At 36.4% G+C, this 65,277-nt stretch overlaps 2 protein-coding genes across 2 annotated transcripts; both read right to left on the minus strand.

Moving 5' to 3' along the window:
• Positions 1-7,523: 7,523 nt before the first annotated feature.
• On the minus strand, positions 7,524-9,075 carry LBD16 (lateral organ boundaries-domain 16). Its single transcript, XM_011627592.3, has 2 exons — positions 8,309-9,075; positions 7,524-8,132 (listed from the first exon to the last, which is right to left on the minus strand). Exons 1-2 carry the CDS (start codon positions 8,627-8,629, stop codon positions 7,671-7,673), a joined length of 783 nt encoding a protein of 260 aa, XP_011625894.1. The 5' UTR covers positions 8,630-9,075; the 3' UTR covers positions 7,524-7,670.
• Positions 9,076-11,740: 2,665 nt separating this feature from the next.
• Positions 11,741-50,678, minus strand: PARP1 (poly(ADP-ribose) polymerase 2). The gene is made up of 20 exons (XM_011626377.3): positions 50,508-50,678; positions 47,796-47,845; positions 47,394-47,577; positions 40,482-40,668; positions 40,018-40,339; positions 36,588-36,783; positions 36,343-36,498; positions 36,095-36,155; positions 32,766-32,829; positions 32,182-32,439; positions 26,194-26,431; positions 25,992-26,107; positions 25,831-25,907; positions 25,415-25,575; positions 18,142-18,333; positions 17,949-18,057; positions 13,715-13,797; positions 13,463-13,600; positions 12,822-13,004; positions 11,741-12,103 (listed from the first exon to the last, which is right to left on the minus strand). The coding sequence occupies exons 1-20, from the start codon at positions 50,655-50,657 to the stop codon at positions 12,056-12,058; spliced, it is 2,973 nt and encodes a 990-aa protein (XP_011624679.1). The 5' UTR covers positions 50,658-50,678; the 3' UTR covers positions 11,741-12,055.
• Positions 50,679-65,277: the final 14,599 nt, after the last annotated feature.

Here is a 65,277-nt window from a genome sequence, read left to right on the forward strand (position 1 = left end):
ATGCATGCTTTATAATATCAACAACCTCTTTCTCCTCCATCTACCTTATTTCCAACCTGAATGGTTTCAGACCTTCATTAAGTTTTTCAATGCGCAATATAATAGGGGTATGATCAGAATAAGTTAGGCAAAGCGTTGGCATGTTGGAAAACATTCTTCCCATTGATTAGATATAAGAAGATGATCCAATTTGCACATAATCAAACACCACCACACCACTCTTATCAGAATCATGAGGCCCGGGCACGTCCTGTCCCGAGAATGTGCAAGGAATGTCAGGCCCGGCCCAGTTTTGGAAAGTTTGATTTGGGCTCCACCTGAATCCATGATAAGGAAGCTAGACTGGGCTAGTCCAAGCCTTTTATGAATATGAGATATTTTCAAGTAATCTATAATAAAAAAAACTCGGCCCGGGTTACCCGGACCTAGCCAAAAATCTTTTTAGACCTACCAAGCTCATCCCAGGTCAGCCCATGTGCCCTGACATGCGAGCCCACTGGCACAAAATTAGGCCCAGACAAGTGCTTGCAGCCCGAACCGGGCTTATTAACAGCTCACAAATTTAAAGGGCAAGAAAATAGCCATCCTCATTCGAATGTACCATTTAACATTTCACTCATTTATCTTTTCCAAATTTCATAGACCACTGGAGGACACTGTGACTGGGATACTAATGTGTGAAAATTTATTGGAGGGACAATTTTCAGTTTTGCTTCTCTCTCTCAAAAGAAAGTACTTAGAAACACCATCTATGTGAAAAGTTATTATTTTTTAATGCTAATATCTTACTCTCAACATTTTTTAGGAGCACCATCTATGTGAAATATTGTTATTTTTTTATGCTAATATCTTATTCTAGACATTTTGTGAGATAATGATATACTCCATCATAGATATCTCACAAGTAATATTTTTTAGCACCGATATCTCAATTGGTAATTTTGCAAGATATTGATATTTGGAAAAAAGTTTATATAGAGTTCGAGGTTCTAAACAATCAAATTAAAGCCCACCTCAAAAGTTTCATCAGAAGTGGTTGCTTTGATGCCCAATATCCTCAAATTGATCATCTTAACATCAAGATGCATGGACATGAGAAAAAAAATGGATTTCAAGTTTACAAATAGTGTATCTTGTAACGCATTTTTGTACAATCAATTTTCAATATTTTCAAGTTTTTATAGATCCGTTCGATCCACACTATTTTTGAAGCTTTAAATTTTATAATTAAAGATGAATATATATTTTAAGGCTAACACAAAGATTTCAAGTATTGAAACCACATTTCTCAACCGTATTTGAAGAAACGATTTACTTTGATTATTTAGAGCCTAGGCTCTATATACAAACCCTACCCTTAACATTATTTTAATATTGATATCCCATGATGTTAAAATTTTCACAGGACAATGAATTTCCCTACTTTAATGTTTCATTCCAAATGCCCGGTGAAATATGGTTATTTTTTAACACCAATATCTCAACAAATGCCTTATACGATATTGGTGCTATTGATACTCAGAAAGTGCGATTCGGACCGAGTAACCAGTACGCTTGAGCCGATTAGTGTCGAGTACGGTACCAACAAAAAAAAAATACAAATTTTTTTTTTAAAAAAAATATATTTAAATAAGATTAATCAAAACACTTCAAAACGATGTTAAAAATAGATTTAAAAAAATTAACTTGCGATAGGGATATTTTCAAAATAATTTAAAAAAAGATAGAAAAATGTAAACATATGTATTGTGGCCAAAAGACTTTCCGATTTTAGCCAAAATGATAGAAAACATAAAAAAAAATATATCTCAAATAAATATTTTATTTTTTAAAAAAAATATTATTATTTTTAATATTTTTTATATCCTCTAGTTGGACACACAACTTGGATTCGGAAACGGCACTGTCCCGAGTGAGACTCGGCCGCGTACTTTCGACTCGGCCAATTTCACGAACATTGATTAAAAAATGCGAGATATCTGTATTTAAATTTGAAGGGCAACTTTGCTCGCCTATTTGGTTTGACGTTTAACCCCTTTTGATGTATTGTAGGGTGATCTTTTAACGACGACATTGCATCTAGCGCAAAAATGATCAAACGTTTGTAAAGGGCAAAGAAAATGATCAAATTTTCTAAATGGTAATCTCTCCTTTGTGATGAGTACTTGATAGAAACCTTAATGGGTTCTTTTACAATTTTTGTGTTTTTTTTTTAAAAAAAATGTTTCTCTCTCTTGTGAAAAGATCTAGTCTTGATGCAAATAAGGACAGGGGTTATAAATGGCAGTAACCGTAAATAGTACTAAAAAAAGGCCATCATCTTAAAATAATCAAAGTAGGACGTATTTTCAAACTGCATCAAAACATTAACTTCTTTGTCAAAAACTCTTACATTGGCCTAAAATTCTATTTCAAACCCTAATTATAAAATTTAAAGCTTTAAAATTTTTTGTGGATCGAACAAATCAATACAAACTTGAAAATATTGAAAAAAAATATTGAAAATGGATAGTCTGGATGATGTAGAAAATAAGACTTCAAATCATTTGTATTCATAGCTATACATCTCAAGATCTAGATGACCAATTAGAAGGTGCCTTTTTTTTCTTTTTCTTTGTTCTATGTGGACTTCGTTTCTGTAGTATAAGGTTGATACCATGTAAAAATATTTTCCATGGGATTTGTAGTAGTAAATCTATTTTTCAAACTCCCTTAACTCCAAATGTTAATCACTAAATCTCTTGAACTTAGTTCAATAAATTTCAATTTAAAAAATCCAGAAATTTCACAGGTTCTTCTGAAATTTTTTTAAGGGTATGGTTTGTATAAAGCTGAAGCCATAAACAATCGAAGTAAGACGCACTTTCAAATATTGTTGAACAATGTTGTTTCATTTCTGGAATTCTTCATGAGGGCTTGAAAATTTGTTTTAATCTCTAATTATAAAATTTAAAGCTTAGAAAACTGTGTAGATCAAGCATATCTATGAACATTTAAAAATCTTGAAAATTGACGGTCGAGAAAATACATTACAAGGCGCTATTTCCAAGACTTGAAACCCATCTTTTCTCATGTCCATATATCTTGAAGTTGAGAAGCATCTTAATTTGATTGTTTAGAGTCTTGCGCCTATATTAATTTGAAAAGTACTTTACGTGAGAAGCATCTTAATTTGATTGTTTAGAGTCTCGCGCCTATATTAATTTGAAAAGTACTTTACGTGACAAAAATCTCTATGATGGCTTTAAAATAAATTTCCAATACCAACAATAAATTTGGAACTAAAAAAATAGTATCAGATCTTGCGGATATATAAACACTTATTTTTTTAAAAAAATGAACAATCCAAAAAATTTATTATAATAATATGCACTACTTTTAAAGCTTGAAATCTTAAATATTTTTCACAACTAAAATATTCCTATGTAAAGATTTTCGAATGGTTGACTTATTATTTTCAATGAATTATGGGCGAAGATTTACTTATTTTGATAGGGCTGCAGCCCTATCAAACCAATTTGCTTTTTAGTAGTAGTAGTGGACATTTTCATCAACTGGAGAAACCAAACAAGTGCCCATCCACGTCACAAACGCCACGTGGCACAATAAATTAATGAATGCATTTGTCGTTCTTCACCCTAACGTGACGAATATTCGTCGCCATCGTATTTAAATTTAGAGGCCGTTACTTGTGACGCAACACTAGCCGAACGATCAATTTAGTATCCCATCTGACGCTCCAGATTATCCCACTGGAGCGGCGTTAATACGGTCGAATTCTGTTGGGTGATTGGATTGAGAAAGATAAAAATAGTGTAACGCCTACTTTTGACTTTTAAAGCCCTCTTCTTTTCTTATTTCCAAGCGTTGGAAGCAAGGAAAGGAAACAATGAATAATGCAGTAAAAACAGAGAGGAGAAAATAAATAAAATATGTAAAGGGTGAGGTTTGAAGTAAGGTGCATCTAAAAACTATGTCGAAAATGCAATTTCGGTGCTGCTGCAAAGTCTCGTGATGATATGAAAATGTATTATTACCCCCAATTATGAAATTTAAAGTTCTAGAATTAGTGACGATCTAACAAATCTATGAACACTTAAAAATCTTGAAAATAAACAATCCAGATAATATGTTAGAAGATGAACTATTTTTTAAGATTAAAAGTCATCTATATATATATATATATATATATATATATATATATATATATATATATATATATATATATATATATATGAATCTCAAGGTCAAGATGATCGATTTGTGGGCTTTACAGCATAGAAAAACCTTCTTAGTGGATTTTTTGGATGCACCTTATTTGTACAGTATAAGGTTGACAGCTTATATAAACTTTTTCCTTATGTAAAATTGCAGGTGTGATTCAAATAAAAGAAATGTAAAAGGTTTTGTGTATGCATTTATATGAGAGAGCCACATGAATTCAATGATAACCAATGTTATCAGAATCCCATTGGCCACTACTGAACGAATTAAGGTCTAACCAATGTTATTAGAATCCCATTGGCCACTACTGAACTAATTAAGGTCTAACCAACGTTATCAGAATCCCATTCGCCACTACTGAACTAATTAAGGTCTAACCAACGTTATCAAAATCCCATTCACCACTACTGAACTAATTAAGTTCTGATCAAGTCAAAACTGATCCAACCACCAGTAGGAAAGTATTTTCTAAAAGTAAAAAAACAAAAGAAGAATAGTTTAAATCATAAAATATATCTGAAAAGAAAAATTGCCCAACCTTGTATTGTTTGTCTAACCATACAAAATGGGTTAATCTAACATAACATTGATCTCATTTTCATTTTCTCAATGAAATTTCATGAATAGTTTCAGAAAAAAAAAAGAATAGTGGTTTTAAAGACTTTTTGATAAATATGTTTTTTGCTTTGCACCATTCCATTTGCACTTGCCAACGGTCCAAACCTCCGGTCCCAGTCCAACCTTGATAACACTTACTGTTCAAGTCCTCTTGTGATGCTTATAAGGACTTACATAGTAACTTCTATAACAAATTTTGTAAATGGTTTATTAACTAATTTGTGCCATAGTGTGGCAGCTCAAAATTCAAGAACTCCAAAAGATTAATGCTTGGATGAGTACACTCGTGTGTATGAACACTGAGTCTTAGGTTCACTTTGGAACATATTACTCTGATCTCAATGCAAAAGTTAGGAAGATGTAGACTTTAGCAAGGGAGGCTGTAACTGGCAAGTGCTGGTGGACCCACCCTTAGGGTTTGGCTTTCATTGCAGCTCTTTTTGATTGCTAGTGCAAAGCCAACAAAGAAAAGAAAAAAGTTGTAATGTGTTCCTTGATCACACTTCACCACTTTTGTTTTTGGGGTTTCTAAACTTTTGAGATGTCATATCAATATATAAAAGGAAATTTTGAGATGACATATCAATATATAAGAGGAAAATGGTTTGATAGTAAAGCCTCACCTCATAATTCATCAGAAATTACACTTCAAGCATTGGAAAACCTTTACATCGATCATCTCGGCTTGAACAAATTAGTTGTAAAACAAAATTGGCATTTTAAGCTCGAAAAATCGTGTAAATTATCACAAATTATCTAGAAGGTCAATTTCGCCATAAAATTAAGTTTTTATAGATCCACGAGATCTGTAATACTTTTTGAATTTCAAATTTTATTATCGGTGTTGGAAATTAATTTAAATCTTTTCCGTTGTCGAAAGTGCTTTCCAGTCGAAGATTTGACGTGAGTGTTTATTTTGTCTTCATAAAGCCTAGTCCCTATAGAAAATTCATCCTACATAAAATAATAAGCATTGTTAGAATTTTGAAGCTTTTGAATACGCATATCATGTAGAATAATGATACTTGAACCCTAGGGCTCATTCCCTTAGGTGTCATACAATAATTATTTATACAGTTCTAATTTTTGTACCCCAAGAAAAGAGTGGGGCAGCCTCCTTCTTGGAAATCCCATCCTATGACCTTTCTTTCATGACTCATTGTGTATTCCTTTAACATATTGCTTATTGCTCAACTTTTATGGAGAAAAAGAATGCACAAAGGCCATTAATAGATAAAAAAAGATGGGGTACAAGCAACCTTGATGTGATCATGTGCTCCCAATCAATGAAACATCTTGCCAAGCCATGGGCATACAGAGTTTGTTAATCTATTCTATGATATTGAGTGCATACTAGGTTCAGTGGATGGTCAAGATATGCCTAATTCTAGGGTTTTTTGTCGATCGGATCCGTCTATTTAAAATTGCAATCACAAGCATAGAAAAATAAGGAAGAATCCTAAGCCCCTCGTGTGCTGAAGATTGAATCATGGGCATGTTTGTTTATCTCATTCTTCAATCTACACTGACAGACATCGCAGACTACCAAGAAAAGGAAGAAAAAGCTGCACACACACAGGTGAGAGAGAGAGAGCTATTGGACATATGGTGGCTTACATCCAGAGAGAATTTTTAGAGATTATTGGTTTCATGGTTGCAAGAGAAGCCATGATTGAGTGAACTTTGAGTAAATTTTTTAACAAGGATCTATCCTTTGATACTTTGTTTCTTAGTCATGGCAGACATGGAAATTGAGTGTACACATATTTTAGTCATTAGTTCTCTCTCTTGGCAATACACTAAATGGTTTACAATAGCTAAAAGTGCACTAATGCCAAAGGAACTTGGGAAAGCAAACCAAGTAGATAACTTAATACCACCAAATTGACTCAAATCTTCCACCTTTTGGCCTTGAAAGTTGGTATACCTAATTTTCCCCATTATGCATGTCTGTGATTCATCTTTATAACCCTTCTAGAATTTGGGTCCTCCAGAGTTACCATTTGTAAGTTCTTTATGGTCAATAGATGCATCCATTAGAAAAAGAAATATGCTGTTTAATGTCTTAATCACACCAGAACCCAAGATGGTTTTCTTTTAAACTAATATTAAATTGACTAATCCATGTCCTTGGACAAATTGATCCCAATAATGAGTATCAATTGCTTGGGAACTTAAAAGAATGGAAAGCAGAATTGACCATTCAATTTTGGAAAGGTTAAACTATCATGTAATTAAATAATGGAGAAAGTATGCAACACTCAAAACTAGTGTTGCATTAGTTCTTAACTTTATAAACCTAGGTTTAATGTTTTTTTTTGAAGTGCTTAATTACCTTCACCTTAGCTTGAATATCTAAAACATCCATCCTCTTTGAAGAAAGCAAGCAGACCTTCTATGGTCCATGGATGAAAAAACCTGCCTAATTTCTCAACAATGCACACACATAGTTCTACTCCTTTATCCCATTTTGGAGAAACAGTTACTTGCCACCATAAGGGCTAGTCCTTGTTGGTCAAATGCCTCTCACCATACATATCAGTAGTAAGTAGGAAGAGCCATTAATGGTACTTGAAGAAAAGTTCAAAGGAAATTAATGCAAAAACTGCGTAAGCTAAACCCCTTGGAACCATTTAAAAGACACCCATTTGATGTAAATTTGCATGAAACACTGAGAGAGATTCAAGGAAAAGGCACATGAAAATACCACTAAAACAAGAGCTATGCATAACCATTCCCTTTTTGCATGACAACTTTTGTCTTACATATGAATGGCAAAACTTCTTTTGTACAATACACAAGTGGTGAAAATGATAAAGGGAAGTTCATCAGCTTCTCATCATCCTAAGTGCCAAAGCTTGAAGCTCCCCCAAATCATTGCATTGAAAACTCTTCCTTGAACATGGTTGCAATGTATGGTCATGGTCTCTGTTAAACCATGCCTTATGGTGAAGTGAAGGTGAGTCATCCCCATCATGGTCTACATCATCAACAGAGCTCTTTGGGGACATGGACTCCTCAAATATGTAATGGTCATCACTCCGCATCTTTTGATGGCTGCATTCATTTGGTTGCATCATGGATGGCATTAACCCATGGGGTGGATGTATGTATGGATGGCATGGTTGTGCATTGTCTGATGTGTTGTTCATCCATTGGCTCTCTATGGGCACATGATAGCATTGATGGGATGTGTCTCTCACCCATTGGGAATTTGTGGCTTGGGAGCCAGCCAATTTACAGGCCAATTGTGCCTTCACTTGCATCAATTGAGATTGCAAGCTTGCCACCTGAGAATAAAATTGAACTTCATAAATTTAGCACCACAGTAAACATCTCATAAATTAACATAACAAAGGCTAAACATGATATTTGTTGGGACCATTCACCACCCAAGACATATTGTCTCTCTCTCTCGAACATGCATGACCAGCCAGAGTTTCGAGAATCGGGGGAGTTAACAAACCTGCTGTTGGAGAGAAAAGATGTGTGCGACGCATCCATAGACGGGGTCCTTGATGCGTGCTTGCGCCTCGTAGGAAATGGTGACCACAGCCTCGGAGCGGTCGGCCTGGGGAACTTGCGACAGCAATTTGGAGACATTGCTCGCGCCAAACACTTTGTGCACCGCAGCGAAGCGGGTGGCCCCCTGCTCCGAGCAAAAGTAAGGGGCAAATATGCAATCCGCGGCGCACTTTCGCCTGAGGAATTTGCATGCACCACAAGGGGAGCCGGAGCCGGAGCCGGAGCCGGAGCCGGAGCCTGAAATGGACCCTGACCCAGCCATGGCCAAGGCCACAAGGGGAGGAGAGAAAGGAAAGGAAGGGGGGGGGGGGGAGAGATACCAACTACACTCAAGAGAGAAACAAAAAAACTTCACACCAAAAATTTAGAGAGAGAGAGAGAGAGAGCAACAAACACACTTGTAGAGTGAGATTAGCAGTAAAGAGAGAGGAAAAGATTGGAAGTGGAAGAGAGAGAGGGGTTGTGGGACAGAGTGCCTTATAGAGGGTGGGGAGGGGGGACATGGAAGGTTGGGTTGTTGGGGGCTAAGGGGACACTTTTAATTGGTGCTCATATTTAATAAGGGGGTTTGGTTCAAGTGTGGTGTTTAATGAAACAAAACAAAAAGGACTTTGTTTTCATTTTCAAACCACTTTTCTCCGCCGAACGCCGCACTGTGGGACTTGTTTCTTGCCAACACACTCTCGCTAACACTATCCACCCACCCCTCACACCTCCCCCCTTAAAAACTCACTTCTCTCTCTTTATTTTTATTTATTTATTTTTTTATTCCTGGTTTCTTTGTTTGTATATTAACTAGTTATTTTGTCCAGTTTAATGTAGTGTTCTTCTTTAAAATTTTTGGATTGAGATAGTTTGACCAGGGATTAGTGGTGCATGGAGCATCAAAGGTAAGTATTTTTTATCGTTTGTGTAATTGTTATGGGGGCATATAGCTTCTCTCTCTAACACACACAAAACTAGATTTAAAGGAACGTCCAAAACGGTTACAATAAGCCAAAGCAATCAAAGGGATATAATAATATTCCAATCGACTGTTCCATCATCGGACGGTGATGGAAATTGAGCAGGACCCAAAGAACAAAACATGGGACTCTCTCAAATTGTCGGTCCCAATCTCTCCATTGAATGGACGGTAATGACCCAATGAACTATGCCTCTTTCAGTCCAATGAATCATTATAAGCTTGTTTTTTAAATAAATTAACAATATTTTATCCCTAAACATATGTATGTGGTCTCACAAAAACCAAAGTTACATGGCGGCCCCACGAGAACACGACACGCCCTTAATGGTGGGTTCCACCTCTCTCCATCATTTTTTTTACTAAATCAACAAAACTGACAAGGACCAAAATCCACAATTTCTAACATTTTTTGCTCATTTTTTACCCACTGCTGCTGCCCTAGTGACCATTGGATTTGTGGGGAGACGGCTACGATTAATCACAATCAGCCTTTTGGCAATAACAGGTGAACATGTGTAATGGGAAAGCATACAAATGATGTTTATACAACACATATCACATCTTAAATATCCATTTTGAGAATCCATGGATGAACCACAGCATGAACAGATGATGTGTATCGTAATTCACATATTATAGACATTAGATTTATCCATCTCGGTATATTGAGCCACCATCAAGGCAAGGAAATTACTATTCATTGTAAATGAAACCAGTTCGGTTCGAGGGATTGGAGCAAGTGATCCAAAGAAATCATCTGGAGTCTAATTATCAGGACCGGATTGGACCCACTTGGACCCACTTGTCTAACAAGTCAAATTGCTGATTGGTACCTTAACCAGACATAAAATTTGTTTGGCTGAATCGATCAAAATCAGCATTTGATTTTAGCCAATTGAACCAGTTAATTTGACCTATTAGACCAACTAAATAAAATTCGAGAACAATATTTCATATCATAAAGTTTATATATGTATAGTAGTTTACAAGGCCACCATAGAGGACAGGATTTAGGGTTTTTGGATAGGCTTGTTGATAGGGTACTGTGGACCTTATCTGATTCCCATCCAACTCTTATGTTTTATTATATTCTCTCTCTAATTGAAACTCAACTACATAGCTTCTAATTCAAATCAATGAGATATAAGAATGGGTTGAAGGAATGGTTGGTCAGGGTGAATGTATCATGTCTCGTATTCCATTCTTACTACGGATAGAGGACCTTTCATGAAAACAAATTAATTAGATGCAGCGGATACATCACCACGAGAACAAGAATTGTAGAGGATGTTTACTCAAGACAAGTAACCTCTAAATTCATAGAAATCTTCCAGCTGAAAATAGTTTTAAGAGAGAGCCAGATAGAGGTCTCGATTCTTTAGAGGGATATTAGGATCTTTTACCAATCAACAACTACACTGTCACATGTACGATTATTCGTTACTCTTGTATTCTTTGAAGTTAAGAGAATTTATATTTTTCATTTCATGCTTAATGTACTTTAACACATGCGCAAAGTACAAGCATTAAATAAGTATACTCACAGATGGGGTTCTTACTCAAGGAATCATATACCCCCATAAACATATAATCTTTGACTAATACATATGCCAAGCTTTCCTCAGTAAATTGCATGATATTTGGATTCCGGTCTCTCTCTCTCTCTCTGCATGCTAGAATACCACCAGTGTTAGTAGACCAATTTATTTGCAATGTGTGGTACCAACCCCACACCCCACATTGTGGTTTCCATTCCTAACCAATTTAATTGCAATGTGGGTGATCGCAACCCCACACCCCATTCACCATATTGTAATTTCCATTCCTATTGACACTACTACATTAACACCTTCAAAAAAAAAAAAAACTCCTAAACAATTTAGAAAAACAGGTATTTGGTTTGAAAAAAAGGGTATGGGCATATCTTTCCCACTGAATTACCAAAAAAAAAAATACTTGCAATGTGAATGGCACCGGTTGACCTGGATCAACCCTAAAAAACTAAGGTATTTGCTAAAAAACTAGGGCTTTTGTTAGCAAATAAGGCTGGGCCACCACAACCTGAGGACAAAGGCAGACAGGACCTAGGCTAGGCTCGTAACAAGGCCAGCCTAGTTCGGCCCAGCCCCACCTCCATTTCTTACAGTTTTTCTTTTATTTACTTTATTGTATTTGGCCCTGCCCAGCCATGATAGGGCCATAGGCCAGTCTTGAGCGGGCACAGTAAGGACTAGGGCTAGGGGCCAAGCCCGGCCAATTGCCACCCCAGACAATGACAGACATCTTTGCCACCCAATCCATCTTATACTCTGATTCTCACCCCATCCAAAATTTCTAGGTAAAAAAGTGAGGGGGTGGGGGGGGGATGGGGGGTTCGTTGATATTTCTAACAAGCAGTCAGAAAAATAAAAAAAAAATTGAGGGATTAGCATAGAGTTGGAATACAAATCGGTGGTACGTCAAAAACTTTCCCTTAATTTTTTTTTTTAATCAGAAAACGCATGCTTCATATCCTCAAAAAGAGCTTACACAACCCAAAATATTCACTCCAAAACTTTTAACCGTGGATGCGAACTTAACTTTCTGCATATACCCAAGAGCTCATCTGTGTTGGTTTGGGAACAAGAAGAACAAGGACCAAGAACAAGTTATATGCAAAATTATGGCCCCCAACAAAGCAAAAAAGCTGTACAAAAGTGAAGTCGTATGCAGTCAGTGACCTCATCTCTTGTGGTGGAATCTCACCTTGAGCAAGAACTGCATCTTAACCTGTGCAAAAAATAAAATCAAACATGAAAAAAATGAATGAATAAATGGGTAAAAACGAGATAACACGAAAGTTCCGTGCAATGTTTAGAAGGCTACGACTGCCGTGCCAGACTGATTCCAAAGCCTTTTCAAACCATTATGGATTCAGGGGTAGTTTTCTTCACTTTCCATGGGTTTATGAACAAAATACTGCATAAAGCATTGGTAATCAAAAGGGACGAAAAAACCTTCAAAATCCGATCATCTCGAACTTGATATATATAGACGTTAAAAAAAAAAAAATTTGCTTTAAAATAGTGCATCTTGTAATGCATTATCTAGACTGTGGATTTTTAAGCTTTTAATAGAATTGCTTGATCTACCCTATTTTTTAAGCTTTAAATTTTATAATTGAAGATAAAATAAATTTTCAGGTACTGAAACGAAGTCTTTAAATACTATGTGAAACGAAGTCTTTAAATACTGAAACGAAGTCTTTAAATACTATGTGAAAGTGAGCCCTTACTTTGATTGTTTAGGGCCTCAGCCTTATACAAACCACACCGACGACTTAAAGCAGATTTATGAAATCTGACTAAATTTCATTCCAAATAATGAGAAGGAAAAATGTGGGCAATTTCAACAAAAAAAAAAAAGAAAACCATGATCTCGTATATGAATACCAACATGATTTCCCTTTTTTTATAGTTCCAAGGAACCATGAGGAGAAACAACGAACCTGTGCTGTGTTGTACACAATATACTCGTTATACATTAGCTCTGTGGCTCGAACTCCTGATGAAACTGGGGACCCACAAGGAACAGTAATTTCATCGCGCCATTTCTCAAACTCCAAAGCATTTGGTGTTTTCTGGCCAAGGCCTTTAGTTGAATGCTTCCCTTCAGGTGGACTCTCCATGTACTGAATAGTCACAACAAAATATAAAAATAAGATAAGCCATAAACTTGGTGGATAGTGTTGAGAGAGAAATATCAAATCAGTGCTAGCACATGTGTTCCAGAAACATGAAATGCCAGAATAAATTCTGGGCTGCATTTTTTTAAAACTAACAGTATTACCGTGGGATGAGTATTCAAGAAAAAGTAATCAAGTATTCCAAAAATATCGAATTAGCGGTGAAATTGTGATGTTCCAAAAAACTGAACGGCCCAAGTCAGCTTCGATCTCACCCGCATGATTCATGCAGGTTATCCGGGCACCATTTTGATACTTTTCCCCTTTTCCAAAGGAAAATAATGATTATTTATGGTGCTCAAACATTCAAAATAAGTAAATTGATGGGCAAGCTTATAATTCAGTATCTAAAAAGAACGTGAAAACACAGAATTTATTAAACTAACATAACTTCCCATACTCACCTTGGCTTTCTTAAGCTCATACATCTCTCCCAAGGCAACTTCGCTAAGCAGCAGTAGGCCCACGGCGTCTTTCTTGTCAGTATAACAGTATTGCGCGCTCTTGCTCACTAGGTCAGCAAAGTAGACCCCCTTGCCAAACTACATATGAAAAAGGGAATTAAAGAAGCCTGTTCTAAAGAAATGTGTATGCGTCAGAGAGAGGGAGAGGGAGAGACAAAGAGCAGCCACAGAAGAAAGGTGAGGGAAGAATACCATATAGCCAGTTGATGGTGCCTCAGGGGGTGCTATTCGCAGCCCTTGGCTCAGAATTCCAACAAAATTTGTCAAACGAGAGCCTTGCAAAAAAAATGTAACTTTTAGTTTTACTAACTTTCGGATGGTTATTGAGCAATGGAACAAGTTTTGACATTTATCAAGTGTAAAGAGTACACTATGAAATGGACAAATTGTTAAAGAGCTAGGTGTGTGAAGAAGTAGAAGAAAAATACATCAGGTTCTACAGAAAGAAATTGAGCATAAACAATTAATGTACAATTCTATTGCTTGAGAAACAGAACTGCAAAATGAAACAATTAACAAAACATAATGTTATACAATACAGGATCTAAGGTTTGCAATTTTTCAATCAGACATACTTGATTCCTAGAGGAATGACAGTCCCAAAACTTCTTGCCTATTAACCCTTGCCAATGTTATCAAATTCGCTTCGCTTCGGAGCCTTCGGTTGTTAAGCATAAACCGAAGTGAAGAGAAGCATGGTGCTGCCTCTTAGGTCAGATTCGGGTCGCTTAGGGCTGCTTCGGGCAGATTTGGATCTCTTCAGGTCTGTTTGGGCCAAAGCTTTGGCCTGCTTCGGTCAGAAAAGAAATATCTATATAAAAGTATTTTTTTTTTTTTTTTTTTTTTTTTCAATTATTTTTATATATTTTATGTTTAAATATCTAATTTATTTATATTAAACTGAAAAAAAATCCGAAGTCTCCCCTCGAATCAGCTGAAGCCCCGATTTGCTTCATTTTTCTCACCAAACCGAATAAGACTCCGAAACGAATCTGACAACATCATCATGCACACCAGTAATAGCCGTGTGTCTAAATTTCTGAGCCATCCATATATAATTCCTCTCATAGTTACCAGGATCTTCCAATCAAGAGGCCAACTCTCCAGGTGCCTCTTCAAGTGCCTTAGGTCCATGAGGATCAGTTTTTGAATTACTCTTGTTTCAATGCCCTCCTTGTAAAGGACTGATGGACTGCCTTGGTTTTGGATTTCTTACGCTTTTGTACACTCTGCATTGGGCATTTGTTATAAACCTTACCAATTTTTGTATAGGGCTACCTTTTTGGGGAGGCCTAATTTTTGCCGAGAGGCCCGGCCAGTGAGTCCTCTCGACGAACTATTGTACTCCTTTTCCTTCGTTTAATACAACAGTTAACAACATAAAAAAAGGGAAAACATCTCCTTATTCCCTATTTTTTACTTCTATTTCTCATGAGACTCAAGGATTGAAAATATTATTTGCAAGCAAAAGGTCTCCATCATTTCTATCTTACAACCCCCTGAATCCCTTTGACCATGAATTTTTGACCCAAAAAATCACTAAATGATACCCTCTCAAAACTCTTTTCTTTTCCATTAACGTCTTTCTCTAAAAGCACCATCTCTCTCTCTCTCTCTCTCTTTTTAATACTCAAAATTGTAGAGAATTTCCCCTCTACATCGTCTCTCTCTCCTCTCTCTAAAAATTATCTAGCCAACCTCTCGTGTTATTATGGCAACACTCTCTCTCTACCAGCCATCTCACTTTCTCTCTCTACCTGTCTCTCTTTCTCTCTCTACCCATGAAATTAAAGCCGCCCCCTCAAAAGAATAACTCGCCACCAAAAATGGCCAAACACGAATTTTCCGGCGAAGCCCAACGGTTTCCAAGGTAAACTGCCGGTAAAAAAGGAGCAACTTTCTCTCTCTACCAAGCCCTCTCTCACTTCCTCTCTCTACCCACCTCTCTCTTTCTCTCTCTACCCCTGAAATTAACGCCGCCCATCTCACAAAAGGAAAACTCACTACCAAAAATGGCCAAACACAAATTTTTCGGCTAAGTCCAACGTTTTCTAGGGCAAACTACCGGTACAAAAGGAGCAGTCCATGTTTTCAAGCGAAAACAAGGTATTTCCCGGCAAAAAAGAAGGGTTTGTACAAAAAGGGAAGAGAGAGATTGGATTTTCTCTCTCATTAGATGGGGCTTTAGATAGAGAGAGCCGCTTCTCTCTCTATCAGTTCAAGGCAGCCTTCCTGTGATGGTATCTATAACAAGACAGATGCCCCTTCACAAACTTTTTCAAACCAGTTTGAAGACCAGTTGCAGGCATTTTACCCAAGCTCCTCCTGAGCCAAATTGATGTCTTCCCCAAATTGAAGGGAACACAGATTGAGTGTTTCCAGGCATTTCAACAATACCTTCAAATGTCTCTAAAATGAGAGGGAGAGACAATGCAGAGAGAGGAACTTCTCGCAACTTTGGATATTAGAGAGAGAGAGATGGAGTTTTGTGAGAGAAATGGTGATTTGAGAGAGAGAAGTGGTGCTTTGAGAGATAGATGTGAACAGAAAAGAAAAGAGTTTTGAGAGGGTGTCATTTTAGTATTTTTTTGGGTAAAAATTTCATGGTCAAAGGGGTCTAAGGTGTTGTAAGATAGAAAACATGACCATTTGCTTACAAGTAATATTTTCAATCCTTGGGTCTCATGGGAAATAGAAGTCAAAAATAGAGGATAAGGAGATATTTTCCCCAAAAAAAAACTCCTCTTTAGAATCTCGCTCTTGCTCTCTAGGGAAGGAAATCTCATTCACAATTTTCAAACATCATAATCCTGATTCTTCATATTAGGAATCAAGACCCTGAGTTACAGGGGAATCCTGATTCCCTAGTATTGTAATGTATCTGTAATATAGTACAGTATTGTATAGTATTGCAGTGTGCTATAGTATAACATTATAGTAAGTAAAGCAGGATAGTATAGTCTAACAGTGTCGTACAGTATGGCTGTATATATTAAATTTAAATATAGTAAAATATAGTGTAGTATAGTAGAATATACTATATAGCATAGTATGTTTTTAGTATGGCCTAGCATTATATTATTGTATGGTAGTGCGGCATAGCATAGTAGTATATCCTATACTGCTATACTAGCCAATTGCTACCGAGGCCTCAATTTTTAACCAGAAGGAACTCAGTCCCATATAGTTTATCATCCGAACCCGATCTGAGTTTTGATTGAGCTCTCCCACATATTGGGATTGAGATCCCTAGATTTTAGGGGTTATGGACCACGTTCCCTATCGTAGGTTCCTGCCTGTCACAAACCCGCGTCCCCATCCTGATCCCAGCAATTATGCTTCCTTTAAGCATGCCTTACTTAGACAAATGCTTGTTGTCATAGCTTGCTACCTCCGTTTGCTGGAAAATCCCCAACAGTTGGCCTTATCTCTTACTTTTGCCCTTCCAATCTAACTGAATGCTGTGAATGAGTTTACATAGTCAAATAAATGAAAGCAATGCAACAGATCTGAAATTTATTATTTTGATCTAGTGAACATACAGTAGTTAAGAACATTCCAAACCATATTGATTCCTGACATTAAAAAATTATATTATATGCTTTCATTTGTTCAGGTATTTAATGCCACAACAAACGCTAGAATTATATGCAGGTTCCAGGAGAAAGCTAAAAGTTCTACACTCCAAGTCTTAAGTTGCATACTGTATTACATCTTTAGAATATCTCAAAGTTGAACCAATGTACCCCATCAACAGCCAAAGCTCGTTATCATATGTGCTAAATCCTGAGAAAAGGGGAAAAAAAGGAAAACGAAGGGAAGAAGACTTGGGGGTACATTGGATAACTTGGAACCCACATTTATTATTGTACTTTAAAATTCACAAACACAAGTCAAACATTCTTGAAGCCAAATACACGCACATAAAACAAAAGGAGGGTAAACACATAAAGAGGCAAAGAGAAAATTCATGCTGTGTATATTACTCAAGTTACATCTTTTTTCTATTATTATAATTAAGCAAATTATGCGCTTAGTCTGACAGAGAAAACTGCAAAAAACAAAAACTGATTTCTAAAACTTGCACTGAGAACCAACTTTAACTTTTACCCACAGTAATTATGCTTGGGCCCATGAAACTGCCCCAAAGAGTTAAGTTAGAAGATGATGAACATAATGACAAGCAACAGAAAAGAAAGGATAACAAAGTAAAAATCCAAGTACTTTAAACTAGATCAAGTCACAATTTTGCTAAGCTGACGAAATTTTTAATGCATGTCACTCGAAAAATTTAAGAACTTCAGATATTCGAGGTTGAAATGGATATCCTAAAATCTCTTACAGTGACGTAGGTAATATGCATAAGAAGTAAATGACCCCAATTGGCACACATATCAAGCCACACAAGTTTCACAATGTCCATTACCGTGCCAAAGTAGCATCTTATTTTTGAGGTTGTCTCTATAAGGAGCATACTTGTCAAATTCTCCATCTCTTTCAAGTGCAAACACATCTTCTACCTCAAGAGTCCAATCCTGATAACCAACTCAAGAACTTGATAACCACAATATGTCAAACAATAACATGTTCAAAAATATAATATGTAGAAAAGCACACACCTTATGAGTAGGAGCATGGGTGTTGAGGAGAAATTTCTTCACCATCTGATAGTCAGTGCTATCATGCGGCAGTGGAGCAACATCACAACAAAGCTTCTTGTATTTTTCATCCAACGACTCATCATTTTCAGAATCAAACCCAACAAGTCGAGAAGCTATCTCAATGTCTTGAAGAGCTTCCAACATTTTCACCTGAGCACAGAAAGATAACATTTTCCAATTATTTACCAAAGAAGGTAAATTTTTCCAATAGGTAATTTAGAGTTTAGAATAAAATACTAAAACAAGGTCTGGATATGCTGATATGATCTATCAGATAGTTATCAATATAACCACACAACAATCCAGTCTCATTTAAGGTTTAGGGCAATATAAATCAACATTGTAGACAAACAAGATATGCCCCTGACCCAATATATTTTCTTCATTGTGGGAGAGAAACATGTTAAAAATTTACTAGTACCTATAATGTGTGCCGACTGCCGACTAGGATTAAGACTATACACACACTTTACAGGATCCTTCACTGAAAACATATAGAAACAGACATCCAAACAAAATCTCCACAGCAATCCATTCAAAAGATTCGCTTGCTGTCTAAGTCATATCTTTTGAATGGATTGCTGCAGAGATTTTGTTTGGCCTCCAATACCTCAATTATTTGGAAGGGCCTCCTCTCGTGCCAGAATCGTTTTGTTGCAAATATTTGCTTTCGACCCAGACAGGGAACCAGAATTGCATTTTGGAGGGGCATATGGATTAGCCATGCCCCCCTCAGGGAGTCCTTTCCTACCCTATTCCGCTTGGCTCACAACTCTCAATCCTCTTTAGCTGAGAACTTCGAGTCCTCTTCCCGAGGCAGAGTTTGGACCGCTATTTTCAAAAGGCCCCCTAATGATTCTGAGATGCTTGCCTTTCTTAATTTGCAAGCCCTTATCCAGTCTTTTTAACTTCCACCTTCGGGCCCCAACAAGATAATTTGGACCCCTTCCCCTGCAGGCATGTTCTCACTCTCCTCCTTCATAATTCTCCTCACATCCCCCCATTCTCAGGCCCCCATTATCCCTCCTGCCGCTAAAGCCTGGGCAACTTTGGTTCCTCCAAAAACCCAGTTTTTATGTTGGGCGGCTACCCATGAAAGAGTCCTAACTGTGGACCATCTCCAAAGAAGGGATTCGCAAATGCCCAATCACCCCATCATGTGTAAAAATGAATCTGAATCAAACGTCCACCTCTTTTTGCACTGTTAGATTACTTCCCATCTCAGGGACTCCATCCTTAACCTTTTTGGATGGTACTGAGCAACACCCCAGTCCATACCCGACCTTTTCTCTTCCTACCTGTCGCCCCATCGGGCCAAGTAAGGTGTTCTTTTATGGAGAGCCACGATTGCCGCCATCATTTGGACTTTGTGGCTTGGAAAAAGGAACCAAAGAATCTTTAGGGGTGAGTTTTCTAACATTGAAACCTTGCTGGAAAAGATGAGATCTCTAGTCATTTTTTGGGCAACCAACTCTAAACCCTTCAAGCATCTTTCCCTAGCGGATTTCCACCAAAACTACCACCAAAACTAGAAGGCCTTACTTCACCTAAGGCCTTCCCATATCCCTTGGGCCTCCTCTTGGTCCCCTCCCGCCCATGGCCTCATTAAGTTTAACTTTAACGGGTGCTCCATGGGTAACCCGGATCCATTGGAAGTAGGTGGGATTTTCCGCGATAGTGAAAGGCCTTTCCCTTCTCTCCTTTGTATACTTCATCGGCTGCTAAGACTCCAACCTAGCTGGGGCGATGGCTCTTCTAGTTGGTTTAAGATGTTACAATAGAGAGTCCGATAAATCTTTGATCATCGAAGGAGACTCCGCCAATGTCATCTCCAGGGCCTCCAAAATCAGCCCCGTGTCCCTGGAGGCTCGACCCCTTTTTTGACGAGATCGTCGACATAAGCTTGAAGGTGCATATTATATGGAGGCACACTTGGAGAGAGGTGAACTCCATTGCAGACTCCCTCGCCAAAGAAGGGGCTCGAGGATCTGTTTCCCTGGGAATACCTATCTAGCTTTGTTTACTTTTCTATTATGCAATATTGTAATTTCTTAGCCCTGTAAAAAGGGTTTTCTTCTCGTACACCCGAATTGTGGGCCGATCTCTCTTATTCAATACATCAGTTAACTTGTATAAAAAAAAAAAACTCCACAGCAGACAGTGTACACTGGGTTACAGGGAACAGAAATAGACCTACAAGCATTATCTGGAGTGGTGAAACAGGATTTAGAACGGAAAAGGAATGAAAAGAATACACAAACACGTGTGCAGTTAATAAAAAGGAAAATGAAAAGAAAAAGAAGAGGGAGAAGAGCCAAATATGGAATATCTGCAACCTTCCACCCAGGCATGCCAAACGCCTGGCATCCTCCAGCAACCTGGATCAGTGAAGAGCCAAATATGGAATATTTGCAACCTGGGAAGCCAAAACAAAAGAAACACTCTTATGGACTTCTTTCTTAAAGATGCATGTGAGATCCTTGCATTGCTAGAGACCAAATCATAGAAACCCTCCCTGTACCTAGTGCGGGAAGTAGGGGGTGCCACCCATGTCAATGGGTAGCCCTTGAGGCCCATCGAGCCTCCGGCGGCATCCGGGTAATATTTAGCACCCTTCTTACATAACCTAACCATTGGCCAGTCTAGGCAACTCTCTTCTACCATCTGCCTCTTAAGAACCTCCGATCAGTTTGAATGGAAATTCACTGCCATGTGTGGTCCCAGCTCTCGCCACCTTGGAGACTCCCGATGGACAGTACTGGACCAATTAGCCCACTTGCCCAGCTATGAGTATGAAACTTCAACATGCCTAGATGGTCCCATGGAAAAACCAACATGAAAGAACCATGCCAGCACGTCGGCATTCTCAGACTTCACTTTTATAAACAATCTCATCGAAATCTCACTCAACGGCTCACTCTACGCCTGGTCAAACCATGCCAAACGTTCCAGCCTCATCAATATTTAATTTTTTGGATTCCCAACCACTTAGGATCCAGTCCTTTTGGTTCGAACGGGTCTGATTTGAACAGCACAATTTTGAAAACCTAGTTACTTAATAGTGGTCCTCTTTCACTTTGTTTGGGTGGGCAGGACAGAGACCGAAAAGAGAACTACAGCTCTTGAAACACTCATTGAAACTCTGGTATAGGAATCTATCAGGGAACGTCTGAGGCCAAAAAGGCTCTATCAATAAGATGATTAGTGATGTAGATTCCCTAGAAAAATCTAGAGACCTCACACCACCTGAGAGAAATATTATAACATAAGCTCAAACAAGGGACGGAAACATGGCATTCTTCCACATGATTGCTAATTTGCAGAAAAATGACGAGCACCATCACTTCCATAGAGGTAGGAGCTAGACAACTCCAAGATCCCTCCCAAGTCAAAGACTCATCATAAGATTCTTCAAAGAACTGTTCAACCCCTCCCCAAAACCTAGAGCGTATATCGCAAACCTTGCCTTCAAGACTAATCCAGATGACAGAGCCACCTGGCTAGAGCAATCCTTCTCTAGAGATGAGATTCGTAGGGCCATTTCCCACCTTGGACAAAAGAATGCCCCAGGTCCCAATGTGTACCCAGTAACAGTATTCTCTAGATTTTGGGATATACTACACAAATTAACACGGACTTCATTGCCCTGGTTCCAAAAAATGGAAGGGGCTGTGCAATCAAAGAATTTCTCCCAATTAGCCTCCTCAACACCTCTTACAAAATTCCCACTAAGGTGCGTGCCTCTCGGTTGCAGGAAGTCCTGGGCTTGATTATAAACCCGCCTCTTAGTTGAACGAAGTCCTGGATTTCATTATAAACCGCAGAGCACTTTCGTCAACAATAAAGCGATCATAGACAGCACCCTAATACCAAATGAAGCCATTCATCAACGCACTTGACAGAACAGCCTGGTGTTATTGTCGAATTAGACTGGGAAGAAGCCTAAGGCCATTTGGTTTGGACTTCCAGCAAATGCCTACTTCTCCGTCCCACGTGGCCTTAGGCAGGGGGCCCTCCGTACTCCTTTATTTTTGCTACCATTGCTGAGATTTTTAGCATGTATCATCGAGGTCTCCTTAAGGTTTTCAAAACATGTAGGACTGGCCCAGAAATTACCTACCTTCTCGTCCTGGTTTTTTTCCAAGAACATCGAGATAAACCATGAAAATTCTTAAGATGCTGTGAGCTTTGCTTAGGAATTAAAAACACATAGCCAAAACCAGGCTAATGGGTGTAGGCATTGACATAAAATCCAGCAAGGCCCTTGTACACAGTGGGTTACCACTGTGTAGTGGCAGGCCTCGCAAACACCTTTAGAATACGGTTAGCCACAAAATTCCAGCATCATTTAGCGGCTTGGAAAGTAAGGTTCCTCTCTGTAGGAGGTCGTATTATTCTCATTAAGGCTACTCTCTCCAACATCACATCTACCATATGTCCCTCTTCTAGATGCCAATCTCCATTTGCAGTAGTATTGAAAAGCTAATCAAAAACTTCTGTTGAGTGGATAAAACATAGGCCGAAAAATGAAGGTGGAGCAATCCACAAGGGATGCTGCACAGCCTTACTGCTGACCAACTGTGGGCGTCGCTTATAAACCACAAATATGGCTATACCCTTCCAGATGGTTCCCCATGACATCCTCAAGAGCATCTGGGATGTGGAAAGGTAACTCTCAAAGCCATCTAAAGTTCATGACGAACAAGTGATTCAGGGCAAAGACGAGGGAAAAAGTGAGATTTTGGAAAGCATTTGGGTGGGAAACACAAGCCACACAGATCGGGAACCTAGGTTATGCACTATTGCAACCAACTCCGAGGCCTTAATAGTGGACTATTGTGAATTCATTGGTTGCAATATTGTGTGGCCTCCATTTTACAGGAAAGAACTCAATGAAGTTAGCAGCCTTACACTCCTCTTTCAAACACCTCAGGCCCTCCCCCCAATGGACATGGATGTCCTCCCTTGGTGAGCATCTCCTTTGCCGAAATTCCCAGCAGCCTAGTTCTACATATTGTCCTTTGCCCCTCATGGCAGCCACTCTACTGCTCACAAGGCTTGGCTGACTCCAGTATCGTTGAAGATTCAATCGTCCAATTGGATGGTCTTATCTCTAAGCCTTATTATAGATCAGCTAAAACAATGGGCCATCCAAGCCACAAACAGATGTGTGCTGTGCAAGGAGGTGGAGTCCAAGGACCACCTACTCCTACACTGCCATTTCGCCAGGAAACTATGGGAGGGCTTCCTCCAAACGTTCGATTGATGCTAGGCCACTCCAAGGACCACACTACAAGTATTTAAATCCTTTTTCCCTACACCGCCATCAGGCTCTTCCTTTGGAGAGCTTCAATTATCGCCCTCTTATCATCATCATCATCATCCGAGCCTTATCTCAACTATTTGGAGTTTGCTTTCATGTAAAGATGTGGCAAAGTTTTATGCTGGCTGCCCACCTAACACAACCCTCCTCCTTTTGGACTTGGGAGCAATCCTCTTATGGACCTTATGGTAATAAGGAAACAGTCCGATATTCGATGGCAAGAAGGCCTCCATCCAAGCCATTGAAGACTCTATTAAAGCCACCATCTTTGGGGTCTTAACCACCAACAGTTCAACTCCTTCACAGGCGTGGACTCTCATGCCAGCTGGGATGCAAAATGTAGTCTTGGGCCTCTTGGCACCTCTAAAACCTGGATCAACTAAGCCAAATGTAGATGTTTGCTCACGAGACAATCCATAACCCTCAGGCCATGGTGGCAACTCTAGAGATTACTAAGGCAATACCATATCATGTTTCAAGGGTACATAGGCCTCACGGACTCCACCGAGGCTCAAACGGATGTGGTGGTTGACGGCCTCAACAGGGTGGACCATAGTGACCAGGATTAGGATTGAATGAGATCCAGGATCTGGATCGGGATCACCGGATCTTAACAAGCAGAAGCTCCTTTTGGCAGGATCGAAATCCAAACAACCTAAAATCCAGGAATCTCGATCCCAATATGTAGTGGAGCTCGATCCAATCTTCATCGGGATCGAATAATAAATTATATGAGACCAAACTCCATCTAGTTAAAATCGAGGCTCCTGAGAGTGAATAACTAGTATGGTACTATAGTAATACTACTATACTATACTACCTTGCTGTACAATAATGTAATGCTATGCTATATTACAATACTATGCTATAGACCATATTTTACTATACTATATTATTTAAACTTACTTTGTATAACTATATATATTATATTATACAGTATATACTTATGTATACCATACTGTTGCACCATACCACAAATCCAAAGAATTTGGATCCCTTGTAACTCAAGATCTCCATCCCTAATAGGAAGGATTGAGATTCCAAAGTTTAAAAATCACAAAGGAACAAACTTCCCCTCCGTGGAGAGCAGAAGTGAGATTCAAAAGACAGAATCGACCCCTTTCTTGACAGACCAAGAAAACAATGGAAAGTACCCTTGTTGTACTTCCTCCACTCTAGCAGTACAAGGCTCTAAGGATGCCATCTGGTGGGCCTCTGCAGCCGAGCCATGCACGTGGAGACTCAACCACCTTTTTTACCAGATATTCTTCCTCCGCAGGCATCTTCAAGTGACATTCTTCCATACAGCTAGGGAGATAAACCATGTGGCTGATGCATTCGCTAAGCGGCGGCAAGGAAGCCTACAGGGCACAGGTAGCTAAGACACCACATACAGCCACAGATCTCCACTTTTCTTTTGATTGACACATACTTCTATCCATCTCTTTCTACACTCTCTGTCCCCCAACTCTCTCCTCTCTACTCCTGCTATCTCTTCCTACCTCTCCCAACTCGACATCTCCATCTCTTTTCTTAATCCACCCACCATTTTTTGTTGTAGTGGGTCTTGTGTTCATATATTCCTTTTTATGGAGCACCCAGCTTGTGGGCCGCCCAATTTTTGGATATGTACAATCAAAATTTATTATATAACACTTTAACAGTAGCCTCTAAAAAAACAAAAAAAAGTATATTTACCTTTTCTAGCTAATTCGCAAAACCATATTAAGGAATGCCTACAAAGGCATGAAAAGCAAAACAAAGGCGCAGCAAAAGCCATTGAAGCAAATCAAGCATTAAGAGAAAAGATGCTTGATGGAGACTTCTACGCAACATAGACAAATCATGAGAGAGAAAATTAGAAGAAAAAGAAAAAAGCAATACAGATATGAGAAATACTCAACATACCTTTGATTTAAAATCATTTTCGTCTCTAATCACATGTGGATGAATCGAAGGAATCACCGTGAAAAAGCGATTACTGGCATCAACAATCAAGCTCTCTTTCACAGATGGCTCGTAAACAATATTACTGAGAAGATTTTGTATCTCTGTTAATGCTTCAAATCCTGAAAATATGCCATTGAAGTAAAATGGAACTATCATTTCCTGGATTTTATGGTCAAAGCAAATGCAAAAATGATTAAGTACCAATTCCTATATTGGAAGACGAAAAGGTGACACAGTTGAAATACAGTCGAATGTTCATGTATTATATGGACTGGTCAGCCGCAATCCGACAAAAAGAGGAAACATATGAGCAAATAAAACTTGCCTATCTCTTCAACTTGATAAAAATAAAAATAAGCAGGCTAAGGGGTTACCTTTCTGTATATTACTTTTGCTTAGCTTCCCAAGAGGCATTTCAGACATATTAATCTCGAACTCCATCATAGCAGCCCTAAAGAAATATGAATTGTGATCAAGCCATCAAGATGTCGGAAACCCATGTTTGAACACAACACAAAAGGGAGATTTCATATACCTATATGTTTCAACATTAAAGAGCATTTTCATCAGTTCTATCAATCGAGGGGCAAATTGGCTCTTCACATCACCAAGTTCGTTCTTTCTTGGCTCCAGTTTATTCACACCATAGTCCTAAAATTTCAGTTCCCTTTTAAGTTTATGCTGCAAGATAACCATTAACTAATAAATTCAATATTGATAATCGAAGTTATTCATACAATATCCAAAGGGAAAAATCTTCCAGGCTGCTTCTGGAAGTTTCTTTTCTGCTCCCATGCTTCCCAGCTATTTCCTGTCTTGTCTAAGAACAACCTTTTAAATTCGCGAATGGCATCAGACTTAGACATCATCTCCAGTTTGTTCCCACCAATCTTCTCATTGCCCACTCGGCCCCACTTTCGAAATACATAGCAGTCACCCCCTCGATCCTCCTGAATGATTTGAAGGATATAGTAGCTTCAAGTAAATGTAGAAAATTGTCAGAACTTGGGGCAATAATTGCACATATTAATTATGAAACTCCGGCGCAATCAAAAAAACAAATACACACTCAAAAAACGTGATCAATCAAGTCAATCACAATGAGTACTTCAAACATTTAGAGCAGGTACACCTGCATTTTAAACTTAGCAAATCCATTTACGTAGGTGAACCAAGAAAAATTCCGCAGAAAATAATGGTTCTAACCTCCAAAACTGAAGGCTTGCACCAGATTCCAAACAGAAGTCAACATACATGCTATTTAAAAAATGCTTTGAGAGACTCAATGATCTTCCATCTATTAAAGGAATTACTCACACCCAAGACACCAAGAAACAAAAACGATCTATGATTGTAAGTGAAAATTCAGTGGAACATGTGAAGCAATGGATGTCCAAAACAAGATTTTCAGAAGCAAACTTATGATTAATTGATTGTTAAAATGACTAGTATTTATGGATCCAAGCAATGTGCATACATTTGGAGGATTGTCAATGAAACACAGTGAAATTTGTGAAGCGGTGGATGTGGAATTTTACATGGACTACCACAACTTTAAAATGTCAGCAAAAAGGAATTTACAACATTGAAGAACCTAAAGCAAAACTGTAAGTGATGGAAATCATATCCCAATATAGTTCCGGGCAGCAACTCAGAACATAAATTCAATCCATAACAGAACCAAAATGTAGTCCCACCTCCAAGTATCGACAAGGCGACTTTGATAGGTACACATATGTTAAGCATTAAATGAGTACAATAAAAAAAGACAATAAAAACGCAGAAAAAACCAGCTTGCCTTAAAATTTGGTAAACTTTTTGATGGATTTTTCTTACAAGAATTGATAATGGTTTCAGCAATATTCAAAAGATAGCAGGCATTTAAAATATATTTTGAAGTTAATCTGGTTCTAAAGCATCTTAAAATACATGAATCTCAAACATATAATATCAAGGGAATTATGAAACATGTTTCTACCTGCATTCAACTAATCCATTCTACGAGGTGCGTGAAGAAAGGATCCATGTCGGTTATTTCCAGAATCTGAAGTGGTAGATTCAAAAAAAATCCACCACTGCAAGAAAAAAAAACTGAAGCGGTATCCAACGAAAGCTTTTTGAGGAAAAACCCACACAGTTATCACTAAAACACTTCTATATATTTATAAAGAACATTTCTTTGTTTGCATCATATAGCAATGTTACTTCAAATCATTTTAAGTCATGAGCAAAAGGACGTGACTCCAATTTGATTTTATGCCAAAAAGATCAACAACCAAGGCTATTTTTCTACTTAGGCACCTGAGAAAGCTTATGACAGATACCTCAAGATTTGATTTGGAGGGCATTGGAAAGGAAAGGAGTCTTTAAACACTACATCGACTTGGTGAGAGATATATACGATGGAGCGCTAACTAGTGTGCGAACAAATAGTGGAGATGATTGAGTTTTCAATGACAATAGGTCTACATCAAGGGTCAGCATTGAGCTCCGTACCTCTTTGTCTTAGTTATGAACGACTTCACTCGGCACCTACAGGATGAGGTCCCCATAGTGCATGTTGTTCGCAGATGATAGTTTTGATCGATGAGACCCGAAACGGCGTCAACACAAAGTTTGAAATTTGGAGGGACGCTCTAGAATCCAAAGGTTTTAAAATTAGTCGGACTAAATATATGGAATGCAAGTTTAGTAGTAATAGGAGTAGAGACAAGGAAGTAGTTAAGATTGATGGCCAGAAAGTACAAAAAAGACCGCACTTTCGATACCTTGGGTCGATAATCCAAGAAAATGGATAGATTGAGGAAGATGTCGCACATAGAATTAGAGCTTGGTGGGCAAACTGGAGACGTGCAACTGGAATTTTATGTGATACCAATGAAGCTCAAGGGAATGTTCTATAGGACAGTTGTGAGACCAAATTTACTTTATGGCACAAAATGTTGGGAGTACAAAAAACAATATATCTCATAAAATGAGTGTAGCAGAGATGAGGATGTTGAGATGGATGAGTGACAAGATCAAAAGGGATAGACTCCGAAATAAATCCATTCGGGAAAGTTTAGGTGTGGCACCAATGGATGATAAGATGAGAGAGAGTAGACTTAGGTGGGCTGGCCATGTGTGGCACCAACCCAATATTGCACTTGTTAGGAGCTGCGAATTAGTTCAAATGGAAGGATTGAAAAGGACAAGGGGTAGGCCCAAAAGGACGTGGTTGAAAATAGTCCAAAAAGATGTGTGAACTTATGACCTCACTGCAGATATGGTCTTTAATAGAGTAAAATGGCATATCAGGGTTCATGTAGCCGACCCCAATTAATTGGGAAAAAGCTATGATGATGATGATGATGAACGAAAGGACATGACTCTTAAAAATGGGAATTTGCAAAACTAAGGATCAATTAAATAAGTTACCTTAAATTGAGAAAGATAGACACCAATCCTACTATAAAATAAAATCCAATAACTATGAAGTAAAACATATCCAACAAAGATGGGCAATTGACACATGCAGCAAAGACTGAAAAGAAAAGAAAAAAAATTCCTTTGGCAATTGATACAAGACATGCAGGCCGAAACCATCATTGATATGAAGAAAGACAGATTAGCAAATGCAACCAAAAAGCAGCCATATGATATAAATGAAACATATAGCAATCTCCTAAACCCTGATTCTAGAGATTCTGACCATCTGCCAAGTACTTAGATGTTTTCAGCACAGGATTTGCAAGAGTGTTTCCCATTTCAGTATGCAATGCCCCTCCTACTCTGCCAATTATGCTCCACAACTTCAGGTCTTACACAAGAAAGGAAGCAAAAACATGAAAATCTAGCATCAATTGACTGATTGAAACCAGGTTTCCATTTAAGGATGGGGCATAAATAATATTTATAATCTAGGAGTCGGCTGTAACAAAAGTAGAAACAAGAAATAAAATAGGAAAGACATCAAGAAAGGGATTTCTAATAACAAACGCAAGATCTAAATGCATGCGATTGCAAACACCAGGATCAACAACAACATTAAAAGAGATAAAAAGAGTATTAAGTATGTCAAAAAGCATGTGAGTAAGCTGAAAAGCTAAGCATGTGTGCGTACATGCATCTGTATGTCTGTGTGAAAAACTTTGGTGCATCCTAGTGCAGACACTACAGTACCCACCCTAACTTTCTTTTCTTTTTCTTTTTTCTCTTTTTTTTCTTTTTTTTTGCTGGTTTTCTTTTCTTTTGTGTGTGTGTGTGGGGGGGGGAGGGGAGACCCAAATTTTGCATAGACACTCTCTTGGACCCAGCATGCAAATAGTTAAAAAAATCAAAATAAAAACCTAGGAAATTTGTCCTCAATATTTATCAATTTGGGTTTAAAATTATTAGAAAGATTAGGAAAGGTGGGATATGCAGTTTCGCTTGTTCCCTATTTTTATTGCTATCAGCGAAGAGGTAAAATATCATGTATCCCTTTTCTTTCTTTTACAGAGGGATTGCCAATAGAAAATCCCAATTCTTATGGGGTTTAATGTGAGGTCCAATTGTCCAAATACAGTTAGGGTTTACCCATTCATGTACATATATATGCATATGTGTGTGTGTTTGTTTCTTGGGCAATAAAAAGGTGCCGATACTTGGATTCTTTTTTCAAGGTGAATTCACTTGCAGGCTCTGAGAGAGAACATACCCCCTCAATCTTTTCAGTTTTTCCATTTTATTTGCTTTCTCTCCACTGCGTCATCAAGATCTCTATAGCAACATGCAGCCAAATCCCCATGACTGACGACACATAACAATAGCTCATGGCCTACATAGATAAAGCCATGCACAGCATTCAAGGAGAGGTTTCTCCTTGCGAGCTTCGAGAGCAAATCAGCAAAATACACTAGCATTTAAAACGATTAGAAAACACAATTGGTCAAGGAGAGGGTACTCATAACCTGGTGAATCTGGCACCAAATCTCAACCTAGAGATCAATCAAGCTCCACAATTGACTTAGGTAGCTAATGCCATACGTAATGAGCTGATTTTGAGGCATGAACCACATGTGACGCATCAACAGGATCTCGGTAAGGTCGATCTTCTCAAATTTCATGGTAATTTCCATATTGAAGGTTTTATTTATTGGTTGAGTTCAATAGAAAATTTATTTTAGTAGAGTTAATTGTCAGGCGAACATAAAGCCAAGGTCCATGGTTATGTGGGGGCCTAGTGAGAACAATATTGACTCTGTAATGGAAGGCAAAAAAATTCTAGCTAGAATAAGAGGAAGAAATTGAAAAAAATAATAATTGTTCTTGTTCATCATAAGGAAATTTGCTTTCAAGATCTCCGAAACCATAGGCAAATGACAAGAGCATTGAGGACTACACTGGATAATTTTCTAGGCTTTTGGTTCAAAATAACCTACATGAGACCAAGGGTTTGGTCAAAAGGAAGCATGTTATGTCAATGGACTCCACCCACCCATTAACAAGGAGATTTTTTCTACACCGGGCAAGGACTATAGGCGCAGCTTTTCAGATTGCCCTTTGGTGGAATCTGAATTAAAATGGAGCTCCGATTGGTGATTTTTTACTCAACGGCAGGTTTCTAATAACCCAAATTTAATGAAGAGTAAAAATATAATCAAATGGGTTTTGCCAAGATTACTTGTTATTAGTGTAATGGAACAAGCTGGCATGCTTATACATGAACAAGGGGATGGAAGTTCACCTGACTAACTAAACAAAGAAATGGAGTAGCTAAAGAAGATGAGCGCCCAGAGGTAAGTTGCTCAACGATTCATGTTTTCAAATCTACAAGCTTAAGGGGAAGAATGATATAAGAAAAGGAAGATAAAAATAGGAAGTTAGTAGTTGTCACTTGTCAATTGGGTCTTGGAATTAATTAAAAATAGTGAAGGTGGGATATGTAGTAAGCTTGTTTCCTAGTTTTATTACTATTGGCAAGTAGATGAAATTTCTCTGTATTCCTTTTCTTTTATTTAAGGGTTGAATTTTTGCTATTATGGGATTTTACATGAGTTCCAAGTGGGTCAGGGTTTGCCCGTTTAATTTCATATACATGGAAGTCCTTGACAATTAAAGAAGGATAGAAAACAGTTATTGGATTTTAGATTCATGAAGAGTTTTATTTGAGTGGATTCCTTTGCAAGCTCTGAGAAAGAAAACGCAATCTCTCAATCTTTTGTTTTCCTTTTTTCACTTTATTTGCTTTCTCTCTCTGTGCTGCGTCAATGTTTGATCCCAAGTTTTGTAGATTACCTCATCATTATTGGAGGAACAACTAAAAAAATAAAAATTTGAATTTGAGTCTTCTACATCACACATTTGACCATTCAAAAACTGGACAATCCATTTCTAGTTTTAGGAAGGGATTTTTTCCAGCATTACTCTCTTCTTCTTCTTCTTTTTTGTTTTTTTGTTTTTTGGGTTTTGATGTGGAAGGGGGGGGGGAGGGATCAGGAGAGGGGTTTGTCACCAGGATCCCCAAATTTTGAGGTAGGGCAGACATTATAGAGATCTGCCCTTGGGCAGACCTATATTTGTGTGTGCATGTGTTTGTATGAGAAATTTATAGAAATGTGAGAAAAGCAGATCCTGAGAAAGCAAGTCTTTAAAGTAACATTAAACTATTTTTTCATTACCACAACAAGCTAATGAAATTATTATGGAGTGCAATAAAATATAAAAACAGCAATAAAATATAAAAAATCCTTCAGGTAATCTACCTATTGATACCAGTTGAAAGGTCTGACATATTCAAAGTTGTATTGAAAATGCTTTTCCCATCTTCAAGAATATGCCCTGAATCTTGAAGACCGGATTGTTCATGCACAGCACTACGTCCTTTGACTTTCACAGTGACCATGCCACTTCTTGAAGTCTCAGAAGCCACTTCTATTTTGTACTGGTCAGTTGGAAGCCTCCTTTTTTTGTTAATACAATCAACCAAATACTCCTCCCTTACAACAGATATTTTCATCCTCCTTCAAGAAGAAAGTGATGTAGCATAAGAAACTTCATCTCTATTCAAATAGTCCTATTCAAAACCAATGCTTGTAACAAGTAAAGGGAATCAGGCACCTAGCCTAATGATTAGAATGCTGAGGATTGCCACACAACATCCCAGGTTTGAACTTAACCGACTCACCCAGGAAAAAGTACACTTTAGTGGGTCATCACCAACAAATGAAGTAATGGAAGAAGATGGATAGTAGAACATTATGCTATAGTCCATTAGCTTGTAGTGCTAACCAAAGTTTAAAGGATCAAAAAAATGCACAATAGAATAATATGAATATGTAGTACCCACCGTGCTCTCCTGATTTCTGAATCATGCTCCTCAGGGTTTCCATTTACAACCAAGCAGTAAGTCTCTGCAAAGCAGCAGCAAAGGCAGAGCAATCAACATTACATAACAAAGACACAGAACAATTAACTTCTTATGAAGCAATGCTCAAAAATTCAGTGAGCTGGACCCCTGCTTGCCTGAGCCAATCAGAACCTGCACAGGCCTCTATCTAATACTATACAGAACTGGCGGTTTACTGTCAGACTCAGGCAGTTCCCTCAGTCTCCAAAGACTAGACGACTAAGGGAAGTCTGACACTCGTGTTAAAAGCTTAAATAACAGAGGAGCACAAAACGAAACCCCTTTAAAGTTTTGCAGCTACAAAGGGGGTTCTCAAGGCTTGAAGAAAACGTTTTACAGCTATTTTGACGCCCTCATATGGATCATATGCTTAGATTTACAATAGAACGCCCCAAATCTCACAAATCTGAGATTCCAATTTAGGTTTTGATGGAACTTTTGCACTCTTCAAATCAACTGAGATTCAAAGTCCAAGCATAAAGATATTTTTGGGGCATCGATTATGGCATTTGAGGATCTTTTTATGACTATTGGATGCCTCAATTTCAAAGGAATACAGTTTGAGAGGATCAAGGCTGGAACTTTTTCATATTTTCTTTTTGTTGCATTCTCTATAAAAATACTCTAAATAAACATGTTTCTTTTTGAGAATGAAAGAAACATGTTTATTACTTATATAAGTACGCATGCAATTTGTACGTGCCAATATTTCACTACAAAATCTACCGTATTTCGATTTTTAGTCGATATGTAAGGACCGCTACTACAAGCAGTACTACACCTTTGATCGTGAAATATTGAATATTCCGTGAACACTGAAAATCACATGAATGTTCGATACTCCAAATTTGGGGCCAAAAAGTTTCATTAAACTCTTGGTGGAAAAGAAGGCGACTGAAAGATGTGACTAATTCAAATTCTATGAAAATATTTTTATACATGTCTGCATGTGGTTATCACTCATTGGGTGTTTGTTTCAACATGGTGATGCTAATGGCATTTTTTTGGTTAGGTTTTTATGCCTCTATAACGCTCTGTTTATAAATTTACAATTTCTCACAAAAAAATAGGAAAATTAACATTCTTCATTTTTTTTTACCTCCAAAAAGAATATTTTTATACGTGTCTGCATTTGGGTATCAGTTACTGATTATTTTTTTTTTATTTTAACTTGATAATGCCAACAAGATGGTATTTATGGCTTTTCATATGATTGAAAAGAGGAAAAAATAAAATAAAATAAATTGAGAAAGCAGATATTCATCCTGCTAATCCCGGATGGTGCGAACCCATCTTGTCTTACGGATATAGACCTCACTAGAAAGCATCCTTTCTTGGACAAGATTACTCTGAGCCAGATGCGAAGGGGTGTGTGTGTTGAGATGGACATTCAAGACAAATTTCCACTGGCTGTCTTAGTGCAAAATGGTGGTAAGGAGATGTAATGATTATGGGATTGACTATGATTTTACCCCTTTCTGCTTTAAGTGAAGATATTGGTGAACTTGGGAGATTAATGGGAAGGAGCTCGAGGGAAAGAACACGGAAGGGCCACACGGAGAGAAGACCAAAATGAAACGGAAAGAACGAACAGAACTATGAGGAATTTGTGAAGATAGAAAGAAAGGGCAGAGGAAGATCAAAGCAGCCAGAGAAGAGATGGCAATGAGTTGAACATGATGCTACTCAGCAAGGCTCCTTATTCAAGCCCCTGCATCGCAAGCAGCTAAAGACGAGCAGAATGAGGCAGCAGCACGGAAGCAACCACGAGGGAAAAAAACTGATTTGCCAGCTACTTGTTTCATAGCTTTAATTTGAGGTACGGATCGTACTCTAAACGGAAATACCCACAGTAGTAGCAGGCCTGATTCCCTTGCCTTGACAAAGCACCACCATCAAATACACACAGAATAGGAATGGATGGACCACAAAGGGAGTAGCAGCCAGTACAAAGTGTGGCAAAGAGCAGTGAAAAAGGTAGGATACTTGCACAAAGTCCGAGAAGGAATGACACAAGAGGCAGGAGACTTGCGCAATGCAACAGAGAACAACAGGATGAGAATTCCAGCCAGAACTCCAGTGGTGGGGGGAATATGATGGATCAGAAACACATCAACTGAAAGATAGAGATCAGAGTTCCAGGTCAGACAATCAAAGAGAAAAGGCAGCTTGGAGAGCCAGATAGGGCAGAAGTTACGAATACCTGAAGATCATGCCACATACTAGGGTTGGATCCACAGACAAGATCCCACAATAAAGATCAAATGATCAGGAGTGTGTGAAACTGCAAGGTTTCATCTCCTTTTCGAATGCGGTGCCCTCCCAATTGCCTGCACCAAAGATCACTCCAGATACGACTATTATGCGGAAAGGATTGATGGATACACCAAACCATGTGCCAAAGATGAGCGGAAATAGCCCCCAAAATAACACGAATCTCAGCTGAGATTGGAGATTTTCAAAAGTGGAGAAAGGTATGATCAACATGCAAGCAATAAGGCCTCAAGAGGATGCAAATAACGAAGAAAAGGACAGATCCAAGGGCCCAAGAGATGGAGTAAACATTCGTTCAGTGAAATCTTTGGATCAGCCTCTTGGTGTTGACGAAATTGATACTTGGAAGAAGGAAGCCCTCTTAATTTGCAACTATAACTTTGTTAGTTGTTTTGCTAGTAGCCTAATATGCTTGATTTTGACTTCTAAGTTGTTTCTGTTACTGATTTACAAATTAGTGCTTTAGTTATTTACTTAAAATTAGTATTTTAGTAAAATTAGTATTTTAGTCATTTACTATTTTGCATTTACAAATTAGATTTAGAATGTGAATCGTTTGGAGCTCAGAATATGGAAGCATGGCATTTCTTGTATAGACTATAGAAGTATAGAATCTAAAGTGTAGATTTCCACAGATTTACAACAAATGGAAAATCATTTTTAATATTATGTTGTAGGTTCATTTAGTGTATGCCAAACAAGATAGAAATATCAAAGCAACCCTGCAAATTAACTAGTCATAATTTTTTCATTTTTTAAAAAAACTTTCCTTTTTTTTTTTTCAGATCTTTCTTTTTTGTAGAGTTTTCCTATTTTCCTTTTTTCCTTATTTTCTAAAAATTTTCCATTTATTCGTAAAACCGGGCAGCTCAACTCAAGATTCGGTGAATTGACCCAGACTGGGCCCTGAGTAATTCCTGGAGCAAGTCATGGGTCTCTGAACATTGCTAAAAAGGAATTGTGCTTTAAAGCAGAAATCATTTGGATCTGTTTACCTTTCTTCATCTTCATGTGAAAGACCCCACCTGCTGCGCCTATTTTGCTTTTCCATTCCTCCTGCACAGTTTCATATCATCTCATTGAACTTATCAGTTATCACACACCACAACATTATACAATATTTAAGATAAAGTAACAAGAAAGCAGAGTAGCAGAACAGAACCCTGTAAAAAAATGTAAACATCATTCATTATAAAGGCTTCGGATTGCTACTGCATAAAACTATTGAACAAGAGACTGGTACCAGAGATTCATTTGACATTCCAACAATTGCAACTTTCAATTCTTGCAAGCTTTCACTTTTAGTTAGCTGGGACTTGCCATCCACAACATTACTTGACCTACTAGAAGATGGAGGTAGAATCCGATCAGGCTTCTTTGCCTTCTGGGATTTGAACCACTGTAGAAGATGTGTTCTCTCAATTAATACAATATTTCCAGGACAATTCAGGAAAAGAGATTGCCACATAGGACATAACAGGTCTGCACCTTACAAAGATATTCATTGTCGGAGTCTTCTGGAACTTTCCATTTCTCTTTAAGACGTGTAGGTTCCGTGGTTGAGTAAGCACACTTGCTCCATGCTGATACATAGCCATGGCATTTGTATCTGCCTCCAAAATAATACACAGAACCAGAACAAAGCGAGCAGCTTCCCAGTGCTCCAAACAGCATGCCATCAGCACTTAACAGGAGAAGATTTTTACTATCAGGTGGATACACTTGTTGAAGTTCAATAACTAAGATCAACAAAACTTATTGCACAGAAAAAATTTCCTATAGTGATAACCCAATAATGTCAACCAGGTACTCAGATTGTGCCACTATACAGCTATAAACTTTTTTTGACGTAATTGGATCTGAGAACTTCACAAAGATATGTTTAGCAATGAAAAATTCTTTCAAGAATAATGAAATTGAACCTGAAGAGCTTCAAATAATTCAAGCCACTGGTGACCTTGATACAATGTTCGCATTTATTTCTTCCATTAGACAATGATATAGTTCTATAAATGGAGAAAAAAAAACATCACTTTGGAATTTCCTAAAGTTTATTGAGCTTATGACCTATACATCATAGTTTTTTGTTTTTAGTTATCCTTATTAACTAGCATAATCATTTTCCTTAGCCTTTTAATCATCTATTATAAAGATAACAAAACAATCATATCTTCCTTAGCCTATTGATCATCTAGTATAAAGAAAACAAAACAATCATCTCTTAAAATCTTCATAAAAGTATAAAAGCATTCACATCATCATCATCCGACCCTTATCCCAACTATTTGGGTTGCCTACACGAACTCTATTCCACCATAAAAGTATTCACCTTATTTTCTAAATTACAAATGTAGTTACATAATTTTGTATAATTTGATTGCCATCTCTCCTTCAATTTAAATGAAATCATTATTAGTTTTTTACTTTGTATTACATACAATGTTATACAATATTATTGTATATAGTGTTATCAAGATCTAAGCAGCCACTAAATTGGTGAGGGGTCTAGCGCAATCCAAACCAATCCAGTCTAACTATCAGCTGAACCGAATTGACTGAATTTTAAAAATATTAAGAAAACTATGAATAATAATTGAACATATATAGTATGTTATAAAAAAATCGCCCACTTTGTTTGAAAGGTCGAACTCGTCGAAACTAGTAAATCGGACTGGTCAAAACCAGTCAATCGGACTGGTCAAAACCAATCAAAGAAGTTTTTACAGATTTTTTACCAAACCTGATTTTTAAGTCTAAACCAAACCAACCAAGGCACCAACCACTGGGCCAGTCTGTCAAGGTTTCGAAAAACGCCAGGCGGCCTGCCAGGCGCCCAGTGCCCCCTGTAGTGCAAATTCTTAGCATGTTTTCATATATTTGCTATCCAAATGCACATATATGCATATATTTGTGTCAAATTTTGTAATTTATTCCATTTGAAAATATCGCAAGTTCGCAACATACGTTTTTATATACAAACATATCACATAGAGAATAAACTTATTCAAAATTTCAAACCATACAAAACATTTAAAAGTCTAATAGACTATTGTAAGGTCTCCAAGTCTTCAACAAACTGACTTCCAAAACTACAAAAAACCATTAAACCACACAATAAATAGTCCAAAAAGGCAAAAAAAGTATAAACCTCATAACAAAATAGTCCAAATGCCTAAAGCCCAAACCAAGATGGTGCAATAAAGTTACTACAAAAGAAGAGAAAAGACATCAATAAGAATCAAAATCATCATCTTCATTGCTTCCATCTGCATCAGAATCGTGGTCGTCATCATCAGAATCATCATCCTCTTCAACATATTCCTCTTCTTCCAAAGATTCTTCTGAATCTGCCTCCTCTTCCTCTATCTTCCTCCATGAGTGTGAAGTACCAGCAGAAGTCGTTGCTCGAGTGGCCCTCCTAGGATCAGAAACTTGCCCTGAAGCCTCCTCGACCATTTCCTATGTCAAACCCTCCCCAATGAAGACCTCCCCAGTACCAGGGTCACAAACTTGCCTCGAAGCCTCCTTCAATTGTCACTTGTTTTTTCCCCTTTCCTCCCTTGCCTTGCTCAATTACACTGTCTTAGGGCTAGGTGTAAAAAAACTATCTATAGGCCCTCTCATATGAGGCTTCTTGGACCCAAAAGCCCTCTTACTCTTAGAGCTACCTCTTCTTCCCCCTCTTCTTCAGTATCAATATTATTATCAAAAACATGGACCCCTGACTTTAATTCTACTATATCCTTTTGTTTTGAAATTTTTTTACTCCTTTCACTCTCAATGTATTCAAAAACTTCTTTCTTACAAGCTCTGAGACTTTCTTACATGGGGCAACATCACCTCTAATACCAGCAAGATATTTCTTAAATCTATTTATGCTAGCATTAGAAATATGTTCACATAATTTTTTTCCTATCATTATTTATCCAGGTTAACACAATATTTCCATCCCAGATCACCACCCCTAGTAGACCCTACAGAAGACATCTCAAATTGGAAAAATGCAACTCAAATAAAGATTACAAACTGATCTTTTCTGCCCACTCTCTTATCTTCGATGTTGGTTACCTCAATCGAGCTACTAATCAACTCAAAAGTCTTCTAATGCCCCCAATAGCACCTTAAAAAAAATTTCAATAAGAAAAGAAAACTTTTTCAATCCACAAAAAATACTTTCGATTCTCATAAATTACTTTAGATTCTTATAAATAAGTTAAGCATAGAGATTGAGGGGTTTTTTTTCACTTTGGGGGTTAAAAATAAACCCCATAACGTTTTTATACAAACTTGGGGGTCAAAATGACCTCCTTTGCCCTTTTGGGCAATTTAAAAAAACAAAACAGGCCTTACGGTCCTGGGCGCCTGCCCAAGTACATCCACTGGTGTAGGGCCGCCTGGGTCTAGGCATGCAGATTTTGGTATAGGCAGCCTAGGCGTCGGGGACCGTTTTTTAAAACATTGCAGTTTGTATAAATGAATGATACCATACATGTATGTGTACATGTGTACATATGCAAAAAATAAATAAAGGAAAGCTATCAACAATCAAGACCCGCGTTCTCCATTCTCTTTATGGTACATAAACTGAAATGTACAAATGAAGACAAAAGGCATGTGAAATCTAAGAAAAATGACTAATGAGGGTAAAAGAAGTTATATAACTTGAAAGACCCAAAAACAAAACTTTTCCACTTCAAAAGTTCAAATCATCATCTAGCAAAAAAGTTAATGCATAGCAATAACTCATCATACTGCATAGTAAGCCGTCAATACGGTAAACCTGTTCACAAAAAGATTAATTCAAAACGAGTAACATTCTCAAACTTCGAAGCAATGTGCAAGTAGAAATACAAGAATGAATCCAGAATTTTCTACTATTAATTATGCTATGATGTTGATGCATAAAGAAGGTGCATACCACCGGTCACGTAAATCATGCTCTGACCCTGATGAATCTTGTCCATTAGCCTCCAGCATTTCACGTAGTTCGGAAGCTTTAACATGCTTTTGAAGGTTGTCTTTAATGGCCCATAGAGCCCTATTCTGTATTTCAAGCTTGCTTTCCAAGTCTTTTGCATCTGAACTAAGACCTCCTGATTCAGTGGAAACAACTTTGCCAGCAGTAACAGTGTTTTCAGTTTTTTGAACCTTTTCCTTGTCTCCATCACTAGCGGATTTTTTTCGCTTTCCACTTTTGGAGGTTGTCTCATGTTGAACTTCTCTAGGAACAGCTTGCACCCCTACGCTTGACATCAAAAGATCACGTTTATGTACTTTAGAAGAAAAATAAGAAACTTAATGATTCCCATCAACCCGTAAATGAAGAACTAAAAAAATAAAATTAATAAAAATAAATAAATTATTAAAAAAAAAAGTGTATACCTTTTGTTTTCTTTGTACTATCTTTTTTCACAATCGCTAGAACAGACTCCTTTTCATTTGTTGATAAGCTTTCCCAACCAGGAACCTTGCTTATATCTGTAGCTGGAAGCTTTTCCAGAAAACATTTGATGTGATGCCAAGCCACTCCCCTACCTTCTTGTGGGTCAAGCTTTATTGATACACGAACCTAGAACAACATCAAGCACAAGCATAGGCAACCATGGACTGGTCAGATATCACAGAATGTCATCCAGTTCAGGCAGGTGCTCACAAAGGTGGATTTGGATTCCAAACCCCCTTTAATTGAACTTACAGAACTTTTTCTTTTTCTTTTTCCAAAAAAAGAAAAGGTTCTCTCAGTTTTATGAGATTTTTACTTTCTTGTATTATACATACATAAGTTTGAACATTAAAATTGAATAACTAAAGCTATAAAAGATTTGAAGTTCCCCAAAATTCATCCATTATGGTACAAAAGAAAGTGACAACTACCATTATATGTAGATGATCTGTTAGTGTTTAGTATTTAGTGATTTACAAAACTCAAGTTTGTAGTCTAGGATGCAACACTAAAGTAACTATGAAGACACTGGAGTTAACCAACCTAGAGCAATATTTGCTAATTTACAAGATCAAAACTATAAGAAAACACAAAATAATAACCTAATACCCAAATATTTGAAAAGTTCACTAATGCAACACCAATATTAATGAGAAATTATCAAAAAAATGGAAAGGGGCGATAAAATAGAAAATAATTGCATCATTACTCCATTTTAATCTTAGGACAATTTAAGACCAAAGTACAAAAAATTGCCAAAAAATCAAAGCTAAACTCGAAAAAGTGAAAATTACGAGAACATAAACCAAAGATGAAAAAAATGAAACCCAAATATCACATAAACTACCAAACCCTAAGCCAAAATTTTAAAGATACCGACATTTCAATACCCAATCATTCTTGGCTCAAATCGAAAACCATTGGTTGCTGGAAAACCTCTTTTGTGACCGCTTTAAATTTCATACCAAAAAAAGCATCAGATTGATTGCCTTTAGGTTTCGTAAGAAACTGAAAAATTCAAATTTATTTCCATCTTTAAAAAAAAAATGTTCAAAATCACAATTTTAATCATGTTTTTCTCATTCAATAAGGGGTTAATAGTGTTTTAGGGGGCCAAAATGCCCCCAAAACCCAAAAAGGGGGGAAAAGTCTTTTTCCCCATGGCTGATAACCTTTTTCTGCCTCAGGCAGGGGTTATGCGCCACCTAGGCACAGGCAAGGTATCGGCAGTTAAGCGAGTGCCAAGGCCATGGCTAGACAGAGAACCCACCTACACCCATGTGATTCGAAAGCCATCCCAAGCCACCTAGGTAGGGGTGCAAAAGGGTTGGATAAGATCCAAGTTAACCCTGACCCATCAATGTTGAAGAAGGCGGATTTGGTTGCCCTGCCCAGATACCTGGGCGGCCCGAAGTATGGGGGGTGTTTTTTTTTTGGGTGGGTGTGTTGGTGGGGTGGGGGGGGGGGGAGTAGGGCAATGTGTGGTTGGGAGAGCTCGCATCAAACACAAGAGAGAGAGAGCATAGGGATCTATGTGCATGTGAGAGACCTCGCATCAAACATTTTGAGGTCATCTTCTTATATGTAGAGATAGAGGACTTGCAATGAATACATGGTGTCATCTTTTTATCTTATGTAGAGAGAGAGAGAGAGAACATATGGGTCCATGTGTGTGTGTGTGTGTGAGTGAGAGAGAAACAGAGACTCGCATAGAACGAGTGGAGATCGTCTTCTTTTCTTCTTCTCATATATAGCGAGAAAGAGGGAGCATATGGGTACTTGAGAGAGAGAGGGGCCTCGTATTGAAAACTTGGAGGACATTTTCTTTTTATATGTAGAGTGAACATATGGGTCCGTTTCTGTGTATGAGTGAGAGAGAGAGACCTCGCATCAAACATTAGAGGCCTTCTTCATCTTCTTTTTTAATGTAGAGAAAGATAACATGGGTATTTGTGAGAGAGAGAGAAAGAGCACTTGATGTCATCTTATTCTTTTTCTTGTTATACGTAGATAGATAAAGAGCATATGGTTTTGTGTGTGTGTGAGTCTGTGTCTGAGAGAGAGAGAGAGAGAGAGAGAGAGAAACGACTCACACCAAAAGCTTCGAGCCCTTTGCCAAGGGCCTTTTTATGGCCAAGGGCTCCATAGGATGCCTAGGCAACCTAAGCAGTCCGCCTAGACAGGGCTGCCAAAGGGGGCCCCTACCAAACCACCTAGACCGTATCCAATTAGGAAAACCCCCTAGGCTGCCTAGGGGCGAATTTTCGTTCATTGACAAAGGTCCAGTGAGAACTGCCACTAAAGAGGGGAAAGTCTGAGCATTTGCTTTGGAAGGAATCTATCACCTAACTTTTTAGCTAGCACATCTTCTAGCTTTAACCCAACAATAATCATGGTTTTGTCTAAATTCATCTCAAACCCAGTTGAGAACTCAAAGCACTTAAGGATTTGAAATACCCATGTATCATCCACCAATGTATCATCCACTTAGTGGCATCCCAAAATAGCAATGTACCATTACCACAATATAAAATATGGCATACAATAGGGCCACGGGTAGAGGACTTGAAACCTTCAAGCCGGTGATAATTGAAAAGGCTTGATGTTGATCTACTAAAGAACTCACCCTCAATAGCAAATAGAATTGGGGAGAGGGGGGTTCCTTGTTAGAGGGGCCACTAAGTAAGGAAGCAGCCTTCTGGGACATCATTGATGAACAAACAAAACCATGGGAAGGAGGCATAGACAATATTATTCAGGACCTTCGGCCTGTTATATAGGAGCTCAATCAGCCAGAAGTCCATGCAGATAAGGACTTGATCCTGGATAGATCGGTCTACAAGCGGTAGGCCTTCTCCCAATCTAGCTTGAAAAACTAGATTCTAGCATGAATGCATTCATGTCAATCGGTCCCCTGCCCAAGATCTATCCTTTACAAAGGCCCCTTGTGAATGGGAGATAACGTAATTTAGCACTTGATGCAGACAAGAGGCCAGGATTTTTGCCTAAATTCTGTAGGGGTTGTTAAACAAGCTTATGGGCCTCAAATATTCTTTGGACCATACCACTTGGGGAACAGCATGATGAAGGTAGAACTGAGACCTTTGTTTACAATGAACCTACTATAAAACTCAGTCAAAAGCTCTAGGAGATCCAAGCCATCATGTCCCAGAAGGCCAAGAGCAGGGCAATAGGAAACTCGTCCATACCAAGGACCTTGCTTGCCCGAACTTGGTCACTACCTTGAAGATTTCCTCCATTAAGAGAAGTTTTTCTAACCACTTTGCCACCTCTTTGCAAAGAAGGAAGGGGGACCTTGGCCATCTTTAGCATGTTCAGATCGGGTGCAAAGAATAGTTTTTGAAATCATTGGTTATAGCCTACTGAGAGCATGTGGCCCCTCAAAAGTTTTGTGTCCCTATTCACCAGGAGCAATGTGTTTGTTCTCCTACAGTTGTTCGCTATTCAATGGAAAAGGTCAAATTTTACATTCCTCTTTTAGCCATATGAGTTTGATCCCTAGTGTCAATATACCTCCTATTTCTTTAAGATAGCCTGATGTTCGACTCAGTCCATAAGTCTCCTTATTGTTTCTAGTTGCACCAGGTCTCTGGTGTCCTCTAGCAGATCCAGCTCGTCATGACTCTTAATAGAGCTCATTTTCTACCCTCAAACTTCCCTAGGTGGGAGTGTCACCACCCTGAATTTTTCTTTCATCAGTTAAAGCATTTTACCTTGTGTTAAGGTCACACAACCGTGCACTATGGAAAAGGACCACCAGCTAGGGTTCAAATGATGATGTGTGGGTCATTTAGCAACATATTTTCAAACCAGAAGGGTCTAGGCCCATTAACAACTGGCTCAGTGTCCAATTAGAGATATAAGATCTAAAAGGGGCTTCAGCAAGGTTTAGTGATTCAAAAAAAGGACCGCCCAGCGCCTAGGAGGCCAAACTGGGCGGCCGACCCTGGGCGGCCGCCTAGGCGGTACAGAACCCGCCTAGGCAGGCGGCCAGCACCCAACCCTGGGCGACCGCCCAAGGCCTGCGCCCCGCTTAAGGGCCAAAATTATTTTTTTTTAAGTTATGTTGACTTTTTTTTAAATATAAAGGGTTGGAATGATGGGTTTTAGGTTCATTTCAAACCTAAACCCACAATAACCCATTTTAGAGAGAAAGAAACCTCAAGAAAACTAAATTTTGTGACTTTCATTGGATCGAAGTGCTTCTCAAAACTACGGAAAACGGATCCAAACGTGAACCAAGTAGATTTAATTTAGTTTTGGAGATTTATAATCCTATTAGAAGATGTTTTTTATTATTTTAGCACTAGAAAACATCTCAGAGGTGGGAGTTTGGAGTTCGGGCAATCAAAGTAAGTGCAAAAATTTATTTTTTAAATTGCTTGTTTTATTTTGAGATGTCTTCTTCAGGATCTAATCGAAGTGGAGATCCGGATTGGAAATATGGATATAACCCAAATCCGAATGACAAAAATTGCATTCGATGCAATTTTTGTGAAAAAGATACGAAAGGGGAAATAAACTGGTTTAAAAAGCATATTGTAGGTATTAAAGGGGATGTTGCCCCTTGTAAAAATGTTCCTAAAGCTATCAGAGAGGGGATTAAGCAATATATGAGTTTTGTAAAACAAAAACAGGAACAAAATCCTTGTCATTTGAATAGATCTATTTCTGCTACTTCTAGAAGAAGTGATCCGTGTTGGAAGTATGGTTATAACCCAAAACCAAATGATAAAAATTGTATAAAGTGTAATTTTTGTGAAAAAGACACCAATGGGGGCATTAAGCGATTCAAGAAACACCTTGTTGGTATTAAACGAAATGTTGGTTCTTGTAAAAAGGTTCCTGAAGCTATTCGGGATGAGATTAGACAACTGCTGAATTTAAAAGAACCAGAAAATGATAAAAATGAGCCTTGTTCTACAGAAATATCTTCTCTAGGTTCTTCTAGAAGTGGTGATCCGAGTTGGAAGTATGGTTATAACGCGAATCCGAATGACAAAAATTGTATTAAATGTAATTATTGTGAAAAGGATACTAATGGGGGGCATTTACCGGTTTAAACAACACCTTACCGATATTAAGGGGGATGTTGCCCCGTGTAAAAATTTTCCTGAAGCTACCTAGGAGGAAATTATACAATATTTTAGTTCAAGGAAGCACAAAAAGATTGAAAATGGTAGAGCAGCCAAGACTCCTAGGGCCTCATCTGCACATACTAGTAAGAGGGTGGTAGAAGAAACAGAGGAGGACGAGCGTTATATTGAAGAGAGAGATGACTATGATGATGATGGCCTCGATTCTTATGCATATGATGAAGTTGACCCTATTCCTTCTGATGATGATGATGATGATGATGATGACTGAAGACTCTTGGTGTTGACTGTTGTGTTGAGTGTTGACTATGGTGTCTATATATTTTATGAATTTCTGTATATTTTCTTTTTCTTATTTTAGTTTCTACTTTCTAGTTTCTAGTTCTACTATCTAACTTTTGTGTGTAGATATTACAGTGTATCAGACTATCAGTGTAAGCTTGTATGGTTTTACTGTTTTGGCATTGTATGAAAAATATGGATTATGGTCTTATGGATTATCAAAATACTGGGATTATGGTCTTAGTTTTTTTTTTTGTTAACTGGGCTGCCCAGGTTTTGAGCGCCCGCCTAGGCGCTGAGCGGTCTAAACCCCCATGGCAGCCTAGCGCTTTTTGAAACACTGGCAAGGTTTTAGTGTAGCCACCTAGGAATACCTCTTCACACTCCAGTGATATGAGGAACCTATCCAACTTAGACAGCCTAGAGGCGTGGTTTGACCAAATAAAAACTGAACCACTGAGAGCCAGTTCTACCAAACAAATTTCGAAAACAAAGTCTAAGAACGGCCCCCATTCTTGAAAGACCACCTAGTGACATTGCAATCACCCCTATGCACCAAAAGTAGGGTGGGTAGGAGCTATTTGGTCTAACCCTCTCCAAAAAATGTGAGAGTTGGCCCATTGGAACGGTAGACAGTAATGCACTTGAGAGAGAAAATACCAGAGGCTCTAGACAAGAAAACCATCACTGAATGTTTTGGCTTGTGGAGGTGAAAACGTGGTCGGAAGGGTCACATATGACTCAAATGCCTCCAAGGCGTCCTGGGCAAGAATGACCTTCCATTGACAGGGCCTCCTACCCCCCTACCTGGTGGGTCCAGACTAGGACAAGGCAGAAAGCTTTGTTTCTAAGAGAGCAAGTATATCATATAGGTGTTTCTGGGAGAAAGACGAGATGACAAGCTTTTCAGTAGACTGGCCCATGCCCCTTATGTTCCATATTAGGGATTTCATTTTGAGTGTTGACTAGTTAGGGCCAAATGTCTAAGCAAACGTCTGCGAGCCCACTTTTCCCCAGCAGGAAAGCAAGGATGGTGTGATGGGTTGGGTGGGTTGGGTGGGTTAGTGGCCCTCTATTCTGTAGTGCTGCGGGCCAGACCACTTAACTTTGTAGACCCTTTATCCTTTTCTTAATAAGTATAATACATGTGCTAAACATGTAGCTGCATTCTTCGTCCAAATCGTTAGGACATAGGAATTCATGTATATCCCCCACATATTGTATCATGCCCTCAATTCTAGCACAAGAATAGAAATTGTCAAACATATGTCAGACCCACCATGCCCAACCAAGATACAGCTCTAGCAGTTGGGGCTTAGCATATGAAATTGACCTTCAAACTACAGCCATGTATTTACTTGGGGCTCTTAAATCATGAAGTTGTCAATGACATTATTGCAAAAAGTACCTATCATTTTTAACAGAACGAAAAATAAATTCGCAAGAACCCACCTCTCCCTTCATTATCTTTTCATTGCAGTGCTTACAACCAGCACGAGAAGATTTGGAGGCTTCAATCGCATAATCAGTGCTTGCATCCCCGGCAGCGGCACTTGAAGTTGCATTCTCAACATAGTTATGTATGTTCTTTTGATCATCCCATCTAATTAAGTCAAAACCTTCAACATCTTCTTGGCTAAATCAAGTCGAAAACATGGTAATCAGTTTGAAGACATGAATGTTAGAAATTTGAAAAGTTTTACATTTCGCAACATGGCAATGCTTTGAGGGATGAAAAAAAGAGGCTAGAAACATCTAAGACATTCGCTTCCTCTAAAATTTCCTAAACTGAAAATCAGTTAGGAGGATACAAAAAATTTTCTTTTTTCTTTTTTCAATTTACAAAAGACATACGCTTTGATTTGCCGTGGTTTCTTGAAGATGCATCCAGCATGGTGCCACATCTGTTTCAAAATACATAACTTGAGTGTAGAAGGAATGAGCAAAGTAATTTAAAGAGCAAACTAATAGAAATTAACGAAAAATGAAGGGTGCAAATAATTTTTCATCACCATACATGCCAAACCATCCAAACAAAAAGAAAAAGAAGAAGAAGCTGCAAAACCATGTTGCTGTGTCATGTAGTATAGTTGTGTCACAGTGAACACAATAGCTTCCTTCATTTGGGCATCAGATGCCACATTCCAAAACTTCCAGGCGCTACTAAAATGGCATTTATTTTACAGGTTGTCCAACTTTTATCTCTTTTATCACCAAAATAATGACTTGATATCACTAAAGTGATGGCAGTTACTAGTATTCATTGTCAAGAAGGCCTAATACAATACATGGGGAAAATGCAAACAAAGGATGAGAGAAGAAGCACAATCGGCTCAAGTTGTAAAAGCCACCAAGCAACAAGAATTGCTTGTGACCATTTCCACACACACACACACACACATCAAATGGACATTCTAGACTCTAGAGCCAATCTTAAATAAGGAATTGACATTGAACATTTTTCTCTGAGGTCCAAATACTTGTGTATGGTTTGATTGTGTGTCTACATCAAATACGTTATTAAAGAAGCTGTAACCCCTTGTCCTTAGGAGTTAGAACTGATAAAATTAATAACATGGCAATTAGGGAACTTCACAACCAATAACAACCAACAGAAATATTTCGAAAGTCAACACCAAAATTAGGTAGATAGGGGAATGAATAACATAATCCTCTGCATAATAATAGATCGCCGATTTGTGAGGGAAAGATTGGGCAATCAACATTCATTACATAATAAGACTTCATATGAAGAGCTATCCAACTTATAGGAGATGATCTTCATTCAAAATCAGAAAATATTTGACAATAAATCACTTCTCTAGTAGCAAAACCATTTCTAAATAAATTTTTGACAAGACGGAACACTTGTCAAAGGCAACTTGCATCTCAAAAGAATGAAGTAATGCATTGCATAAGTTGTGTAGCACATCATAGAAATAGCATGTACATCAAATGCATGTCGATGCATATGTGTGTGTGTCCATATATATATATATATATATATATATATATATATATATATATATATATATATATATATATATATATATGGAAAACACTACAAAATGCCTATAGGTGAAGTTCTACAGTACTTCTTCACCTACACTTTTATCATCATTCAAAGTTTATCACACGGTCACAGATGTCTGATAGTGTTTGAATTTTAATATTTGTTTTACATATCTTAATGATATGAAATTTTGTAGGTGTATATACCTTAGTGAGATGCACATGAATAAAATATAAAAAATATAATTTGAATGATAAAAATTACGTAAACTACCCCTATAAAGTTTCAAGGGTAATTTCATCATTTTATTTTGTGACCATTATTTTTTAAATATTTTATTTTGGTTCGACTTGGTCATTTGTACACACACCCCAAATTTTAGATAAATCTAATTAGTACAGTAATTATAAAAATTCAAATACTACCAGACAACTGTGACCATGTGATGAACTTTGGAAGGTGATGAGGTATAGGCATTTTGTAGTGTCTTCCTATATATATATATATATATGCTAAGAAAAGCAATCACTTATTTCTTTGTTCGAAATTGTTGTTTTTAAATCTTAATATGTTAATTGGAGGGAGAGTATTCAAAAACAAGATACCATGTTTACGTAAATGTGGTCATAAAGGGGTAGTTTAGTATCTTGTGTTGCGTATCTACTGGTGCTTCTATGAATGGTTTAGTTGGGTTGTCTTTTAACAATAATTTCTCCGTGATGGTGAGAAGAGTTTATGCAGATCTTTAGTGGTTTTGTAGCAAACCAGGGTCATTCATTTACATTTTCTCCCAAATCAAGTTTATTGAACATCCAATAACAAAGGAAAGCTCCATTTGGTAATCAAAGTTGGTGTTATTGAACACTTAATCACATTGAATCAGAAAGCTTTCCAACTATTAAAAGATAACAATAATAATCACATAAAGACTAGAAAGGCTTCAAAGAAATTAGTTAACATAAGAAAGGAAAATTCAAAGTACAATGAAACAACATGCAACATTTCCAGGGCAAATAAAACACCTCAAAACATCATTTTCAGCATTGAAATTATTCCCATATAGATAAAAGTTTCAAAAAGTAATTAAATTTCGGAAATGGAAGTTCATGGGAAGCATGAGGTTTTAGGACACACATCCCACACCAAAAGTGGCAAATACTTTGAAAACCACATGATTCTAAACATTAATATAAAGCAACAAAAATAAGAAGTTCAACATTAAAACTGTTCTCAAAAAGCTCATTTCCCATTAGTCAGTGCAGAAAAACTGGCACATTTTCCAATTATCAATAAAAACTTTTCATATACATCACATTTCCAGAAGCTACCTTTTCATAAACAGTACAAAACCACATAGAAATAACAGGTTAACAATTTCTGGAAGATTTTTTTCAGTCAGATGCTTAGGGGAAATTTGAAACCCCAAAACCAGCATTGAAAGTGCTATCGTGTATCGGTCGAAAATCTCATAAGAACATAAACAAGACGAGGATAGAAAGGGAGACAGGAGAAATTATTGAGGCAGAGGAAGAGAGAGAAAGTGATGTTAATACAGGCATGAAGCCGTCGAATTGAGTGGCTTGGACCATTTTGCCGAGACGGAGCACGTCTTTAGCAATGTTGCCCTTGCAGGTTTTGCAGGAGGATCTCGATGATTTCGCATACTCCACCTTCCATGGCTTCGGTGGATTCGGAGAGGCCATGTTTCACTTCAGCGCAACCCCAAAGAGAGAGAGAGAGAGAGCAAAGTGTTTGCAGAGATTGCACGACCAGAAGCGACAATAAACAAACAGGGAATGTGTATGAAGACAGCTGTTTAGAGAGAGAAACAAAGGGCAATGGGGAGAGAGAAAGAGAGGGGATGCAAATGAAGTGTGTGTTGAGTGGAGGAGAGAAAGAGAGTGGTAATGTCAGAGAGACGAATATGAGAGAGAAAGGAAGAGAGAGGAGAGAGACGAACGGGAGCCCAAAAGTTGGATTTAATGTGAATTCGGCAAAGGTTTATTTGATGTGTAGGGCCAGCTTTCCATGCATCCCATCAACATGAAACTTATATACTTCCCTTTGTCCAGCCGTCCATTTTGAATGCAGGGTTAAGATTTTCTCGATCACAATCTAACGTCTTTGTACTATTTTATTTTAGGTGTGGTTTGCATAGAGCCTAGGCTCTAAACAATCAAATTAGAACCTACTTTCAAATATTATCGCAAAATATAGTTTTAATGCTGAAAATATTTGTAATAGCCTTCAAATATATTTTCATTTTTATTTATAAAGTTTAAAGTTTCAAAATTTGTGTAGATAGATAGATCTATGAAAATTTGAAAATCTTAAAAATTGACAGTCCAAAAATGCATTACAAAATACATTATTTTCAAAACTTGAAATCCATTTTTTTTTCTCATGTCCATGCATCTTGATGTCGAGATAATCAATTTGAGGATATTTGGGCATCAAAATAACCTCTTCTCGTTAAATCTTTTAGGTACGCTCAAATTTGATTGTTTAGAGCATCGGCTCTATATAAACTTTTCCCTTTTATTTTTAATTTTTTTAATATAAACTATTTTGACACCAAAATTTGTAGATCCAATCCTCCATTAAACTCGTACTAGCGAATTATATAAAAATATATATTTTCAATAAAATAAAATGACCAAAATACCCCTAAAAGTTTCAAAAAGTATTTTGGTTATTATATTTTAGCGTTTTAATATTTTGTATAGGTGATCCCCAATGATAATATAGCACGTACCAAATTTCATATCTATAAAATTTGTATAAAAAAAACAAAAAACAAAATACTTTGAGACGTCCGATCTAAGATCAAACGGTGAGTGGCTCTCTTGATCAAAATTGAACAGTTGGATGGTAGGGGAAGCGTAAATCTTCTATGTTGTAGGGGAAGTATAGAAACCTTTCCCTGATGGGTGGAGGATTTTTTTTGCTAAGGACACATCAATAGTACAGGGTAATGACCCTTCCCTCGCATTCTCTAGGGGATGCGGTTAGCATGCAGCCAAGCCCGCTCTTGTAGAAATGTGGGCTTTATAGTAAATATATTTTTAAAATATAATTTGATAAATGACATGCATTTAGATCGTATTTGTATAGAGACAGTAGCATTCGAACCCAGATGAAGTTCTAACCATCGGTGGTTAGCATGCCGCCAAGCCCACTCATGTTGAAATACGGGCTTTACAACAAATATATTGTTGCCATATAATATGAGCTTAATTTTTAGAGAATGTATAATCTTTAACATGGAGTTCATGAATATGAAAATAATAATAATAATAATAGAAATTATAACTAATAATTATATTAAATAAACATTTGGACGGTTAGTTATAATTGTTTTTAGATGGACTACTTGTTACAGCCATTTTTAAGGTGGATGCTCTGAACGTCTCGAGTGCGGATTGTAGAAATGCCGTGCATGGCCACATGAAACGATTGTTCTTCATTTTTGCTAAAAGATTTCCTTAGTCTGTAGGAATATGCTATATGTCTGCCCCTCTATCAAAATATATGTTAGGGATGATTTTTAGATTTTGAATTAGAGATGCTTTTTAGATTTTGAATTTGGAGATATAATCTCTGTAACCCATAGAATAATTTCAGAATAAATTTTCAAAATAAACTCTCTACCTACTAAAAAACTAATACGAAAGAGACTGATTAATTTTTGAAGGGTTAAATCTATGTGTCACATAACTCAAAATTCATTTTTTTTTTTCTTTTAAGAATAACCATCTAGTCATTGCTATGATCTTCCTAAATTTTTTTATTAAATTAATAAATAAGCTAGGTATTATGACCAAGGGAGTAGATGCACAGTAGACTCCCATAGGAGTGAAGTTTCTTGTGGTTTTTTTTTTCTTCTTCTTTAGAGGTGGGGCCGAGGGCATCATTGTAGCGCTACGTGTGAGTGACCCAGAAGGCTTTAAATTCCAATGCAAGAGACCTAGAATAAATTCTACCCTCTTTCTTAAAGGGAGTTCGTCCCAAGGATCATATGGCATGAATGCTCCCTCCTCTTTTTAAAAGCGACTTTTTTGTGGGCCCTCGAATAGGTGATCTTACTGAACGTCCACCCCTTTACCAAAGGATGTTTATCTAGGAAACCAAAATAAAGCTAATCTATAAACTAATGCTTCCCCCTCTTTTTTTCAAAAGGAAATTTGTATGGGCTTTAACATAGCTAACCTTATTGGAACATGTAAGCCCTCACTCAAAGAAAACATTTTATGGGCTTTAGCATGGCAACCGTGCCACCCATAAAAATAAACAATATCCGCTCATTAATGGGAGAGGTTTCTATACTTCCACTGCAGCATAGAGAATATGTATTTCCCCCATGCAGTCCTCTAATTTAGATCAAGAGAGCCATTGGCCGTTTGATCTAGATCTGATGCTTCATAATATTTTATTTTTAAGTCTTTTTACAAATTGTTTGAATATGAAATTTGGTGCGTATCATTTTCTAAATGGGTCGCATTTAAAAAATATAAAAAAAAGTGTTTTGATAAAATATAATGACCAAAATACCCCTTAAAACTTTATAATGACCAAAATACTCCTTAAAACCATTTTATTTTATTGTGAATATTATTTTTATATTTTTTAAAAGTGCAAGTTTAAGAGAGAAGTAGACGCCCAAATTTTGATATCAAAATATTTTATAAAAAAATTAAAATAAAATAGTGCAAAGACATGACATTGTGATTGAGGTCATCTCAGCCCTTCATTCATCATGAATGATTAAATAGGAGAAAGTATATAAGTTTTATGTAGTAGAGGAAGCATAGAAAGCTTGCCCCTCTTTCATATATGAGTCAAACTTTAGTAACACACATGTGTGTAAATGTGTGCATGTGTGAGATAGAGAGTGTGTAAAAGAGAGTATGCCATTACTCCCCTACATTTGTTGAAAAATAATAAAAATAATAATTTTATCGAAACTAGTAGAGAGAGAAAATGGATATGGAGAGAGGAATTTTGTTGTCAAGCGTATGGATAACCAGATAGGAGGATAGAGATGTCTCAGATTTTGTTGTGTACTTCACAATGGGGTATCTAGTCCCAATTTATAGACTTTGGAGCTTATCCCCCTACCACATATGACAGGTTTATATCAAATGGCCAAGATTTCTCTCTGCCCTATTCAACAGTAAAGCCTTCATTATCCACTTCATCTCTCTCTTTCTCTCTATCTCTTAAAAAAATGCATATTAAGCTATATATTATTGTTTGAGCATTATTGATATGTGGCTTAAAAGGAAAGGGAATATCATATAGCAGAAAGGTGGTCAAGGAAATTAAGGAAAATAAGACCATTAGAAAATAAATTATATTATTAAATATATTAACAAAGAAAGACATCATGAAGTGAACAGTAATTATGAGGCCTTTGTGTCCATACTCCAACATCTCCCACTTGACTAAAAGGCGAAATCCATGAATATTCTTTGACCATAAGGTTTTGCGCATATAATGTTTTACCCATTGTAACATGACCCCGTTACAAGATTTTAATTCTTTGTAGCATTAAGCTGCCTCTTTAAAGGAAAAATTTACATTTCTCTAAGTCCCATCATAGTCACATACTTTGAGAACATTTTAAAAGTCAATCCCTTAGTTAAGGAGTTTACTATAATATCACTGGAAGTCAAGTAATAATCAACTTCTATGTATCTGCCTTAGTGCTAATTGTTTTGTTTTTAATTAACAAAATTGCAGCTTGGTTATCATAAAATATCCGAACTGACTCGTCTATTATTTCCAACTTAAAATCTCTAATGAAGCAGCTTATCTAAATGGCAAAAGTAGAAGTTATACTACAAGACATATGTTCCACTTCCATTGAGCACCGGCCACACATTCTTTTTTCTTATTAAATCAAAAAACATAACCTCCTCCAAATAGGAAAGTATTTCAAGAAGTAAATTTTCTATCATCAGGATCTCCTGCGAAGTTTACATCAGATTCCAGGTTATTAGCCTGATAACATAATTTATAATGTTTGGTTCCTTAATACATCCGAGTATGATTTTAATTGCTTGCCAATGAGTCATACCTAGGTTCCTTTGAAGTCTACTAACGTATCCAATTGTTAAACTAAGGTCATGTACAAAGCATAACATGCATAATATACCCAATAGCGTTTATATGAAATATTTTCCATTTTAACCTTATTCTTATCATTAATTGGACATTCTTTATTTGATTACTGCATGCTCCTACAAATAGGAGTCTCCATTGGTTTATAGTTTCCCACCTTAAATCTTTTAAGAGCATTCTCTAGATATTTTTCTTAAGATAAATTGAAAAGCCTAAAATTTTTATCCCTGGAATCTTTTATCCTCAAAATATATAATGCTTCACCCATATCATTTATTTCAAAATGCGAATTAAGCCGAGATTTAGCTTTATTTATCATTTGTATATCTAATAAAATATCATCTACACATAGAGATAAAATCACAAATTTGCTCACATTATTCCAAACATCTACATAGTGATCAAGTCTGTTAGCTACATAACTAATTTGGACAATTGCCTAGAGAAATATTAAGCACTATTGTCTAGATGATTGTTTTATTCCATACAGTGATTTTTTCCAGTTATATACTTTTTTCTTCTTGATCTTTAACAACATATCCCTCTGATTGTTTATATAAATATCTTCTTTAATTCTCTATTTAAGAGAACTATCTTGACATCTAACTGAAATAACTCCAAGTCATATCTTCTTTTAATTCTCCATTTAAGAGAACTTTCGTGACATTTAACTAAAATAACTCCAAGTCATATTGTACTACTAGTGCTAGTATTATCTTTATAAATACAAATTTCACTATAGGAGAATATGTCTCCACATAATCTACTCCTTCTTTTTTAGTAAACTCTTTGGTTATGTGCTACTAGTACAAGTATTATCCTTATAAATGCAAATTTCAAAATAGGAGAATGTCTCCATATAATCTACTCTTTCTTTTTTAGTAAACTCGTTGGCTACTGATCTAGCGTTATATCTCCAAATGGTTCCGTTTGCTTTGAATTTCTTCTTAAAAATACATTTACATCCTAGAGCCTTCTGATCTTCTTGTAGGTCTACAAGTTCCCATACTTAAATTCTTTCAAAAAAGTTAATTTTGTCATCCCTAACATTAATCCATTCAGGTGGTTCAGGTGATTTGATGGCTTCACCATAAATATATGGTTCATCTATCTTAAGAATGCAAAATATTCATCTAAATAGAAAGGTGGAGCTCTAGATCTATGAAATCTATCTAGATCAGGGGCCTCAGTACGCTCAAACTCACTAATCGTTGGTATAAGTTACATAGGGTTGCCTTGATCTTTATTGTGTTTTTCTTTAAATTGGTCGACCTCTTTATTCTTGTTTTTCTTACTATCTAAGTTTTCTAGAAAATGGGCATATGTACTTTCTACAAAGCTTTTATTATCATGATCATAAAACCTATATCCCTTAGAGTTGTCGCAATACCCTACAAATAAACATTTAATTATTTTACCATGGAGTTTGTCTCTTTGTTAATTTGGGATAAACCCATGTACAGGTCATCCCCAACTTTTTAATATACTTAGTTATGGTTTTCTTCCAGTCCATAGTTCATAAAGGGTCATTTTTATAGCCTTAGTTAATATTCTATTCAATATGAACATAATTGTACTGATAGCCTCTCTCCAAAAATTTAGAGCTAGGTTAGCATGACTCATCATAGACCTAACCATTTTCATTAAAGCTCTATTATGCCTTTCGACTACACCATTTTGTTGTGGGGTAGATGGTAAGGTTGTTTGATTCATTATTTCATGCTCTCTACAAAATTGGTTAAATAATTATGAGGTGTACTCTCTTCCCCTATTAGTCTTTAGAATTTTTTATATGTCTACCTAATTGATTTTTCACTTGTGTCTTATATTTTTTAAATGTTTCTAGGGCATCAAAATTTTTGTTAATTAGGTATACATATCCATACCTAGAAGAATCATTTATGAAGGTTACACAATACTCATACACCTCTATATGTATTAACATTCAATGCTCCACATATATCTGAGTTGATTATATTAAGCAATTCTTGTTATTTTTATCCTTTAGGGAATCGCTTCCTAGTCAATTTTCATGAGAGTAATGGTTCATGCGTTTGGAATTCAATTTCTTTAACATTAAGTATTAATCATCTTTTTACTAATTTTTGCACGTTATCTTTATTCATATGTCCTAATCTCAAGTGCCATACATATGCAGCATTTCAACCACATTCATTGAAGTAACATCATTCATTCTATTAATAACATTTAGGCAATACAAATTTTCAACTTTCTCCCCCAAAAATAAACTTGACCACGTTTCCTAATAGATAAAGTTCCATACTTTAAATGGACCTCATAACTCTTTCCATTTAACCTAAGGACATAAATAAAGTTGCACCTTATGTTAGACGTATACAAAATATTAATGAGGAATTCTTGAGTAATTCCAACTTGTATTTGCCAACATCTAGTGCATCACAGAAGGTGTCATTCCCCATATATATGCGTTGCTTGAAAGAAAAATATGTAGAACAAGATGAAAGCCTTTGATTGCAATGAGCTTACCTATAAAGGCTATGAATAAAAGAAAAGAAAAAGGCTATGAAGATGAGAGAGAGATGCAACAAATTTTTTTTAAAAAAAAGTGGCTATGCAGATGAGAGAGAGAGAGAGAGAGAGAACAAAAGACAAAACGAACTATGAAGAAGAATGAGAAAAGAAGTAAAACATGACCCAAGAAGTGTTGAGTGAGTGTGGCCATTAAAAACCTTATAAGTTCTTGTAATAAATATTTTGATATAATGGAACATAAACGCAGTGAGAGTGCGGTCCTTTATGGACCATGCTAAACAAATTATATTTGCAGATACCGAATTGAGCTTTACGAACTAGGCCAGTTGGTTGGGAAAAACCTAAGTTACCTAGGTATAGAAAACTATTCAATAAGGGTTCCAATAGGTCATCCCTTTATGAGGTCGGAGTATACTAGAATGAGTGAACCTAGGGATTGTGTGACCATGATGGTGGCCTTCAGAGACGGGGGGACCAAAGCCTGACCCGTGAGCCATCACACGACATGCATATATGGTAGTCATTTTGAGAAAGTGAACCACCTTTCAGGGTGAAGCTTATGCATGTAAGAGAGATACCCTTATGCGCCATAGGCGTTGTTGCCGCATCAGGTCTAGATGACATTGGTATGTCTCTAGGGGAGAACCTGAAATCCGCAAACTGGGATTACGACACTTTGACTCATCGTCTAGACTTTGGTGATATACTAATGAGCTCCTACATGGACTGTGGGTCATAGGAAACACTAGGTCGGTTTGATAAAGCAAGTGTAGATTGTAGTCCACAGTTGACGGTAGAATACCCCAATGTTTATTTATTTAATTCCTAGACCATATAGATCGTTTTTCCATCAAATGAATTTAATTATGTTTGTTTTAAATATATGTGATTTTTAGAATTATTATTTGAATTAATGAAGAAATGATAGTAGCTTGTCGTTTTATTGGCTTTATCATATTCAATTGCAAGAGTTCAGGGAAGACTTTCAAAGTGACTCTCAACGGGAGAATCGAGGCTATTATGGAAGAATCGTAGTAATTCCCTAATCCTAATGAAGTCGTTCCTCTGGAATCCAATCAACAACAACAATTGCTTAGGATCAACTTGTGAATTTGTGGCACGTAGTAGAATCACTAGATCTCTGAATTTTTTTTTTTGTCAAATTTGAATTTATAAAAACATAGATATTGATTTTACATTGATTTAAATATTCAAATAAATTTTAAAATTCTTTTAATGATTTTAAAAAATATTTAAAATTACATGGGGGCCCATTTGTGCACATGGGGCCACCATGGCCTAGATGGTGGGGCCCATGAGATCTTCTCATGGATGGCACGCCCCACCCATTTAGGGTTTTCCATTTTGTTGTGTTAAATGGCTTTGGTTTGAAGCCTAAGTTGTTATGTGTTTTGAAAAGCTATTGCCTTGAAGATGCTTTGAATGGATTTTTGGATAGCATTAGAAGGCTTGTGCATTATTTTGGTATGATCAATATTATATTTGAAATTATTTTATATAATTTCTATTGATGAAAAAATGGTAAGAAAGGGGGATAAATGTTATAGTACATTCCATGATGTTGATGATCCATCTATAAAATTGAGGGTTTAAATCTCTCACCCCACAAGTAACTAAATATCAATGACTCATATTCAATCTCACAAGAAGAGGCAAGCCATGGACAGCCCTAAGAAATCCTAATCATATTTTCGTACTATAAAAGGAAAACCCATGCCCATAATCTCTACACCAAAATCTCTCTTTTGTCTCTAATATTCTATCTATCTAGAATGCCCAAATAGGGGGCACACCCCACTTTGGAAACAATGGCCTCTTTCTCTCTCTCTCTCTCTCTCTCTCTCTCTCCATAGCAAAGCTCCCTCTCTTATGAAAAATTAAGGGGCATCCCCACTTAGAAAGATCACTCTCTCTCATCTTGCTTTGATGATCTAACGGGTTGGGTAGTAGAAGTTAGTAGATCTTATCGCTCCTAACAATGTTTTATAGGTTGTACACAGTGTTCGTAAAATCGAACCGGAACGGTTAACCAGACATCGGGTTGGGAATGGTTGGAACTGGAACCGGACTAACCGGGGCGGTTAACTGGACTAACAGATCAGACAGCTTTTTTTTATTTAAAATGGGTAAAAAACCTCAAAAAAAAAAACATTAATTGAAAAACTTAGATTAAGTGTACAGTATCTTATTACATACAGTTATCTGACAAAAAAAATTGAAACAACTTTTTATAAATTAATATTTGAATACTATGGTCCTGTGCATGATCCCAATCAGGTCACATAAATCTTTTTGTTTTCTAGATTAGGATATTCTTTGAAGATATTTTTGTCATACAACATCTTTTTCCAAAAATTAACATAGTCATCCCAAACCTTACGCGAAAAGCTTTCTAGTTTCTCTTGTACAAAAATCACTCACATTACGAATGAATGTTTATGCATTTGCAAATAACAAAAGGAGCTTGATGCGATTAAAACAAATAAAAACACCAACTAATAAGAAAATGGTAAGAAGGAACTTAGCATTATTGGCCCTAAGTAAATTTCAAACTCCAAGACAGTTTTTTAAAATCAAGATCAAATTTTTTTGATAATAAAAAAGTTTGAAATTGTGAATGCCTCTGCCAACACAATTATAATCCCATTTCCATTACACAATTACAATCTCAATTCCATTATTAGAACAATTACAATTACAATCACATTTCAATTATTACAAATATAACTATATCTTGCACTTAAAAAAAAATCGAACAAAAAAAAAGAAGAAGCAAAAGTAAGACCAACATTATAATGCACTTATTTTTTTGTTAGTTAGAAAAAATATAACATTTAAACAAGAAGAATCGATTTTTTGTCATATTCATAAAAAAAAAATATTTTTATCATAAAAACATAATTTTATCAAAAAAATATAATTTTAGTAAACAAAATAGAGAAACACTAACCATATTCATCATAAAAAATAATTTTATTGACTTAATAATATTAAGTAAAATTATTTTTTTAAAACAAAAAATCGGTTTGTCAAAAACCCCTAAAATCGAGCAACATTTCAAGCAAAAGCGATCCTCAATGTTCGAAAAATTGAACAAATCGATACAAGAAGCTTTGTAAAGGCTTCGATCATATTTCAAACGTACCAAATCTAATAAAAAAATATTTGGTATTTTTTATTTAGTTTAAAAATCACAGAAAATTTAGGCCTATGAAATTTTCATGACATCAAGCAAGAAATAAATTCATATAAATTTTTTTTCTCAATTATAAATCAACAAACATATTTTATATGATAGATGAAGCCTTGATGATCAAACTCCATAAATCAATTTGATACAAACAACCAGCAAATTGACAAAAAATATGGTTTTTGGATCGAAGACAAGTTCTTCTCGAAGCAAATTTTGAGGCCAAAATTAACCTTAAATATCTTGTTTTTTGAACAAATTAAAACATGGATATGGTAACCTATTCAATTATAATTAAAAACCCTCAACTGTTATTAATAATCGTTACCTATTAAAGATGAAATTAATGAAATGGCGGATCGAATTAGGGCTCTTTGAGCAGCTTGAACACAGGTTCTTTGAGCAAATTTTCGGGCCAAAATCAACCCCCTATAGCTTGTTTTTTGAACAAATTGAAATAGGGATATGGTAAAAAATTCGATTATAATTCAAAACCCTCAACTTTTATCAATAATCCTTACCTATTAAAGATGAAATTAACGAAATGGCGGATCAAATTAGAGTTCTTCGAGCAGCTTGAACACAGGTTCTTCGAGCAAATTTTCGAGCCGATGTCGACACCCTATATCTTGTTTGTTAAACAAATTGAAACATGGATATGGTAACCAATTCGATTATGATTCAAAATCTCAATTTAATCAATAATCGTTACCTATAGAAGAAGAAATTGATGAAATGGTAGAGTAGAAAGTCTGCCACTTCAATCTACAAAAACTATTGTTTTTTTAATATTTGATTCGAATTATATTTGTTTTATAGATAATCAATATGGTTTACAACTCTAAAGCATAAAAAGCGCTAAAAAATGGCAAGGAAATCGAATAAAAAAAGCAAGAAAATTTGATTCACAGATCTTGCTGCAAAATAACGGGCTCTATTTCAAAAAACGGCTGTTATTTCGTTTTTCCCGTTTGTTTCCAAAAAACGCCGTTTTAACAGAAAACCGGTATGGCTAGATCAAAACCGGCTGGTTAGACATAAATATGGCCAGTTCAACCCCACACTGACCGGTTTGGACCCGATATTTTTATGAGAGATGGTTCTAAGTATTGGTACCCCAAAACTGGCCTAACCTCAGTCGGAACCATGGTGGTTTCGATCTAACTAGCCAGTTTTGCGAACACTGGTTGTACCTAAGGTTTAAGATTTGTGATCAAGAGGAGTTCATAGTTCCATTGGAGGGTTTGACCTAAAACTTGCTGTCCCAATTGAGATTGAAGGTTGATTGTTGATCCCTTGCCATCGGATGGTAGTGACTCGGTGTGAGGTGTAATAAGTTCGGTTGACGTAATCTCCAACACTATCTTTTTGTTTCTTACCATATTTAATTATATAGTATTTATATTCTCAAGCATAAGAATTGGGATTATTTTCTATGATTAAAAAAAATTGGTTTAGTGGCATCAAGATTTTTAAAATATTGGATTTGTTAGTTTTATTTTTGTTGAAAGAAGAGTTATTGTAATAAGACTACTTGTAAATGATCTTTGCCAAAAGAAAAGAAAAGAAAAATAAAAAAAATGGATGAAAAAAAAGAAAAATAAAAAAATATATCCCACAACAAAATCACATTAGTCTTTCTTTCAATAAGAAATTGAGGGAGAGAGAGCCAACAAAATACAAAATAAAAGACTATAAAAAGAGGAGAGAGAATAGTATAATGTGTATCCAATGAGTTACGAGAGAATAGTTAAATGCAATGGTTTAAAAAGCGGATCGGTGACTCGGATCGGGCTTTTCAAAAATCGATCCGGATCGGCGAATCGGGGATCCGGATCGGCGAATCGGCGATCCGGATCGGAATCGGGTGAATCGGTCAGAATAAAGTTTCAAAAAAATTCGAAAAAATTATTAAAATTCATTATAAATATTGTTTTTTAGGAATTCAATAAAAAATGAGGGTACTCCATTAAGAATTTTCATGTTTTTGAATGAATATGCGAATATTGATATGTTCTTCCCCTGCATGAACCGCCATTCAACATTTAATTTACATCACACAAAAGGATAAACATAGAATTATCATGGAATAAGTATATCAACATACATGGACTACAATAAAGCATAAAATTAGTAACATACGATCTAAATTAAGATGTAAAAAGTTTAAATTAACCTGACAGTTCAAAAAGAAAAATAATCACCATATGTAGTGATAATATGTTGCGGTAGTTCATGTAGTCATATTCGTTGTTATTTGTTATTGCAAAAGGATAATAATATTTTCGTACATATCAATTACAAACATTTAGAATAATACAAAATGCAAGCTCCAAACATGGCTACAACTCAATTATCAAGAACATACATTTTTTGCATTAAAAAATTAATAATAAAAACAATTCTTCAAAGAGCCGGCTAACATCAGTCATTCCAACTAAAAAATCCATGAACAACAGATAAAAAAAATACAGTTTTGTATTGAAAATATAATAACATGCATTTTTTTGCATAAATAATCCATCAACATACAGATTTTTCAACAAAAACTTTAACAATAAAAATTTAAAATATGGTTTAATGCCTCATGATAATTAAAACCTTGTCACGATTTTGACATCTTTTCGGAAAATCATCATTTTTCAAAAAATTCGATCATGGAAAAAAAAAAAAAATTTTACAACAAACTCAAACAATAAAAATTAAAAATTGGGTTTAAATGTTTAATACATCATGATAATCAAAACTTTATCACGATTTTCACATCTTTTCGAAAAATCATCATTTTTCAAAAAATTCGATCATGGATAAAAAGAAATAAAAAAAAAAAAGTACAGCAAATTTTCAAAAAATTCGATCATGGATTAAAAAAAAAATTTAACAAATTTTCAAAAAGTTCGATCATGGATTAAAAAAAAAAAATCATAAATTTTCTAAAAAATCGATCATGGATTACAAAAAATTCGATCATGGATTACAAAAAATTCAATCATGGATTACAAAAAATTCGATCATGGATTACAAAAAATTCGATCATGGATTACATAAAATTCGATCATGGATTACAAAAAAAAAAAAAAAACATAAAAAAACAAAAAATTCGATCGTGGATTACAAGAACAGAAAAAAACAATTCGATCATGGATTACAAAAAATTCAATCATGGGTTACAAAAAAAAAAAAAAAACAAAAAATTAGCTCATGGATTACAAATAAAAAAAACAAACATTTCGATCATGGATTACAAAAAAGTCGATCATGGATTACAGAAAATTCTATCATGGATTACAAAAAATTCGATCATGGATTACATAAAATTCGATCATGGATTACAAAAAAAAAAAAAACAAAAAATTCGATCGTGGATTACAAAAAAAGAAAAAAACATTTACATCATGGATAACAAAAAATTCAATCATAGATTACAAAAAACTCTATCATGGGTTACATAAAAAACAAAAAACAAAAAATTCGATCATGGATTACAAAAAAAAACAAACATTTCGATCATGGATTACAAAACATTCGATCATGGATTACAAAAAATTCTATCATGGGTTACAAAAATAAAAAATAAAAAATAAAATTCGATCATGGATTACAAGAAAAAAAAACAAACATTTCGATCATGGATTATAAAAAATTCGATCATGGATTACAAAAAATTCTATCATGGGCTACAATAAAAAAAAATAAAATAAAAAAAAAAAAAAAATAAATTGTTCTTCACAGAGTTCGTTTTACATAAGCGATTTTAACTGTAAAATTCACCTCTAAGTGAATAAATTACATCCAATTGAGTATATTTTCTGATAAACAACAATATAAGGAATCAAAAACCTAAATTTCTAACACATTATTTCTAATATATCATGAAAACAAAATCAAAAGGCGGAAAAAAAAAAAAAAAACAGCGGAATTTGGTTTTGCAGACATCTCACTGTTCATATCAAATTCTTGCTGTAATTGACTAGATTACGTAAAATTGAAAATTTTAAATCATACTAGACACAATAAAGATTAAAAACCCTAATTATTGAACTCATTTTGTTCAAAATATGCCGTGAAATAAATCAAATGGCGGAAAAAAAAAAAAAACCAAAAGTTCTTACCTGTTTTTGTGAACCGAAGCCTTCAATCTCCAAAAAACTCAGTTTTTCTCAACGATTATCACAAATTAGTAACAAAAGGTTTTGATTCACAGCTTTAAGATCAAAATGCCTACAAATTTTGAAAGATTCATGCCCTATTTGGCATGAAATTTCAGAAAAGGCGGAAACCCTAAACCCCGAAATTTTTGTGATCCAAAAACAACCAAATTTTCCACCATTTAATTCTTGAAAAAGCTGAATAAAGCTGTTTACAGCCTGAAAATCAGATCACATGCCAAAAAAAACAAAAAAAATGATAAAAAAATGTCAAATTTGAAAGAATCCGTGAAGAACACTGTGCAACCCGTGTTCTTCACGGACTCG

This window comes from Amborella trichopoda, chromosome 7, assembly GCF_054954075.1.
Source record: "Amborella trichopoda isolate Santa Cruz 75 chromosome 7, AtrichopodaSantaCruz75HAP2 v2.0, whole genome shotgun sequence".
NCBI classification, from domain to species: Eukaryota; Viridiplantae; Streptophyta; class Magnoliopsida; order Amborellales; family Amborellaceae; genus Amborella; species Amborella trichopoda.

Bases quoted from the DNA above. Each gene is read 5' to 3' on its own strand.
- PARP1 (XM_011626377.3), bottom strand. From the start codon at position 50,657: ATGGCCTCTCCGAATCCACCGAAGCCATGGAAGGTGGAGTATGCGAAA. The intron at 32,440-32,765 runs GTGGGTACTACA...TTCTTCTTGAAG, and splicing joins TCAGAAATCAGGAGAGCACG to GAGGATGAAAATATCTGTTG. The intron at 13,005-13,462 runs GTGAGTATGGGA...GTGACTATTCAG, and splicing joins ATGAGCTTAAGAAAGCCAAG to TACATGGAGAGTCCACCTGA.
- LBD16 (XM_011627592.3), bottom strand. From the start codon at position 8,629: ATGGCTGGGTCAGGGTCCATTTCAGGCTCCGGCTCCGGCTCCGGCTCC. The intron at 8,133-8,308 runs GTTTGTTAACTC...TTTTATTCTCAG, and splicing joins TCTTTTCTCTCCAACAGCAG to GTGGCAAGCTTGCAATCTCA.